At 43.8% G+C, this 60948-nt stretch overlaps 3 protein-coding genes across 4 annotated transcripts; 1 reads left to right on the top strand and 2 right to left on the bottom strand.

The window, feature by feature from the left end:
* Nucleotides 1-12214: 12214 nt before the first annotated feature.
* On the bottom strand, nucleotides 12215-17409 carry LOC115140092 (ubiquitin carboxyl-terminal hydrolase 39-like). The gene is made up of 13 exons (XM_029678168.2): nucleotides 17189-17409; nucleotides 16748-16820; nucleotides 16551-16645; nucleotides 16306-16442; nucleotides 14890-15042; nucleotides 14535-14760; nucleotides 14314-14388; nucleotides 14122-14189; nucleotides 13785-13973; nucleotides 13163-13305; nucleotides 12913-13048; nucleotides 12666-12752; nucleotides 12215-12533 (listed from the first exon to the last, which is right to left on the bottom strand). The coding sequence occupies exons 1-13, from the start codon at nucleotides 17235-17237 to the stop codon at nucleotides 12480-12482; spliced, it is 1485 nt and encodes a 494-aa protein (XP_029534028.1). The 5' UTR covers nucleotides 17238-17409; the 3' UTR covers nucleotides 12215-12479.
* A 189-nt stretch (nucleotides 17410-17598) lies between these two features.
* Nucleotides 17599-21483, top strand: LOC115140093 (UPF0561 protein C2orf68 homolog). The gene is made up of 4 exons (XM_029678169.2): nucleotides 17599-17815; nucleotides 18689-18804; nucleotides 18895-19040; nucleotides 20796-21483. Exons 1-4 carry the CDS (start codon nucleotides 17706-17708, stop codon nucleotides 20916-20918), a joined length of 495 nt encoding a protein of 164 aa, XP_029534029.1. The 5' UTR covers nucleotides 17599-17705; the 3' UTR covers nucleotides 20919-21483.
* Nucleotides 21484-43504: 22021 nt separating this feature from the next.
* LOC115140091 (S-adenosylmethionine synthase) lies at nucleotides 43505-49401 on the bottom strand. 2 transcript variants are annotated; one of them, XM_029678167.2, is made up of 8 exons: nucleotides 48870-49395; nucleotides 47917-47994; nucleotides 47471-47706; nucleotides 47223-47366; nucleotides 46777-46995; nucleotides 46355-46537; nucleotides 46099-46232; nucleotides 43505-45567 (listed from the first exon to the last, which is right to left on the bottom strand). In XM_029678167.2, exons 1-8 carry the CDS (start codon nucleotides 48961-48963, stop codon nucleotides 45465-45467), a joined length of 1191 nt encoding a protein of 396 aa, XP_029534027.1. In that variant the 5' UTR covers nucleotides 48964-49395; the 3' UTR covers nucleotides 43505-45464. The 2 variants fall into 2 exon arrangements, with proteins under 2 accessions (XP_029534027.1, XP_064873104.1); XM_065017032.1 differs by lacking the exon at nucleotides 43505-45567 and having other exon boundaries at nucleotides 46095-46232; nucleotides 48870-49401.
* Nucleotides 49402-60948: the final 11547 nt, after the last annotated feature.

Genomic DNA, 60948 nt, shown 5'->3' with positions numbered 1-60948 from the left:
TTGGACAAGTCATTAAAAATAGCAGCACAACATTGCTTAGAATCAATGGCAATGGTGACATCATTGAGGACCTTTAAGGTTGCAGTGACACATAGGTATCTCTAGGGTATCTATACAAACAGAGTGAAGGACAAGGACCTCTGAACACCATATGGTACACCTCTGGAAGATCAGTTCTAACAGACACCCCGAAACCAACCTATTACAAATACAAAGGACATGGTGACCTCTGGTGGACAACCAGAGACTTACACAACACAAAGACTTCTGCCGAATTACTCTCCACAGAGAGACACAAAGACATACAAGCATAAATATGTACTTTGCATTTCTAAATCCGAATGATCGGTTGTTAGGGTGCTAAGTATCCACAGTTACGATGAGCGTATTATTCAACTGTATGAACAATAGTTGAATTCCTGTCTCTCCTCCTCCCGCTCTTTCGTTCCCCACCCTCTTTCATTGTGTAACCAGCTGTCATATCGGGTAAGTCCACTAGGGACATTTCATTGCATTATGTTAATCAATACTATACTATGTGTGTTTATCTATTTCTGTGCGATTATTTCATTAGTAAGTAAATAAATAATTAAGCCATTTTTTGTAAGCTGATTCATCATGGAGACTAGGGTTTGTGCAGATTTTTAGGATATTACGATGTTCAGAATGAGACTGAAATAGGAGCAAATGATTGATGGATGATGGCTAGTATATCGAGATATTCAGATTTTTTTAGTTGATTAGGGAAACAATTACTACTAAATTAATTGTTATATTATTAATTTAATTGCCTAATCTTTGAATGTGGTATGTAATTATTCAATGAATAGCCGTTATCGCATTAACGATAGGTACACCCCAAATTTGGCCCTTAAAAAATTATTTAGTAAGAAATACTTCAAAGCTAAGTCTAGTTGTCTTATTTTAATTATTGGTGTTGCACATGTTACTATTAATATCTGTACTATGAGGAGATTTGATGTAAAGTCCCTATTTTTATCTCACCTGCACATTCATTTCCCTTGTTCTCTCTTTGTTGTTCTTTTTCCATACAATCCATTATTTACACTTGTACCAAAAATCATTTTTAATAATGTAAGATTTTAAATCCCAGCAGTCTTTAAAATGACTTTCAGGAGCAAAAGGCTTTCAATAGTTTACGGCTTTCCTACTTGTATATTTAAAAACAATTATAGATCTAACTTCTAATCAAATTGTATTGGTCACATACACATGGTTAGCAGATGTTAATGCGAATATATGGATGCACGATGGCCATGTGGCATAGGCAAGATGCAATAGATGGCATAAAATAGAGTATATACATATGAGATGAGTAATGTAGGATATGTAAACATTATTAAATTGGCATTAGTTAAAGTGACTAGTGATACCATTATTAAATCCATGTATTAAAGTGGTCAGTGATTTGAGTCTGTATGTTGGCAGCAGCCTCTCTATGTTAGTGAATGTTGTTTAACAGTCTGATGACCTTGAGATATAAGCTATTTTTCAGTGTCTCGGTCCCAGCTGACTGTACTGACCTCGCCTTCTGGATGATAATTGGGTGAAAAGGCAGTGGATCAGTTGGTTGTTGTCCTTGATGATCTTTTTGGACTTCCTGTAACATCAGGTGATGTAGGTGTCCTGGAGGGCAAGTGGTTTTCCCCCGGTGATGCGTTGTGCATCTATAGAAGTTTGGGAGGCTTTTCGGTGACAAGACAAATTTCTTCAGCCTACTGAGGTTGAAGATGCGCTGTTGCGCCTTCTTCACCACGCTGTCTGTGTGGGTGGACCATTTCAGTTTGTCCGTGATGTGTACGCCGAGGAACTTAAAACTTTCCACCTTCCCCACTACTTTTCCGTCGACATGGATAAGGGGGGGGCGTGCTCCTTCTGCTGTTTCCTGAAGTTCACGATCATCTCCTTTGTTTTGTTGACGTTGAGTGAGAGGTTATTTTCCTGACACCACACTCCGAGGGCATTCCGAGGGTCTCGTCGTTGTTGGTAATCAAGCCTACCACTGTTGTGTCGTATGCAAACTTGATGATTGAGTTGGAGGTGTGCATGGCCAAGCAGTCATGGGTGAAAAGGGAGTACAGAAGAGGGCTGAGAACGCACCCTTGTGGGGCCCCAGTGTTGATGATCAGCGGGGTGGAGATGTTGTTTCCTATCCTCACCACCTGAGGGCAGCCCGTCAGAAAGTCCAGGACCCAGTTGCACAGGTTAGGGTCGAGACCCAGGGTCTCAAGCTTAATGATGAGTTTGGAGGGTACTATGGTGTTGAATGCTGAGCTGTAGTCAATGAACAATATTCTTACATAGGTATTCCTCTTGGCCAAATGGGATAGGGCAGTGTGATGGCGATTGCATCGTCTGTGGACCTATTGGGGCGGTAAGCAAATTGGAATGGGTCTAGGGTATCAGGTAGGGTGGAGGTGATATGATCCTTGACTAGTCTGTCAAAGCACTTCATGATGACAGATGTGAGTGCTACGGGGCGATAGTCATTTAGTTTAGTTACCTTAGCTTTCTTGGGGTACAGGAACAATGGTGGCCATCTTGAAGCATGTGGAGACAGCAGACTGGGATAGGGATTTATTTAATATGTCCGTAAACACACCAGCCAGCTGGTCTGCACATGCTCCGAGGACGCGGCTAGGGATGTTGTCTGGGCCGGCAGCTTTACGAGTGTTAACACGTTTAAATGTTTTACTCACATCGGCCACATTGAAGGAGAACCCGCAGTCTTTGGTAGCGGGCCGTGTCGGTGGCACTGTATTGTCCTCAAAGCGTGCAAAGAATTAGTTTAATTTGTCTGGGAGGGAGATGTTGATGACCGCGACGGGGCTGGTTTTCTTTTTGTAATCCGTGATTGTCTGTAGACCCTGCCACATCCGTCTCGTGTTTGAGCCGTTGAATTGCGACTCTACATTGTCTCTATACTGACACTTTGCTTGTTTGATTGCCTTGCAGAGGGAATAGCTACACTGTTTGTATTCGGTCATGTTTCCAGCTGCCTTGCCATGATTAAATGCGGTGATTTGCACTTTCAGTTTTGCGTAAATGCTGCCATACGGGAGTTGTGGCAATGAGACAAGATAGTAACTACTAACAATTGGATACCACGAAATTGGGGAGAAAAAGGGGTAAAATTTAAATTTAAAAAAACAACAACCTTGTTCTCACATTAGCTTTGTTAAAATCCAGAGCTAAAATAAATGAAGTCACAGGATATATGGTTTCCAGTTTACATAGATCCAGTGAAGTTCTTTCAGGGCCGTCGAGGTGTCTGCTTGGGGGCATATACACGGCTGTGACTATAATTGAAGAGAATTATCTTGGAAGATAATGCAGTCTGCATTTGATTGTAAGGAATTCTAGGTCAGGTGAACAAAAGGACTTGAGTTCCTGTATGTTGTTATGATTACACCATGGGTCGTTAATCATGTGGCATACACCCCTGCCCTTCTTACCAGAGAGATGTTTGTTTCTGTCTGCGCGACGCATGAGTCGGTGGCTGTACCGACTCTGACAACATATCTCAAGTGAGCTATGTTTCCGTGAAACAGAGAATGTTACATTCTCTGATGTCTCTTTGGAAGGCAACTCGTGCCATAATTTCCTCCACCTTGTTGTCTAGAGACTGGACATTGACAAGTAGTATGCTCAGGAGCAGTGGAATATATCTACAACTTTTTCAAAATGTAATTTTTTTTATCAACTTACCACAAAATCGTTTTGATGAAATATCTCCAAGGACAATTTTTATTGAGCAAGAGCAGTGGCAGCCAGACAAAGTGTTGGTAAAATAATTTGGTGACATCTTGTGGTTTTAATGTGAATTACAGGGGGGAGGGGGGCAGTCACCCCTTAGTACCCTAACTCTGTTTAAGTTTTTTGTAAGCAATTCAACTGGTAAGGTCATTTGACACAGTAAGCATAACATGTCGCTGTGTTGTTCTTTTTTTCTGACTGCTTAACTTAAAAATAAACTCTGCCTAAATGCATTATTTCCTGTCTCTCTGATTGGCTGCGAGTCAATCTGTGCTTCCGGACTCATAGCCATTGGATAGCCTACTGTCACCCTTTATTGATTCAGGGCCGACTGTAAATCATACTCTGTTCTCTCTTACAATGGCGGTTTTACAATTTATTGTTTCGATCTTCATTGCATATTTTTGTATCGGTAAGTAGATACTACCCTAGCTAGTATATGATTCTATATTGACAGTCTTTTTGGCGAATCCTTGTCAGACAATGCATTGAGTCTGTCACTGAATGACTGTCGCTGCATTGTTTCACCAGTTACAAAAATAGACCTGGTGTATTCTGCACTAATATATGAGTTTACACTGCGCTAGGAAGCATTCGTGCTATTTTCAGACTTTGACCACAGTGCTTTTTTCATTCATTAGTAATGGCAGATTATGGAACATAAATGTCTGCCTTTTCCGTTTGCCTAACATGTAATACATTCCATTCAATATTGGAACTCGAGAGCTTTGATTAAAAAAATATTTTTTAAACATGTCAGAGCTACGTTCTAGCCCATTCTCTCGTGTCGTCCTATAATAATGTTACCACATATGCAACCGGCAGGCCCAGTTATTCAGGAAAGTTTAACATGTACTCTGCCTCCTTTCCAATCCGAGCGGCTATTACTCGCACACCTAGAACCTAACGCATGAATATAGCCTAAATATGTATAATTTCACTTTTTAAATGTATTGCGTTTTATATGTGGGATAAACACAACCAGTCACAATGTTTTAATCGGATTAGGCTACATCAAAAGTCTCTTGATGCAAAAATGGCTTTATAAATACATTTGTTTGATTGATTGACTGACTGTAGCCATGCGCACGTTCATTCAAAATATAATTCCAGCTTGACATTAACCAGGTTTCCATCCAACCTTTTGATGCGAGTAAAGTAGCCTACATGTGAGATTTAAAAAAATGTAATGGAATCATGGGAATGCATGCAGTTTATTAGGCTACGCTACACTTTTTGTGACAAAACCATCAGTAGGCCTAGAGTTGAAAATGCGATGGAAACTAATTTAACTTGTATTTTTTATTTGAGGAATTTCACTTCAAATTATTTTATGTGCACTACGTATTGACACACAGACAACAAGTAAATTTGATGGAAACACAACTCTGATTGGAAAATGCGCCAGGGTTTCCCTTAGCCGGTAATTGCGGTTTTTGGCCGATAAAAACATGAAAAGTCAATAAATAAAATTGTAGCCAGTCACATTGTCCAAGAGAGGGTGTCTATTCGCGCTTCAGCACCATTCTCTCACGCCTGGCCTGCTGCTGAGGAGAGAGAGAGAGCGAGAGAGGTACCTATAGGCCTAGCATACTGTTGATTGTGAAGATGGAGGCCATTTGTTTTATCATTATTACTATTGTATATAATTGTTATTATTGTAAGCCTATTTATTAATTGAAACCTGTTTTTTAAAATATGCAAAACCTGTTGTTACGTGTAAATGAGTGAAGAGGTGTGGAGTCAGGCGCAGAGAGCAAAGGATGTGGGAAAAACAACACGCTTTAATGTTCTGGAAACATAACATGTACAAAAGTGGAAACACAAATGAACAGAAATATAAACGGACAGCGTGAAACCCAAATGCCAACAAAATACACTCAAACAAAGAAACAGGAGAACAAGCCCCCACGAAACAGAAGCGGGCTGAACAGACTATATATAACCCTATCCTAACAACCAAACAAGAAACAGGTGATACCAATTAGACAGAACTAAACGAACACAGAACAACGGATCAGCGATAGCTAGTAGACCGGCGACGACGAGCGCCACCCGAACAAGAAGGGGAGTCACCTTCGGTAATATTCGTGACACCTGTTTGGTTTAATTCTGTTCAGAGATTTGTATTGGCTAAATAACATTTGTCTTTTTAATGATTTAGTTTAAAATAGGTTATAAGTAGGTCTGTTGTAAAATAAAGAACATTAGCCTATTTCTGTCATGTGTTGGGTATGGTAGGCGCTGGCCTTTGTTGGTAATTACTGCAATATAGCCTATTCAAAAAGTTTGTGAATGTTTAAATCAGTTCGAAAGTACTTGATTTAATTCTGTTGAGCCATTTGCTTTGGCTGTGATGCTGTGTTTGCTACAATATAATAGCCTGCTCATATTTTCGCCATAAACAATGGCTTCACTTACTTTTGATATTACCCTAATAAAGTTTAAAACTTGTGAAGGTTTGGTGTGGTGTGGCTATTATTAAGCTTTGACTACTGCAAGCCTATGATATGAAGGCTGGCGTTCCAACTGACTTCGACAATTGAACTTGAGGTGAGGAGAAATGTTTTAGGCCTACTAGAGTTACTCCTATAATCTAACAGTATAATGCTTATCATAATACAACATATTCTGTTAGAAAATTAACGAATTAACCTCCTTCTGTAAGTCTATATCTGTATAGCAGACGCAGTAGCCATCATACATAAAGAAATGCATGGCTGTGTTGTAGCATGCCGCCGGCATATCTCTCTCTCCATCTCCCTGGGGCTAGGCGTAAGCTTCTCTTCCTTTATATAGGCTATATTTGTTTTAAAATATTAATATCATACAGTGGACACCTAAGCCTATAGGCCTATGCATGCAATGCCTTGATGCATTTGGTGTGGTGCTCAAATACCCGACAGCTGAACCGTGAGGTGGACAATTATTGTTGTAGGAAAGTAGCCTAAAAAACAAAAAAAGGTTATAAGGTTTTTCTTATGCTACATATCGAAACAAAAGGAATAGTGTTTTGTAATTTGTTATGAGGCTGTTTTTAAGGACAAATAAATGTGGCTCATTTGGCCAATATCCCTCGTTTATTGACGGCGCTGACTGCGCCAAGTCGAATCTGAGGTAAAATTCTCAAATTTTCAGTAAATTAAAATGTTCCCGGTCACGTTATCCGGTGCCATATTTTCCTAAAGGAAAGCTTGAAATGTTCATATTGTTTATATGCAGATTTGAGAATATTCGCATGAAAATCTGTCACCAATTGAATGGAAACGTAGATATAGACAACCTAAAGACTGTGGCAAGTGCACTAGTCCAGTGACACTTTGATTATGCTTGCACATCAGCCATTATTGACGACGACCCTGGAGCAACAAGGGTTAAGTGCCTTGCTCAAGGGCACATCGACAGATTTTTCACCTGGTCAACTCTGGACTTTGAACCAGCGACTTTTCATTTACTTGCCCAACTATCCTAACCACTAGCCTGTCACCCATGTTGAGCAATGAACGTATTTTTACATTATAATGCTTGCAGAGCTGGTGAATGGAAGTTTGAATCTGAGCTTTCTGGGCATTAGAGAGGTCTCTAATGCACAGATACTGGTTCAGACCTGACCTAGTTAACAACTTTTGTTTTTAGTAACTAACTAAACTGTGAGTTATTCTGCGGGATCTTCACAGGTGAGACCATGGTCATCCGTGAGCCTACCAGGGCCAAATTGGACATCACACAGCAGTCGGATGTATCAATTGACCAATTCGGCACATTTGGGCAGACTTGATACAAAACATTGTCCTGTATTGCAATAATTCCCTGCATCAATCTGAAACTTTGCACACACACTGCTGCCATCTTGTGGCCAAAATCTAGCTGGTGTCTAAACCTGCAATATTATATAATGGCATTTCTATTGCATTTCAAAGATGATACATAAATAAAAATACATGTTTTGGTGTTTGTATTATCTTTTACCAGATCCAATGTGTTATATTCTCCTACATTCATTTCACATTTCTGCAAACTTCAGTGTTTCATTTCATATGGTATCAATAATATGCATATCCTTGCTTCAGGTCCTGAGCTACTGGCAGTTAGATGTCATTTTAGGAAAAAAAGAAAAGAGGGACAGATCCTGAAGAGGATTTTAACCAACAATGCCATTTTAAGAAAACTAAGAGTTAAGAAAATATTTACTAAATCAAGTTTTTTTTTAAATATAACAATAAAATAACAATATTGAGGGGGTACCGATACCGAGTCAATATGCAGGGATACAGGTTAGTCAAGGTAATTGAGGTAATACAGATGTAATACAAATGTAGTAAATCATTTTCTTATCAATCTACACACAATACACACAAAGCAAAACAGGTTTTTAGAATTTTTGCAAATGTATATAAAAAAAAAAAGTTATATAAAATATCACATTTACATAAGTACTCAGACCCTTTACTCAGCACTTTGTTGAAGCAACTTCGGCAGTGATTACAGCCTCAAGTCTTCTTGGGTATGACGCTACAAGCTTGGCACACCTATATTTGGGGTGTTTCTCCCATTCTTCTCTGCAGATCCTCTCAAGCTCAGTCAGGTTGGATAGGGACTGTCAATGCACAGCTATTTTCAGGTCTCCCCGGAGATGTTAGATCATGTTCAAGTCTCGGCTCTGGCTGGGCCACTCAAGGACATTCAGAGACTTGTCCTGAAGCCACTCCTGCGTTGTCTTGGCTGTGTGCTTAGGGTCGTTGTCCTGTTGGAAGGTGAACATTTGCCCCAGTCTGAGGTTCTGAGTGCTCTGGAACAGGTTTTCATCAAGGATCTCTCTGTACTTTGCTCCGTTCATCTTTCCCTCGATCCGGACTGGTCTCCCAGTCCCTGCCACTGAAAAACATCCCCACAGCATGATGACGCCAACACCATGCTTCACCATAGGAATGGTGCCAGGTTTCCTCCAGACGTGACGCTTAACATTCAGCCCAAAGAGTTCAATCTTGGTTACATCAGACCAGAGAATGTTGTTTCTCTTGGTCTGCGAGCTCTTTATATACCTTTTGGCAAACTCCAAGCAGAATACCATGAGCCTTTTACTGAGGAGTGGCTTCCGTCTGGCCACTCTACCATAAAGGCCAGATAGGTGGAGTGCTGCAGAAATGTTTGTATGCACTTCTTCTTTGGTATATTGCCGATCACACAATGTAATGTGCATCCCGCCACCTACTATGCGGGATGTAACCAGGATCCCCCCCCCCCCAAAATACAATTAAAAAATAAATCAAAACAACAATTCTGTTAAAAAAAATAAAACTGATCTGATCCCTACACAGGCTGAAGGGGAACCTGGGAGACTTCCGGCACCAGTACCCCTGGCAATTCTTCAGATGTAAAATGATTGAGTCCCATTAACCACAATAATGTCCAGTTTCTTCGACTTCTTTGAGACTTGCTGTTCAGTTTAGAACTGTGGCAATGAACGCAACAAAATCATCCTGTGTGTTAAAAAGGTGATATTTTGTCTGGCAGCAAACTTTTACTACAGGCTGTGGTGTATCCACTACCATATCTTCACTAGCATCACTCGTTTTCTCAATTCTTTTAATCGCCTCTGCATAGGAGATTCGATTGACCACTAACTTTTTGCACCTCAATTTCCTTCACCTGTACAGGGCACTTCAGGAACATTATCCCCACTTCAAATGCAACACCTTCATCCTTCTACAGTATACGCTGTTCGCCTGAACACTTGAAACATGGCCAAATCCTTTACAATTCTTACACTCCAGTGGTTTGGGGATGGAAGCTCTTACGGCATATCTTACATAACCAAGCTTCACATGTGTAGGCATTTGCTCTTTATCAAAAAAACAACAGGACTGCCAGACTTTCTTCTTTTCCACCATTCACCCATCGGGGTCAGACGCCGGGCACCAACCACACCCGGAATTCTCTTCAGGTATTCAGCCTGAACATCCATCGCCACCCCTGACCCTGAGATGACTCCTTTGACGGGTGATCTACACCGAAGTTCAAAACAAAAAACTTCTGTTGTTCTGATTCTTTTGAGGCTCACTGCAATCTTCCTCTGCTCTTCAGAAATATAATTAATCAAAATAAGATTTCTCCTGGTCACTCTGACAGACTCCACTTTTCCAAGCGCATACTTTCACCATTTTTAACACCTCAAACGAGTTTTCCACATATGCAGCCTTACTCAAACGCATCCCAAAAAGAAGCGATTCATTATCATTTACACACGTGTCATCCACTCCAATTTTAGACTATTTCCTTTTTGTTCCAACTTTCAAATACTACCGTTGTCCATTCAGAACATTTTTCTTCACCAATTTTGCTGGTTGCACTGCTTAATTCGATCTCAGTATCCACTTCCACCATCTTCCAATGTACTCTGATATGCACTGTCAACTGTGAGACCTTTTATAGACAGGTGTGTGCATTTACAAATTATGTTCAATCAATTGAATTTACCACAGGTGGACTTCACTCAAGTTGTAGAAACATCTCAAAGATTATCAATGGAAACAGGATGTACCTGAGCTCATAGCAAAGGGTTTGAATACTTATGTAAATAAGGTATCAGTTTTTGTTTTAAAAGCTCGTCATACCCAAGAAGACTCGAGGCTGTAATCACGGCCAAAGGTTCTTCAACAAAGAACTAAGTAAAGGGTCGGAATACTTATGTAAATGTGATATTTCCATTTTTTATTTTTAAATAAATTTGCACAAATGTCTAAAAACCTGTTTTTGCATTGTCATTATGGGGTAGTGTTTGTAGATTGACAAGGATTTTTTTTTATTTAATCCATTTTAGAATAAGGGTGTAACGTAACAAAATGTGGAAAAGGGGAAGGGGTCTGAACTTTCTGAATGCAAAGTATGTAAAGAGTTGATTTTAGAATAAGGCTGTAACAGAGAAATGTGAAGGGGTCTGAAAACTTTCCGAATGCACATCTAGTTAGGTGTAAAGTGACTATGCATAGATAATAAACAGCGAGTAGCAGTTACGTCAGTTTCATTATGCCCGTCTTTGTGTTTTGTCCAGTGTGAAATGTTCACCAAACTCTAAGGCCCCAGGCTGCAGAAGGTTCTGGGAAGCCAAATGGATGCATGTGAGGTAATTAAACCATTCACATCCCAGTCATAGTAGAGGTCATCCACTGTCTCTACAGTGTATGACATTCCTAACCTCACTGTCTATAATCCCCAGACCAATCCTCTTGTAGATTGACTGTCCCAGTGACAACAGTGGTGTGATTGTGTGTAGAGTGACTGAGTCTTCTTTTAGTCAGTATATCGGCTATTTGTCACTGTCTGCTCCAGAGAGCTGATGTGTGTGTTGTTGTGAAAGAGCAGCATCTTCAGAGGAAGAACCAGTGTACCCATTTACATCTGCAGGGATGCGAAAACCTCTATAAAACCCTATAAGCCAGAGTTTATTGTCTGAAAAACAACACTACCCACATCAATGTTTTGGTATAGTGCATTATATCTGATCTGGTTTTATTTTCATTTTGATACAACTCCAGATGGTAGACTTCTGCCAGAAGGTCATGAGGAACTAGAGCTGAAAACCACACCCAGAGATCTCCCTTCATGGATGAAGCTATGATGAATTATCTGCATTTTTTAACTGCTAAGTGTGTTTAAGAATGTCACATGTTAATGACTGCACTGTTGCCTTAATTTGTCTGTACATTTAATAGGTATTATATTGCACTGTTGAGCAATTTGAGAAAAATGTCTGTACATTTCCTTCATTAGATTTGTACTTGTGGTAGGCTAATGGTGTAGCACTGAGATTATTTGATGGTGTCAGGTTTGATTTTCACTGTGTGGGCCATTACGAGTACAGTATGTAATTCATTCAAACATACTGTAAATGATTGAGTTAAAAGAACTGTGGACATTTTTAATTAAGCAGATATATCCACAAGCATAATACCTCATTTACATTAGAAAATGTTACTTTTCTCTGTTATCTGCAATAAAGTTATTCATATAAAATCAGTCATAATCGGGGAAAACAAATATGGTACAGTAAATAAAGTGGTGAAGTGTCTTGAAGAAATATATTTGAGTGAACATATACCTCCTTTGATGGAGACATCCTTTTAACCAGTAATATGTCAATACATTGCCTTAGTTTAATATACAATGTTTAGGTTTAATTTTTATGATCTAAGTAATATTCATGTTTGAGTCCTAAGTATTTGTGTATACATGAGTATATTTATCCTATAATGTACTGCTTATAATGTGAAAATATTTTTGTAACCTTCACTATTTGGTCAGGTCTTATTCAAAATGTTGGAATTGTATTTATTGTTTTTACTTCCTTGTTTCACAAATAAAGACCCAACTACGGCTAAGACTAATAAATAAACACGTGTCAAATTGTGCAAAATCTTAAATAATATTAATGACTGAAAACAGAAAAGCCAAAGCTGGTTTAATCTACCATTTACAGTTAAAAATGTAAGTGAAGAACAAAAAATAGTAAACATCATTGTTTTCGCTATAGCCAAAATCCTCAAATAAAATGTCCTGGTCCTCATGTGGTGTGGGCTTACCCTGAGGTCATCTTGGACAGTATCCAATTCCACTGGATACTGTCTGACCACTAGCCAGCAAGTGACAGCTCTTTCCTGTACAATCAATCTTTAAATATGATCAATGCTCATTAAATGCCTCATTCACGCCCCAGTGTGGTTAGTTGTGTCATCTTCGCTCTCTCTTCTTTTCCAAATCTGGAACACAGAGAACCCACACATCAACACAATTGACAGTTAGTGGGAGTCAGTAACTTAACTAGACATAAACAGGTAAGTTAGAGAACAGCATATTGTATATTCAGTGATCAATGTGACAATAGAACTTACCTGAATGTAAGCCTCTGACAGTGTGATCATCTGGGGCAGGATATCTGTCACCTGCAGGTCCTGGAGCTCGTACCACTTTCCAGTGCCCTTCAGCGACAAAGACAGGCTCACATTAGCACCAATAACTGAACAGGATGATTATTTTCTTTCACAATATCAAGAAATACTACACATCTAAAGCTTTGCAAATTTGCACCTGTAGAGTTCACCAGAAAAAAAAATCCTAAAACACGCAGCTGTAACTTACATGATGCAGGACATGTATTCTGTATGCCCCCTCAGTGGGCTTCCCATCATGCACCACATTGGCCACCAGGTCATAGGTTGTGTTCTTCTCTGTGACCTGTGCTTCCTCTGTCAGATACTCACGAAGGTCTACGTTCCTGATCAAGGAGCAAATGCAAGGGGTCAGTCAAAAACACACACAGAATCATAAGGCTGAGCACAACGCAAAATTACAACTGAGTATATGGGGAAAGTATGCAACAGTCACTTACGTGATGGGGAAGTTGACAATGGTGGGGTTCTTCTCCACAAAGAAATTGTTCTTGGTAAACCTCTTGATGCAGAAGATGAGATAGGGGGGCAGCTTTAGCAACTGGAATCTCTTGAGGAAATTCTCTTTGTATGTTTTATACTCCTAAAAGCAAACAGGAGGGTTCAGAGGAAAGGTCAAAGAAGAGGTGATCAAATCTCTTTCAAACAGAAGCTGGAGTCTCACAGGCAAACATTCTACATCTTGGCTCGTTGACTCTGCTTTTGGAAGATTTTGCATTTGAATGGGAGCACTAGCAGCGTTACTTTTGTATCTTACGCTAGCAAGCTTGTTGCTAGTCTGAAATCTTTTCAGAAACACATCTGTTTGTAAATCCACCCATGCTAAATATTTGATTGCCTTGATAAGTGGCAACTCATCACCAGCTTACATCTTGATCACCGTATTCCACCCCTTTTTGTCATCTTCCCGAGGAGAATTTCCCCAGGCTTTCGGGAAAAAAATAATGTGAGAAACCTAGGCTTCCGGGGCTAGTTTCCATCTCACTTGATGGGCGAGATGGCTGGCATGGAGATAGGAGTGCTGTTCATCTGAGCAAATTTAATTGAGTTTGAGGGCAGTACCTTCTCTGTGTTGCCATTGAACTTGGCCAGGATGTTGAAGAGGGGGACCTGTGGGATGATGAGCTGCTCCTTCTCATCCTTGTACAGCGGAGCTGTGGGGAGGTCAAGGGTCAAGAAGAGGAAGGTGGTGTCAGACATCTCCTCCTGGTACTCCTCCTTCAGAAGCAGAGCCACCTTCTCTTCTGGTGGCTGGAGAGGGAGAGAAAGGCATGTAACGTGGACAATTTAACAGTTCAAATATGTAATCATATTGAAGAGTCATGAATTCACAAATAAGGATTTAAACTGTGATACAATGTTGAAGTCTTTAACAAAGGGTTGACAATAAGCAACTTACCAAATCTGGGTGAGGAAGCTTCTTGGAGAAGATACGCATGGAACCCTGGAACACTTTGGTAAGGCTTGCTATAATGGCAATAGGAGAGAGGGGGAAAGAAGTGGGAAATATCTTTGTTAATCTCCCAGGTTGTACAATGAGGCAGAATACACTTCCCCAACATCATTCCCTCCACCTCCCACTGACACTCACAGGGTTTCTTCTTGGTTCCTCCCAGTGCGCCGTGCAGAGCATTCATGAACCATGACAGGAAGTCCACAGCATCCCCTGAAGGACAGACCAATCAGCAGCATAGCTTATTCACAACATAATGTGCAACACATACCAAAACATACATCTGACTGTACTAAAAATAAATTTGCTCTTGAGAATCGAGGCTGTGGCTCACTGAATGTGTTATAATAAAATCCTACCTTGCTTGGTGATCTGGAAGTTCTTCTTGCTGCACAGCACTACGGCCTGCAACATCTCGTGGGGCGACACATGGGCCTTGAAGTTCCGTGGGTTCCACAGCTTGCGCATCAGCTCACCGAATCGCTGCACCAGCAGGAACATGATGTCACCCGGCGGCCTACGGATGCCGCAGTAATTCTCCTCTTCCAAAAAGTAGTTCCGCAGTGGGGGCACATTGGACAGGGCCTGAAAGGATAAAAACAGTTCACCATAATCAACATGAATGATCATCACACAGGAAAATGTTTAGCAGCATGTGAATGGTGAGATGTCAGATTCACCAGTGGATACTCTTGTGTTGGATGACAGTCTTACCTGCAGCACCACATTAGCGTAGTCATTAGCCTTGATGTTGTTGAGCCCTACGATGCCAGGCAGATAGGTGGTGCCATCATAGGCTCGATACAGCTTTCCCTGCTTATCCAATCCAGAGATGTGCTGTCTGGTGAATGTGGGCTTCAGTACATACTAAAACACAAAGAAAAATACATTACCACCACTATATAACTTTAGAAACAGCAGAGGGAACACCCCCCTATCCACATCGATGGATCAGTAGTGGAGAGGGTAGCAAGTTTTAAGTTCCTCGGCATACACATCACAGACAAACTGAATTGGTCCACTCACACTGACAGCGTCGTGAAGAAGGCGCAGCAGCGCCTCTTCAACCTCAGGAGGCTGAAGAAATTCGGCTTGTCACCAAAAGCACTCACAAACTTCTACAGATGCACAATCGAGAGCATCCTGGCGGGCTGTATCACCGCCTGGTACGGCAACTGCTCCGCCCTCAACCGTAAGGCTCTCCAGAGGGTAGTGAGGTCTGCACAACGCATCACCGGGGGCAAACTACCTGCCCTCCAGGACACCTACACCACCCGATGTTACAGGAAGGCCATAAAGATCATCAAGGACATCAACCACCCGAACCACTGCCTGTTCACCCCGCTATCATCCAGAAGGCGAGGTCAGTACAGGTGCATCAAAGCTGGGACCGAGAGACTGAAAAACAGCTTCTATCTCAAGGCCATCAGACTGTTAAACAGCCACCACTAACATTGAGTGGCTGCTGCCAACACACTGTCATTGACACTGACCCAACTCCAGCCACTTTAATAATGGGAAATGATGTAAATATATCACTAGCCACTTTAAACAATGCTACCTTATATAATGTTACTTACCCTACATTATTCATCTCATATGCATATGTATATACTGTACTCTAGATCATCGACTGCATTCTTATGTCACTAGCCACTTTAACTATGCCACTTTGTTTACTTTGTCTACATACTCATCTCATATGTATATACTGTACTCGATACCATCTACTGTATGCTGCTCTGTTCCATCACTCATTCATATATCCTTATGTACATATTCCTTATCCCCTTACACTGTGTATAAGACAGTAGTTTTGGAATTGTTAGTTAGATTACTTGTTGGTTATCACTGCATTGTCGGAACTAGAAGCACAAGCATTTCGCTACACTCGCATTAACATCTGCTAACCATGTGTATGTGACAAATAAAATTTGATTTGATTTGATTTAGACACATACCACTGGATGATTGTATAAACCATGACTGAACAAGAACGGTTAAAAAGTTATAATTCAGAACTATCAGTTTAGCACCATTCAATCAGTGCCCGTTTGAATTGATGCATTTGACACATGTTCTTTCTGATTACAGAGTTAATGTGTGCACCACCCATCTCTGTAGACTCACCGTGATGTCTTCCAACGATGAGTCAATGATCTCGTAGTTATCTGGTAGACAGTAGAACTTGAGGGTGTGCAGATTGAGGAACACATGGTGGGTGAACTGCACACTGTGAGTGTAGGCATGGGACTTCAGACCTCTACCTGGAATATACATTGCACTGGTTTCACCCTAGATCAAAACATTTCTGAACACTTCTCAGGTAGAGAGGGGGGGGGGACAACGTTAATCTGAAGTATTGGATACTTTACCTTGGAAGTATTTCCCACAGATGAGACAGGCGTATACATTGATGTGGGAGAGGGAAATGGAGCATAGCTTCTCAAAATCGAAGTCCAGTACACTCCTGAAGACAAATGTGTGTGTTAGAGGTGATTTACACAAAGAGTACACATTCAACAAATGCCTTATCTTGTGCATCTTCCATGTTAAGGCCAGTTGACTTTACCTATTGATTGTGTCGAGGTAGGGACAATGGCGACTTCTGCGGTCCTCGGACGAACGGCCAATTTTCACAGGTACTGTGTAAGACAAATAACAATTTCAACAAATAATTAAGTGTAGCTAAATGTTAACTAACAATGACAACAATCGTATCTAGCTAGGTAACGTTAGCTAACACAGCTCGTTCTTTTTACAGGAAACCTCTGCTCTGGCGGCAAACAATAACGCACCTAGGAAAAACACGTTTGATGCTTAAATGGGGTCTTAGCTAGCTAACAATAATTAGCCAGCTAGAGCTAGCTACCAACAATGTGATTTAGGCTAACTTAGCAGCTAACCTAGCTAGCTACACATTTAGAAATAAACGGCAACGTTCGCTAGTTATTGTAGCGTGTGACTATCTAGAGTTCGCTTATACAAGTTTTAAAATATGTTGGCTAGCTACCTTCATCGCCTTCCAAGTCAATTTCTCGCTCCCGTTTTACAGATACCATAGCGTTAATCTTTGTTGTGTATGGAGAAAATGTATAGTTAACTAGCTAAAGCCACTGGTGAGTTTATTTCGCTAACTAGCAAGCTCGCCAAAACACGCAAACTCCAGACTACAATATCAAAATGGCCAACCAGAGTGTACCCCGACTTTTCACGTTTACGCTGGCAAAAACCGAACGGTTGAGATTGAATAATGTTGGCCGTTTTTATGTGGGCCTCTAACTTAACGCAGCTTTCACACATAGGTTATTATACAATTTAAATAATTAATTAATGAGGATTCAAAATGTGAGAAAATGATCATTTTCGGGGTAGAAACGTGATATTAAAAATAGACTATGAACAGGCTCGTAACTCCGTGTGCAATTCTAGTTGGACAGCAGCCCACTTTAAAAGCTTGATTAACGTTAAGATGCAGCTTGTTGTGGTGTTGCGCATATAAAGAAATACTAAATCAATTATCAATCACGATGGAGATTTTGCGGGATGATGAAGAACAAGAGCTCAAATATAAACGCACGGGTCGTTTGGACATGAGCCACGGTTTCTTACACCACATTCGAAGGAACCAGATTGCCAGGTGAATCACTAAACTTTGTTAATCTGAGCTAACACGTGGAGTATATATTTTATCAATGTAATTCATTCTGAGAGCATGCAGATGTTCAATTTCGAGTGTTTTCTACATAATGTTGAAATTAATCGCTATTACGCCTAACCACTTCTACGCATGCGCACAACATATAACAGCGACCTTCCGCTCGTCAAAGGGATAGTGCAATACGGGTTCATTGGGACGTCCCTAACTATAACTAAAGACTGTATATTCTATTGACAATATATACATGCTACCGCTCTAACAATGAAAATGCATATCCCAAAGATGGAAGGCAGGCGCGATCAGGTGGGACCATTCTAGCCAATGAGCGGGCAGATACGCGTGGGAACAACAGGCCGTAGAGATGGATAGAGGACTCATCTTTGTATCTGTGTCATTTATTTTTGTCGCATACAGAGATTTGCAGGTGCAGCATAATGCTTGTGTTCATAGCTCCAACAGTGCAGTAATAATGCCTAGCGATACAAACAATACACACAATCCAAAAAGTAAAATAAATAAATATTGGACTGAGTGATGTCAGTCTGATATATTGCTCATTCTTATATTAATTGATTGATTTAAACTTTTTGGATTATGTGCGTATTGCTTGTCTATGACTTGGGTGGCAGGAGTCTTAGACAATTTTTAGAGCCTTCCTCAGACCCCACCTGATATAGAAGTCCTGGATGACAGGGAGCTCGGCCCCAGTGATGTACTGGGCCGTACGCACAACCCTCTCTCTGTATGTAGTGCCTTGCGGTCGGATGCCAAGCCTTTGCCATACCAAGAGGTGACGCAGCCAGTCAAGATGCTCTCTAAATGTTTTGCACTGACTTGTTTGATGTCTTGCAGAGATGACTATGATAAGCAGGTGAAGCAGGCCAATGAGCATCAGAGGCCCAGGCACACCACTACCTCCCGACTCCCCCGACGACCAGACATCCAAGTGTACCATCCTCGACGTGGAAGTAAGAAAACACTGCTGATAGTATGAACTCTTCTGTCAACTTGATGGAAGGCTCTGGTAAGTGGTGATTTATGTATGTATGTGTCTCCAGATGGATCTCAGCCAGGAGTGGGTGCAGAGACTGAGGAGTGGAATGAGAGTGGATCCAGTACAGAGCCAGAGACCCATGGAACTGAGCTCTTCTGGCTGGACTACCAGGCTGACTCTGGCCATGTCACCTCCTACATCGTACTCAAGGTCTGTCTATCAAATCAAGTTTATTGGTCACGTTCATACACTGCATGGTCAAAAGTATATGGACACCTGCTAGTCGAACATCTCATTCCAAAATCATGGGCATTGATATGGAGTTGGTCCTCCCTTTGCTGCTATAACAGCCCCCACTCTTCTGGGAAGGCTTTCTACTAGATGTTGGAAAATTGCTGCGGGGACTGATGTTGGGCGATTAGGTTGGTGTTCCAATTCATCCCAAAGGTGTTCGATGGGGTTGAGTTCAGGGCTCTGTGCAGGCCAGGCAAGTTCTCAACAAACCATTTCTGTGTATGGGGGCTGAAAAAGGAAAGGGCCTTCCCCAAACTGTTATAAACAATTCTGTGCTTCCAACTTTGTTTAACGTCATTGTATGCTGTAGCATTAAGATTTCCCTTCACTGGAACTAAGGGGCCTGGCCCAAACCATGAAAAATAGTCCCAGAACATTATTCCTGCTCCACCAAACTTTACAGTTAGCACTATGCATTTGTGTAGGTAGCGTTCTCCTGGTATCTGCCAAACCCAGATTCGTACGTCTGACTGCAAGATGGTGAAGCGTGATTCACTACTCCAGAGAACGCATTTCCAGAGTCCAATGGCGGCGAGCTTTACAGCACTCCAGCTGACGCTTGGTATTGTGCGGCTACTCGGCCATGGAAATCCATTTCATGAAGCTCCCGATGAACAGTTCTTGTGCTGATGTTGCTTCCAGGGGAAGTTTGGAACTCGACAGTGAGTGTTGCAACTGAGGACACTTTATTTTTATGAGCTTCAGCGGTCCCGTTCTGTGAGTTTGTGTGGCCTACCACTTCGTGTCTGAGACGTTGTTACTCCTAGACTTTTCCACTTCACAATAACAGCACTTACAGTTGACCAGGGCAGAAATTTGACGAACTGGCTTATTGGAAAAGTGGCATCCTATGACGGTGCCACGTTGAATGTCACAGCTCTTCAGTATGGGCCATTCTACTGCCAATGTTTGTCTGCTCGATTTTTATACACCTGTCAGCAACGGGTGTGGTGGAAATGGCCGAATCCACTAATTTGAAGGGGTGTCCAAATTATTTTGCCCATATAGTGTAGTTTCAACACCTTCAGAGTTTTCAACGCTTTCAAGTGTCCTATATGTTTATACAATGAGTGGGTATAATCTTGAATGCGGTTTGGTTAAAACCGCATTCCAGCCGGTGTCTACTTCACAAGTTACCACGTGCTAAATCTATGACGTTAAAATGCCTATTTACCATGTTCCATCTGACTGCGCAATCCACTGTCTCATCAACCCAGCTGACAATTTATAAACTTGATCTCCACTAGAAAAAAACATCTAGACATTCTCTCACATATCGTTTAGACGAACATTTTGTTTTCAACAGCGGAGATTTGTATAAACCTTGCTGTCTCTGACATTTTCAACCATGTTTCAATATTGAAATTCAATCTCCAGCTGCCCCATAGTAATTAATGTGATGAGACAGGCAAGCAGCCTTTCTCAGCCAGTCTAAATCGTGTGTGTAGGTGTGTGAGAGATTTAAAAAAAGGTACAACTAAATGACGTTAAGCTAGTTTGCAGTCTTTCCAGCATCAGTTTCAAGTGATTGTTAGCTGTGTTGTTGACGAGCTCCTCTGAACAACAGTGTCCTGACTTCATCTCGGGTCTAATATCCATGCCAATATATCCTCCAAACATTGGCTTCTCTGGCATTGTCACTTAAATATGTGTGCTCCATCTGTCTCTTAGGAGGATAAGCCAGAGAGGGTGGTGGAGCGCGTAGCGGAGGAGAATGTTCTGGACTCCACCATGAGGATGGCACTGCAGGCCCGGCTTCGAAAAGAAATGGATAAACGGCGGAACAAACGCTAAAGGAGGAGAATGGACTTGACAAACAGGGGTGAGGAGGACCAAGAAGCCTCTGTTTACCCTCTGGCCAACCTTCTCCCTGTATGTAAAGAATGCTAGTAGCAGAAGACTACTGTGGACCCTCATCCTAAGGGACTGTAAGCCAGGATCCAAGTGACTTCACACAGCCAAGCTGTCCCCTCTGTGTGGAATAGATTGACTTACAGAATGGTAGAAATGGATCTGACCTCATAGCTCCTCTATTGGACTGGCATTGGCTGTCAACCTGCTCCAAAGGACCTAGCTGATACAACCTGGACCCCTCTCTGAGCCACACCAGGCCTTAACTGTAACCCCACCCACCCACCCACCTTTGACCATTAGGCTGGAGAGCAAATCCTTTGGTCGTAGCTGTTCTGTTTTTATTGTGTTTGTTGCAAATGTGCCGTGGTCATGACTTCTCTATTCTAATTTATTTTTGATTGGCCTATATTTTTGGAGACTTTATTTTTGATAATGTACATTTATGAAGAGGTCCTTATTGTTTCAGTATTACTTACTGTATATTAAATATAGTTATTTTCCAAAAGGGTTTATTGGCTATTTATTCACAAAAGGTGGTTGGTTGTATGCAGATTAGTGTATACAGTTTTGGTAAAGGTGTTCAATATCGTATGTTAATCGATCTCCTTCTCTTACGCAATTCCAGGTCAATGTTTTAATTTACGACCTGGGTGATGCATGGTGATGGAAGTACCATTAGTGTGGGGGAGAAGGTCATTGTCATGGTTAAAATTCTAGATGATGCGCTTCATGCAATCTTAAATGACATGGCCAGATTAGACTCTAGTGCAGGGCTCTCCAACCCTATTCCTGGAGAGCTACCAACCTGTAGGTTTTCACTCCAACGGATAAAACTGAATCAGATAAATAGCCCTTATGCATTCCATGACCGACTGTTCAAAGCACGCTTCCTACCGGTGTGGCAATTTCCGGTGGCGCATACTATAGATGAAAGTCAGTCTAGTTATCGACGATATAACATTAATACTACCTCTGTCGCAGTTTTTTTTACTAGGCGTCTTCAGGACTTGCCTCAAATATCATTTTAATGATTTACATCAAATTATTAAATCAGCCAACGAGATTCCAGCTAGCAAGAACGAAAATGAGTTCAAGGTGTGTCTATGTAGCTTCATATATATATATATATATATATATATATATATATATATATATACACACACACAACTATGAAGTTGAGTACCAGGTCAGTGACAGATATAGCTAGCTACAATCATGCTAGCTAGCTAATTTAACTAGTAACTGTAGCTAGCTAGTTACTTTGTAAAATTTGTAAAGCTGACAGAATCTACCTGAGTGTATTTTTGTTAGATTTCTTAAATGATGCTTTCTAGCTATATTTCCTAGCTAAAAATAACAACAATGTGTCTTTGTTAGATACATTGACGATTGGAGATCACCATGAGGAGTGCCTGTCACAGGTTCATGAGGAAGAGTGAAACCTCACAGCATGAGAGTAGGGAAAGATTATAGATGGCTACTAGCGACCTTGTTAAACATGTCATGTGGGACACTGTCATCATGGTATGTTGCAGACAGTGTCAACATTTACTCTTATTAGATCTTAATGATGGATCCCAATTTTGAATTGCACACTTAACAGATTACTTGGTAAAGATCTGATGCAGTGTTTGGTAATTGTGTTACTGAGACAATGTATTCCTGTATAGTTAAATGAGCCCCTAGTTAAGAAGACCAGACACTACTGTTTATTATTTATAAGCCACATCATTTGTTTCTCACTTCAGTCTTTCATCACACTTATCTTCACAGATGGTGTTAAAGCACTCCGTACCAGTGATGGTGGTCCATAGCCACTGCTCCTGTGTTGCAGGAAGTTTTATGTGCAATCATCTGGTGGCCCTTTACTAGACGGCACACTACTCTCAACTAAACATTCCTGCTGCACCACCAGTTTACAGCTGCACAGACACAGAACAGCGTTGGCACAAGCCAAGAACACTTGTGAGTCCATAACCATAAAAAAATGCACCTGAGAAATAATCAGCCAATTGTATTCCATCTTGCATTCTGGTTATTCTGTGTTTACTTGATTTCTTTCCCCTAAACTCATTGCCTAATTAAAGCCAATACAAGCTCCACACAAACGGATATTCACTATAACGCAATTTATTGATGCATGTCATAGATAATTGGTTTATTTTGCTGCTAGCAAATAAACGCGTACATTGATGCTGGCTTGGCCCATGGTCTGACCAAAGGTCTGTGTTGATAGTTGCCCAACAGGCATACCACTACAAATAATTGGTTGAAGCTGCCTGAGATGGTCAGGGGGATGACTGTGTCAAACAGCTTGTGTTCCTTTACTCTGTGGATCATTCTTTCAACATGCACTCTCAGCCTGGCAATGGATTGGGTCTCCCTAACCTCATGCACTGGCATCTGTGTGTGTCTTGACAGAAAGCCTGGCCGGTAGACCTTGCACGGACCAATGTCGTCTACGAGAAAGCCCTTATCCACCATAATGGCCATGTCATAGGTGAGTAAGGAAATAATAAAGCTCTACATCGACTGGGAAACTATGGGAGCTCACAATACCATTGCATTTTGATGAAACTGAACACAGGCACTGAACAATGTCCGTTAGCACCTCCTTCGCAGTCAGGAATGCATCGACGACAGTTGGTTAGCTAGTAAGCTAATGATAAAAACCAATAGTGGAAATCGCTCTGGAAGTCAGCACCCCAGTAGGAAGTAAAATAGAATGTGGGAGGCGGTATAATGCATAGAGCCTATTACAACTGGGGTTGGAGGGAACTTACAGGAGGGTAGCTCACCAGGAACGGGGTTGACGAGTCCTGCTCTTGTGTATGTTAGGGCTGTGCGTTCTGTTCTCTCCATATCTGATTCAGAGGGGTTGGGTTAAATGCTGAAGACACATTTCAGTTGAAGGCATTCAGTTGCACAACTGACTAGGTATACCCCTTTGCCTTCCCTATGTAATGTGAAAATAACTTCTCTCTATGGGCAATATGTTTTGTCACTAGGGGGCAGCATATACCATTACTACTTAGACAAGGCGCTGAAATCGTCCAGCTTGAGGGCAAATATACACAATTGATCCACAGAGCCCATTACCAACTTGTATTTTCTATCCATTCTACCTGCTGATGCTCTTACACCATTCTCACTGTTACTGTTTCTCTTTCAGCAAGGACAGGAGTGAGTGTTTCATCTAGGTGTACACTAATTTGGGTTTAATGCCCTCAAACTTTCAGACCCATCAAATAACTTTTTATTTTTATTTTGGAGCCTTTTGGTTACTCATTTTGGGAAAATTGACTGTAGCATGGACAGGTTGTCCAACCTTGTGTAACTAGAGTCAGTCATTGAGCCAGAGTGATAGGATCCTGCAGCCTTCACGACTAGAGTTGTGGCACACAAACCTCCATCCATACCGCAGGCATACTGACACTAATGCAAGGTGTGGAAACTTTGTTAGAGATTAGATCTACAACTTAACAATTTTATTTTTTTCTCCCCCAGAGTACAACTGTAGTACAACTTGTTCCCATGGGACTCCGCAATCACACCTAAAGACAAAACGAGGGGGATTGGACCTAACATTGTAAAACTGCTGACTCCGACCTTTGGTGGGAGATTAATTCATTGTTTTCAGCAATGCATGAAAATATGCCAATTATCCCAGGACCACATGCCTTGCCAGCCTCTGCCACTGTTTCTACTCACGTCCAACCTCCCAATTCAAGCCCCATTCTCATGCCTCTAGCTGTGTTTACACAGGCATCCCAATTCTGATTCACCATTCACAACAGCTCTTTTTTTAATCAAAGCTGCTCGGATTTGTCAAATTACCAATTAGGGGGAAAAATATCAAGAGTTGGGCAGCCTTACCAGAGATACTGGGCATTCCTCAGCTGAGCCAAGGTGACACAACAACCAGGGACTGGTTCAAAATAGGGGAGGGTTGTTAAGAACACCTTCCTAATATTGAGTTGCACAGCCTCAATTTGTCAGGTCATGGACTCCAGAAGATGTTGAAAGCGTTCCACAGGGATGTTGGCCCATGTTGTCTCTAATGATTCCCACAGTTGTGTCAAGTTGGCTGGATGTCCTTTGGGTGGTGGACCATTCTTGAGACACAAGGGAAAGCTGGAATGGCGCTGGAGGGGATGGCTGACGTTTTACGGGCTCCTTAACAATTGTGCTATTTTTGTGTTTTTTTGCCTTGTTTAGTAACTTATCTTGTACATGTTTCTGCCACCGTCTCTTATAATTGAAAATAGCTTCTGGATATCAGAACAGCGATTACTCGCCTCGAGCTGGACGAAGATGTTTTCTTTAACGAGTTGAACATGAAGGATTTTAATGCTGCTCCCAGACCAGGCCTAAATCTCCATAATTCGCGAGAAGACTCTGATACAGGGTACGCAGATCCGGATGCCTTGTGAGAATTCGTTGACGAGAGGGTAACCCGCCTCTACTGTCTGTCCTATTGGCCAACATGCAATCATTGGAGAATAAACTGGAAGACCTCCGTTCGAGACTCTCCTACCAACTGGACATGAACTGTAATATTTTATGTTTCACCGATTCTTGGCTGAATGATGACGTGGCTGAGTTTTCCATGCTTCGGCAAGACAGAACAGCTACCTCCGGTAAGACGAGGAGTGGGGGTCTATGTATATTTGTAAAAATTAGCTGGTGCACAAAATCTAATATTAAAGAAGTATTGAGGTTTTGCTCGCCTGAGGTAGAGTACTTCATGATAAGCTGTAGACCACACTATTTACCAAGTGTTTTCCTCTATTTTTCGTAGCTGTTTATTTACCGCCACAAACTGATGCTGGCACTAAAGACTGCACTCTAGGAACTATATAAGGCCATAAGGAAAATGCTGATCCAGAGGCGGCGCTGCTAGTGGCCCGGAACTTTAATGCAGGATAACTTAAATCTGTTTTACCTCATTTCTACCAGCATGTCACATGTGCAACCAGAGGGAAATAACTTTAGACCACTTTTACTCCACACACAGATGTGTACAAAGCTCTCCCTCGCCCTCCATTTGTCAAATCTAACCATAATTCTGTCCTCCTGATTCCTGCTTACATGCAAAAACTAAAGTAGTCAGATGAGGCAGATGCTAATCTACAAGACTATTTTGCTAGCACAGACCGGAATATGTTCCGGGATTCATCCGATGACATTAGAGTATACCACATCCAGTCACCGGCTTTATCAATAAGTGCATCGATGACGTCGTCCCCACAGTGACTGTATGTACATACCAGAAGCCATGGATTACAGGCAACATCCGCACTGAGCTAAAGGGTAGAGCTGCCACTTCAAGGAGCGGCAAACTAACCCGGATGCTTACAAGAAATCCTGCTATGCCCTCTGACGAACCATCAAACAGGCAAAGCGTCAATACAGTACTAAGATAGAGTCGGTGTAGTACGATTCAGACGCTCGTTGGATGTGGCAAGGATTGCAAACTATTACAGACTACAAAGGGAAGCCAAGCTGCTCAGTGACAAGCGCGTACCAGACGAGCTAAATTACTTCTATGCACGATTCGAGGCAAGCAACAAGAAAGCATACATGAGAGCACCAGCTGTTCTGGATGAATGTGTGATCAGGCTCTCCGTAGCTGATGTGAGTGTAATACCTACATGTTTCAAGCAGACCACCATAGTCCCTGTGCCCAAGAACGGCAAGGTAACCTGCCTAAATGACTACCGACTCGTAACACTCATGTCTGTAGCCATGAAGTTCTTTGAAAGGCTGGTGATGGCTCACATCAACACCATCTCAGAAACCCTAGACTCACTCCAATCTGCTTACCGCCCCAACAGATTCACAGATTGCGCAATCTTTATTGCACTGCCCTTTCTCACCTGTACAAAAGGAACACCATATGAGAATGCTATTCATTGACTACAGCTCAGTGTTCAACACCATAGTGCCCTCAAAGCTCAGCACTAAGCGTATGACCCTGGGACTAAACACCTGCAACTGGATCCTGGACTTCCTGATGGGCTGCCCCTAGGTGGTAAGGGTAGGCAACAACACATCTGCCACGCTTATCCTCAATACGGGGCCCCTTGGATGCGTGCTTAGTCCCCTCCTGTACTCCCTGTTCACCCACGACTGCGTGGCCAAGCACGACTCCAACACCATTAAGTTTGCAACCGACACAATGGTGGTAGGCCTGATCACTGACAACAATGAGACAGCCTATAGAGAGGACGTCAGAAACCTGGCAGTGTGGACTATTTAACAGTGCATTTTTATCTCTGTCCTATGGCAAAATGTTTAAAATCGAAGGATATTTGCTTTAAAACTGCAAAATGTTCTCTGACGCATGACAAAATGTGTAGCATGGCATTATGAAACTGCACAATTTCCCCTCTGCCCCAATGGCAAAATGTGTTGAAATGCAGGAAGTTAGCTGTCTCCCCCCCCACACAAAATGTTTTCCTAAATAACAAAAATGTTTAGATTGGGAGGCTTCCACTTATCCTTATGCTGTGTTTTCAAAACACACCTCGAGAGGCATAAGTCATGTCAAACTGTAGAAATGCAGAAATGGTATCCCCCAATATCTACACCACAATTTCGCCACAGTGCAGACTCTGGTGTCTGATGGTCGGACAATGGTGGTATATTCATCTGTGCGTACTTTTAATGCTTGGGTGTAAATGGCAAAAGTGTTCCATTCATTTGTCACCATGAATTGTTTTAGTTTGTTGGCCTGCACAGGGTTTCCTGAATTAATTAATTAACCAACTCTTTGTTGCAAGTCTGATTTAGAAAGCAGAGCAGACATCTGAACATTGTGCAATAACTGAGGATTATGTGACTCCCATTCCTTCCTCATCTTTGACTGGTTTTGTAAGTCATCGTTGTTCAATTAGCATATTACAAAACTGTGAAAAGCAGTTCAACCAATGTCAGAAATGCAGGTGTTATATCAAAGGTTCACATGTTAAGACAAGACTCCATGACTGGTTAGACAATACTCCTCCAGCAATGACCGAATTGTATAAATAAAACAATAGTGTAACTCCATTATTTAAAAATACTGGATGAGATCAGAGATTGCAAAGATATCAAAAGTTTCTCTTAGATTAGATATTACGTTCAAATATGTTGTAAAAATGAATTATGGTTTGATGGTTCACATACAGTAAGTAACTGCATTGCATTATCAATTGCAATTTTTGTAGCTGAAAAAGTTGCCCTGGGAGCACAAACCTATGGGCTTTAAATGGTAGTGGAGACAGATTTAAATGATTGTCATCCAGACAGACTTGTAGGCTTTACTCCTCGGTCACAATCATACAGGGTATTCAGACCCCTTCACTTTTTCCACATTCTGTTACGTTGGTCACATTCTGCCTTTTTCTAAAATTGTTTAAATTGAGGAGGAAAAAAACAATAATAAAAAATCAAAAACAGGTTTTTAGAATTTGAAATATTACATTTACATAAGTATTCAGACGCTTTACTCAGTATTTGTTGAAGCCCCTTTGGCAGTGATTACAGCCTCGAACGCTACAAGTTGGCACACCTGTATTTGGGGAGTTTCTCCCATTCTTTGCAGATCCTCTCAAGCTCTGTCAGGTTGGATGGGGAGTGTCACTGCACAACTATTTTCAGGTCTCTCCAGAGATGTTAGATTGGGTTTAAGTCCGGGCTCTAGCTGGGCCACTCAAGGACATTCAGAGACTTGTCCCGAAGCCACTCCTGCGTTGTCTTGGCTGTGTGCTTAGGGTTGTTGTTCTGTTGGTTAGAAGGTGAACCTTCGCCCTGGTCTTAGGTCCTGAGCAGATTTCCCTCAAGGATCTCTCTGTAACCTGCTCCTTTCATCTTTCCCTCGATCCTGACTAGTCTCCCAGTTCCTGCCGCTGAAAAACATCCCCACAGCATGATACTGCTGCCACCATGCTTCACCGTAAGGATGGTGCCAGGTTTCCTCCAGGTGTGACACTTGGCATTCAAACCAAAGAGTTCAATCTTGGTTTCATCTGACCAGAGAATGTTGTTTCTCATGATCTGGGAGTTCTTTAGGTGCCTTTTGGTTAACTCCAAGAGGGCTGTCATGTGCCTTTTACTGAGGAGTGTCTTTCGTCTGGCCACTCTACCATACAGGCCTGATTTGGTCGAATGCTGCAGAGATGGTTGTCCTTCTGGAAGGTTCTCCCATCTCCACAGAGGAACTCTGAAGCTCTGTCAGTGACCACTGGATTCTTGGTCTCCTCCCTTGCTCAGTTTGGCCAGGCAGCCAGCTCTAGGAAGAGTCTTGGTGGTTCCAAACTTCTTCCATTTAAGAAGAATGGAGGCCACTATGTTCTTGGGGACCTTCAATAGTGCACAAATGTTTTGGTATCCTTCCCCAGATCTGTGCCTCGACACAATCCTGTCTCGGCGCTCTACGGACAAATCCTTCGACCTAATGGCTTGGTTTCTGCTCTGACATGCACCGTCAACTGTGGGACCTTATTTGGAAAGGCACACACCTGTCTATATAATTTCCAATCAACTGAATTTACCACAGGTGAACTCAATTGTAGAAACAGCTCAATGATGATCAATGGAAACAGGATGCACCTGAGCTCAATATCGAATCTCATAGCAAAGGGTCTGAATACATATGTAAATAAGGTATATGTTTACATTTGCAAACATTTCTAAAAACCTGTTTTCACTTGGTCTATTGTGTGTAGATTGATGAGGAAAATGCTTTTTAAATCAATTTTAGAATAAGGCTGTAACATAAAAAAATGTGGAAAAAGGGAAGTGGTCCGATTTACTTTCCGACTGCATTTGTAGAGCGCTATGGGAACTTGTCAAAAGTAGTGCACTATATAGGGGCTAGGGTGCCATTTGGGGGACACACCAATGAGATTTCTCTACATACCGAAACCTCAATGTAAATGGGACAATATTTTCATATTGCACATCTTTTAGTTGGCTCATTAAATGCTTTCAATATTTGTGTAAGAATTTCAAAAATATATAGTTGTTTGGCGGTTTTTAAGTCACTGACATTTGGAGCTATTGACATTTAAAAATATTGTGTAATTTACTGATGGTCCCTAACTAGCCCCATAGGGATATTGAATGTCAAACCAAATTGACCATGGTCATAACGATGGGTCATGTGCAGCTGTGCTCTGAATGGATGATTACTTGGGTGCTGCTAGCTGTGGGCAGGATTGAAATAAACCCAACTCAAGGAGAACTGTTACGGCACCCTTCATTCTGTGCCATACCATTTTTTTTTTTTCAATCATCTTGCAAATCTCAGTTTTGGACAAGACTGACTTTATGACCAAAATTATCATGTTTACACTTTGCAGTCAATTTTGACACGAATAAATGTTTCATACTCATAACGATGGCACATAGGCCGTTTAAAAAAGTTTAAATTTCTTTTTTTGGGGGGGGTAGTCTTTTTTAAATATTTTTTTCTGTTGCTTCTGCAGAACTCTTGGAATCTGTCCTCTGGCAAAGTGAGCATCAACCTCATAGAATTACATTATAATAACAATCTGTCCGCATCATCACTGTTACTTACTGCTTCCCCATGACACCAAATAAAACGTTGACATTCAATGGCCTTTAATAACTCATCTCTCTCCCTTTTAATGACTCAATGTCAACTCCAGGAACCTCTAGGTCTGCCCAAGCACATTTTACGGATCATGAGGTAGTACATTACTACAGTTACACTGTACTAACCAGGGACCATGAATAGCTTCTATTCTCAAGTTACTCATGTGACCAGTGTCCAAACTGTCTGCCACAAATTGACTACACTCCACAGCTGCTGTCCACTCACACTACCCAAGTACTTACTTGGTAAGTACTTAGTACTTGGCTTACTCAAACTTCTATTTTTAACTCACACTCTTTGTTAGATTGCTGGGGTTTGCACTATGACAGCCTTAATCCACAATGGACATGTTCACTATTAGGTATACAATACCTCCCACAAGATAAGAGACACAAAAAACACCTACACTATATGTACAGAAGTATGTGGACACTCCTTCAAATTAGTGGATTTGGCTATTTCAACCAAACCCGTTGCTGACAGGTGTATAAAATCGAGCACACAGCCATGCAATCTCCATAGACTAACATTGGCAATCGAATGGCCTTATTGAAGAGCTCAGTGACTTTCAACGTGGCACCGTCATAGGATGTTCCAATAAGTCAGTCCAAATGTCTGCCCTGCTACAGCTACCCTGGTCAACTGTAAGTGCTGTTATTGTGAAGTGGAAAAGTCTAGGAGCAACAACGACTCAGCCACAAAGTGGTAGGCCACACAGGCTCACAGAACGGGACTGCCGAGTGCTGAAGCGCTTAAAAATCCTCTGTCATCGATTGCAACACTCCCTACTGAGTTCCAAACTGCCTCTGGAAGCAACGTCAGCACAATAACTGTTCATCGGGAACTTCATGAAATGGATTTCCATGGCCGAGCAGCCTAAGATCACAAACCTAAGATCACCATGCACAATCCCAAGCGTCAGCTGGAGTGGTGAAAAGCTCGCCGCCATTGGACTCGCCGCCATTGGACTGGAGCAGTGGATACGTGTTCTCTGGAATGTTGAATCACACTTCACCATCTGGCAGTCCGACGGATGAATCTGGGTTTGGCAGATGCCAGGAGCACAGTGACTGTCCAAATGCATAGTGCCAAATGTAAAATTTGGTGGATGAGGAATAATGGTCTCGGTTGTTTTTTTTCATGGTTCGGGCTAGGCCCCTTAGTTCCAGTGAAGGGATATCTTAACGCTACAGCATACAATGACATTCTAGACGATCCTGTGCTTCCAACTTTGTGGCAACAGTTTGAGGAAGGCCCTTTCCTGTTTCAGCATGACAATGCCCCCATGCACAAAGCGAGATCCATACAGAAATGGTTTGTCAAGATCGGTGTAGAAGAACTTGACCATTCTGCACAGAGCCCTGACCTCAACCCCATCAAACACCTCTGTGAGCCAGGCCTAATCACCCAACATCAGTGCCCGACCTCACTAATTATCTTGTGGCTGAATGGAAGCAAGTCCCCGCAGTTCCAACATCTAGTGGAAAGTCTTCCCAGAAAGTGGAGGCTGTTATAGCAGCAAAGGGGGGACCTACACCATATTAATATCCATAATTTTGGAAGGAGATGTTCGACATGCCGGTGTCTAGATACTTTTGGTCATGTAGTGTATATGTGACCAACAAATATGAATGGAGTTTCAGTCATACCTGAAAGGGTTAGTGGAAGAGTGTTTCAATCAAGCCTGAACCACCTTTGTGCCAGAACAATTCCACAGTTGTTGGCCTTCTCTTGAAGGGGTGAATTGTTATAAAACTATACTGTAGGTAAATGTGTCACCTTGGGAAGTGTTTTCTCTAGGAGTTAGACAGTTAAGGGACAGACTAAGGAACTCTGGTGACATGACAACAACTGAAAGTAAACAAAGAGGTGAAAGGATAGTACATGTGTGTGACAGGTTTATAGAGCCTTAGAGATGAGACTAAACAATGCTGTGTAGAGGATGTATCAGGAAACCTATGGAAATTGTTATTTTACATTCTGGTACATTCTTAGCTCACAGACTTTGATATGAAGGGTTGGTGGCTAAAGTCCTTTGAGTCTCTATGGATTTCAAGAATGAACATTGGGGGGGCAAGGGCAGTGTCATGGTGAGAAGGTCATGATCAGGCCAGTTGGCTCTTTGGCCAAGGTTAGGAGTGTGGCGCTGCAGGGTTAGTGTGACAGTATGATGCAACATTATCAGATATGTCATCTTTGTAGGGTGAAAAAGTAGCATCTCCCAGCCTGATCCCTAGCTTCCATCTAAAATAATTGCTTTCCCAGCCCTCTTAGTACTTTCTGTAATTCATTGACAATCCCTAACTAGAGCCAGAGAGAGGCTATCCGATGTCAAACCAATTTTGCCACAGTAAAGGGTGAGTGACTAACTGTGTACTGTTCTGTGAATTTACAAATGCTTGCCATGTGCAAACACACACACAAGAGACAACCACATTAAATACCCCTTTTGTATATTCAGTAACGTTGCCTGGGTAAAATCACTGGGGAAGTCAGAAAAGCCATATTACAACCTATGTGTTGTGATAATTGCGTTGTTTGCTCTATAACCTGTTAGTTCATATGCCTGGCGACTGTGATATATATATATATATATATAGGCCTAAAGGCCGAGACAATGAGAAGACAGAGGCAGAATAAATTCAACCACACCATTGTTTCATCACAAAACCGGAGAGCAACCTCTGTCTGGTGAAGTCCACAAAGCATATTGCATGTGACAAAACACTACAGCATGGTCCATCAAGTTAATGTTTTCCGACCACTAAACAACTATTGATTTACAACCACGGAGAGTTACCGCAAGTCGCAAAGAAAACAGAAGGAGCTGCCACCACTATTCCAGCACCATTTCAACTTCAACATTTTAACATCAAATCACCTATGATAAGTCTAATTGTGACAACAAAAAGATACCAAAAACAATTTAGTCCAATCAACGTAAGCTAAATATGATGTGGCTGTCCATGGTTCTGATTTCTGTGTGTGCAAGTAGAAAAAACATGTTGACACATCCTACTTCTGGAGAAATGCCATTGCAATCCTCTTCTCTTTCATGTAAACGAAACGGTCTGTCACTCTGTCATAGAGTACACACTTATTTTTTGTTGTTATGCTACCTGGCTAAAATGCTTGCTAGCTAGCCTAACTTCCTTTCATGGGCAATGTTAGCTAGTTAACATTAGCCTTCTACATCTAGCTACATATTGAACTTCCATCCTCATAGGTCAGGGGCACAATGTATGAAAAAATGGTTGGATCAGAATCACCGTTATAATGATTGGCCAGTACAGAGAATTAAGTATAACCACAAGTCCAAATCCCTATCTCCATCCATGGCTAATTTAGGAAAGGGGCAATTTTAGCTAGCTAGATAGCAACCGGAGGACAACAACGCAACGAGTTGTTTCTGTCAATGACTTATGCTTTCGATGAGATTTGATAGGAGTGACGCCAAATCCAAACCAGGACCATTCACAGTTGAGCTCACTCACTTTAGCTCAATGCTGATTAGCTATTATTTTATAATTTTCAAGGGAGGCCAAATGCTCAGTGGCTTCCCTTGCATTCAAATCAAAGTTAATTTGTCACTTACGCCGAATACAACCGGTGTAGTAGACCTTACAGTGAAATGCTTACTTACAGGCTCTAACCAATAGTGCAAAAAATGTATTAGGTGAACAATGGGTAGGCGAAGAATTAAAACAACAGTAAAAAGACAGGCTATATACAGTAGTGAGGCTACATACAGACACCGTTTAGTCAGGCTGATTTGAGGTAGCATGTACATGTAGATATGGTTAAAGTGACTATGCATATATGATGAACAGGGAGTAGCAGTAGCGTAAAAGAGGGGGTGGTGGGTGGGATACGATGCAGATAGCTCGGGTTAGCCAATGTGCGGGAGCACTGGTTGGTTGGCCCAATTAAGGTAGTATGTACATGAATGTATAGTTAAAGTGACTATGCATGTATGATAAACGGAGAGTAGCAGCAGCGTAAAAAGAGGGGTTGGGCGGAGGCACACAATGCAAATAGTCCGAGTCTTATGGCTTGGGGGTACAAACTGTTGAGAAGCCTTTTTGTCCTAGACTTGGCACTCCAGTACCACTTGCCATGCGGTAGTAGAGAGAGCAGTCTATGACTGGGGTGGCTGAGGTCTTTGATCATTTTTAGGGCCTTCCTCTGACACTGCCTGGTGTAGAGGTCCTGGATGGCAGACAGCTTAGCCCCAGTGATGTACTGGGCCATACGCACTACCCTCTGTAGTGTCTTGCGGCCAGAGGCCGAGCAATTGCCGTACCAGGCAGTGATGCAACCAGTCAGGATGTTCTCGATGTTGCAGCTGTAGAACCTTTTGAGGATCTCAGGGCCCATGCCAAATCTTTTTAGTTTCCTGAGGTGGAATAGGCTTTGTCATGCCCTCTTCACGACTGTCTTTGTGTTTGGACCATGACAGTTTGTTGTTGTGGACACTGAGGAACTTAAAGCACTCAACCCGTCGATGAGAATGTGGGCGTGCTCGGTTTTCCTGTTGTCCACAATAATCTCCTTAGTCTTGGTTACGTTGACTGATAGGTTGTTATTCTGGCACCACCTGGCCAGGTCTCTGACCTCCTCCCTATAGGCTGTCTCATCGTTGTCAGTGATCAGGCCTACCACTGTTGTGTCATCTGCAATCTTAATGATGGTGTTGGCGTTGTGCCTGGCCATGCAGTCGTCGGTGAACAGGGAGTACAGAAGGGGACTGAGCACACACCCCTGAGGAGCTCCAGTTGAGGATCAACGTGGCAGATGTGTTGCTACCTACCCTCACCACCTGGGGGCGGCCCATCAGGAAGTCCAGGATCCAGTTGCAGAGGCAGGTGTTTAGTCCCAGGATCCTTAGCTTAGTGATGAGCGTTGAGGGTACTATGGTGTTGAACACTGAGCTGTAGTCAAAGTATAGCATTCTCACATGGTGTTCCTTTTGTCCAGGTGGGAAAGGGCAGTGTGGAGTGCAATAGAGATTGCATCATCTGTTGATCTGTTTGGGCGATATGCAAAATAGGGTGGGTCTAGGATTTCTGGGATAATGGTGTTGATGTGAGCCATTACCAACCTTTCAAAGCACTTTGTGGCTATGGACGTGAGTGCTACGGGTCTGTAGTCATTTTGTTGGGCACAGGGACTATGGTGGTTTGCTTAGAACATGTTGGTATTACAGACTCAATCAGGGACATGTTAAAAATGTCAGTGAAGACACCTGCCAGGTGGTCAGCACATGCCCGGAGCACACATCCTGGTAATCCTTCTGGCCCCGCAGCCTTGTGTATGTTGACCTGTTTAAAGGTCTTACTCACGTCGGCTACGGAGAGCGTGATCACACAGTCATCCGGAACAGCTCATGCTCTCATGCATGCCTCAGTGTTGCTTACCTCGAAGCAAGCATAGAAGTGATTTCGCTCATCTGGTAGGCTTGTGTCACTGGGCAGCTCGCGGCCGTGCTTCCCTTTGTAGTCTGTAATAGTTTGCGAGCCCTGCCACATAAGGCGAGCATCAGAGCCGGTGTAGTATGATTTAATCTTAGCCCTGTATTGACGCTTTGCCTGTGTGATGGTTCGTCGCAGGGCATAGCACGATTTCTTGTAAGCTTCCGGGTTAGAGTCCTGCATCTTGAAAGCGGCGGCTCTACCCTTTAGCTCAGTGCGAATGTTGCCTGTAATCCATGGCTTCTGGTTGGGGTATGTACGTACGGGGTTGGGGTATGTCACTGTGGGGGCGACGTCCTCGATGCACTTATTGATGAAGCCAGTGACTGATGTGGTGTACTCCTCAATGCCATCGGAAGAATCCCAGAAAATGTTCCAGTGTGTGATAGCAAAACAGTTCTGTAGTTTAGCATCTGCTTCATCTGACCACTTTTTTTTATAGACCGAGTCACTTGTGCTTCCTGCTTTAATTTTTGCTTGTAAGCCGGAATCAGGAGGATAGAGTTGTGGTCGGATTTGCCAAATAGAGGGAGAGCTTTGTACGCGTCTCTGTGTGTGGAGTACAGGTGATCTAGAATTGTTTCCCTCTGGTTACACATTTAACATGTTGATGGAAATTTGGTAGAACTTATTTAAGTTTCCCTGCATTAAAGTCTCCGGCCACTAGGAGCACCGCCTCTGGGTGAGTGATTTCCTGTTGCTTATTTCCTTATACAGCTGACTGAGTGCGGTCTTAGTGCCAGCATCTGTCTGTGGTGGTAAATAAACAGCCACGAAAAGTATAACTTAAAACTCTCTAGGCAAGTAGTGTGGCCTGCAGTTTATCACAATATACTCTACTTCAGGTGAGCAAAATCTAGAGACTTCCTCAGATTTTGTGCACCAGCTGTTATTTACAAATATGCACAGACCATCCCCCCTTATCTTACTGTGTGCACATTAATGTGTGCTGTTCTATCTTGCCGGTGCAGCGTAAATCCCGCTAGCGGAATATCCATGTCGTCATTCAGCCACGGTTCTGTGAAACATAGGATATTACAGTTTTTGATGTCCCGTTGGTAGGATATTCGTGATCGTACCTCATCTAGTTTATTGTACAATGATTGCACGTTGGCGAGTAGTATTGACAGTAAAGGCAGCTTTCCCACTTGCCTTTTCCGGGTCCTGACCAGACATCCGGCTCTTTGTCCTTTGTACCTGCGTTGCTTTCTCTTGCAAATAACAGGGATGTTGGCCCTGTCGGATGTTTGGAGAATGTCCTGTGCGTCTTGCTTGTTGAAGAAAAAATCTTTGTCTAATCCAAGGTGAGTGATCGCTGTCCTGATATCCAGAATCTCTTTTTTGCCATAAAATACAGTTGCAGAAACATTATGTACAAAATAAGTTACAAATAATGTGAAAACCCCCCCACATAATAGTACAATTGGTTGGGCGCCCGTAAAACTGCTGCCATTTCTTCGGGCGCTATTTTGTTGCTATGGGCGGCAACAATGTCATACTCTTTTCCACCAGACAGCATCAGAACGATGGCCTACACATACAGAGACAGTGGCGCTGTTTCACTCACTCGGATGCTTTCTCCGGTGAGATGCATTCAGCCTCTTACTAATTGAAGGAAAATTATGAAACACCGAGATGAAAGAAATGATTTCATATTTTTTTCTTGGTCAATTATTGGAGGAAGCCTGGCTTCCCTTGGCATCCATGAATACACGTCACTCTTCGTATTGCTCTTTTACCTCGATCTCTGGGAGCAAGTAAGCCGAGTGAACGCTGATCCGTAGGGGAGTCAAGTGTCACCTAGATATTTTTGTCCAGAAAGAGGAAGGGTGAGTGAGATTTCCTTTAGGGCAGGGGTATTCAACTCTTACCCTACGAGATCTGGAGCCTGCTGTTTTACCTGATAATCAATTGCACACACATTGTGTCCCAGGTCTAAATCAGTCCCTGATCAGTGGGAAACAGTGAAAACATGCAGTGGAACTGGCTTCAAGGTCCAGAGTTGAGTTTGAAGGCTTTAGGCGTCCTAAAGCAGACGTCATCTGAGCCACTATCAAGGCTACAAACCTCCACACACACACAGTAGCTGCCATGCTTGTTTAGATTTGCTTGTAGGTTTGCTAATCTCTTTAGGGAGGCAACTCTGGCACAAGACCATGACACAAAACAAACTAAGTTTGACAAATGAATGTACAAGCTGTACATACACCACTCTAGCAGGGCTCTCCAACCCTGTTCCTGGAGAGATTCCGCCCTGTAGGTTTTCACTACAACCTTAATCTAGCACAACTGATTCTAATAATTAGGTGGTTGATAAACTGAACCATGTTATTTACAACTCGGGTTAGAGAGAGAACTTACAGGAGGGTAGCTCTCCAGGAACAGGGTTGGAGACCCCTGGCCTATAGGCTAGGCTACTCAACTGTTCAACAATGCTGTTTTGTTGCCTTGCCAAGATGGCGAAAAGCCAGAAACAAAATGGTGCCCAGGCTAACATAGCACAATGTTGATCCCCAATCCCCTTCGAGATGGCGCAGACTCTGGGTTGAGCAGACTATGAAATATTAATTAGATCAAAAAGGCAGCCAGACAAAATGTGTCACAATGTACCAGAGCGTCCGATGACCACCCAAGTTATTAGAAGGGAGCCAGCGCAAAAGATTACTCATTTAGAACAGCTAGTTACAGCTTTTATTTGGATTCTGAGTAACGAACTGAACAGGATTTGACTGCTGATGTAAATGGTCTGCCTGAGAAAGTGTTAATATTACCGATCATGCTCTGAATACTACAGAACGAAGCAGTTGTACTTTTTGGGAAGCAGATTACTCTATGAATTACAGATAGAACAATCCGTACGGAGAAAGGTGGGGGTTTATTTCTAAATCAGGAAGTGGAATAATACTGGGCTAAGACAGGGCTCCGGGCAGCCGAGCGGAAATGGAGGAAAACTCGCCTCCCTGCGGACCTGACATCCTTTCACTCCCTCCTCTCTACATTTTCCTCTTCTCTCTCTGCTGCTAAAGCCACTTTCTACCACTCTAAATTCCAAGCATCTGCCTCTAACCCTAGGAAGCTCTTTGCAACCTTCTCCTCCCTCCTGAATCCCCCCCCCCCCTCCCTCTCTGCAGAGAGGCGACATCCGATCCTCGTTTGCTAAGTCAAACGACACCGCTGGTTCTGCTCACACTGCCCTACCCTGTGCTCTGACCTCTTTCTCCCCTCTCTCTCCAGATGAAATCTCGCGTCTTGTGACGGCCGGCCGCCCAACAACCTGCCCGCTTGACCCTATCCCCTCCTCTCTTCTCCAGACCATTTCCGGAGACCTTCTCCCTTACCTCACCTCGCTCATCAACTCATCCCTGACCGCTGGCTACGTCCCTTCCGTCTTCGAGAGCGAGAGTTGCACCCCTTCTGAAAAAACCTACACTCGATCCCTCCGATGTCAACAACTACAGACCAGTATCCCTTCTTTCTTTTCTCTCCAAAACTCTTGAACGTGCCGTCCTTGGCCAGCTCTCCCGCTATCTCTCTCAGAATGACCTTCTTGATCCAAATCAGTCAGGTTTCAAGACTAGTCATTCAACTGAGACTGCTCTTCTCTGTATCACGGAGGCGCTCCGCACTGCTAAAGCTAACTCTCTCCTCTGCTCTCATCCTTCTAGACCTATCGGCTGCCTTCGATACTGTGAACCATCAGATCCTCCTCTCCACCCTCTCCGAGTTGGGCATCTCCGGCGCGGCCCACGCTTGGATTGCGTCCTACCTGACAGGTCGCTCCTACCAGGTGGCGTGGCGAGAATCCGTCTCCACACCACGTGCTCTCACCACTGGTGTCCCCCAGGGCTCTGTTCTAGGCCCTCTCCTATTCTCGCTATACACCAAGTCACTTGGCTCTGTCATAACCTCACATGGTCTCTCCTATCATTGCTATGCAGACGACACACAATTAATCTTCTCCTTTCCCCCTTCTGATGACCAGGTGGCGAATCGCATGTCTGGCAGACATATCAGTGTGGATGACGGATCACCACCTCAAGCTGAACCTCGGCAAGACGGAGCTGCTCTTCCTCCCGGGGAAGGACTGCCCGTTCCATGATCTCGCCATCACGGTTGACAACTCCATTGTGTCCTCCTCCCAGAGCGCTAAGAACCTTGGCGTGATCCTGGACAACACCCTGTCGTTCTCAACTAACATCAAGGCGGTGGCCCGTTCCTGTAGGTTCATGCTCTACAACATCCGCAGAGTACGACCCTGCCTCACACAGGAAGCGGCGCAGGTCCTAATCCAGGCACTTGTCATCTCCCGTCTGGATTACTGCAACTCGCTGTTGGCTGGGCTCCCTGCCTGTGCCATTAAACCCCTCCAACTCATCCAGAACGCCGCAGCCCGTCTGGTGTTCAACCTTCCCAAGTTCTCTCACGTCACCCCGCTCCTCCGCTCTCTCCACTGGCTTCCAGTTGAAGCTCGCATCCGCTACAAGACCATGGTGCTTGCCTACGGAGCTGTGAGGGGAACGGCACCTCAGTACCTCCAGGCTCTGATCAGGCCCTACACCCAAACAAGGGCACTGCGTTCATCCACCTCTGGCCTGCTCGCCTCCCTACCACTGAGGAAGTACAGTTCCCGCTCAGCCCAGTCAAAACTGTTCGCTGCTCTGGCCCCCCAATGGTGGAACAAACTCCCTCACGACGCCAGGACAGCGGAGTCAATCACCACCTTCCGGAGACACCTGAAACCCCACCTCTTTAAGGAATACCTAGGATAGGATAGGATAAAGTAATCCCTCTCACACCCCCCCCCCCCCCCCTAAAAGATTTAGATGCACTACTGTTCCACTGGATGTCATAAGGTGAATGCACCAATTTGTAAGTCGCTCTGGATAAGAGCGTCTGCTAAATGACTTAAATGTAAATGTAAGACGGTATATTTTACATTAAAGACCACCTCCTAAGAAATGGTAGCTTTGTACCCTCAAAGGACAGTGCTGTCTTCAGACCTCAATAAACTATATCTCAACCTTTACTGACTGCCTCTGCCTCTTTAATAATGGAAAGCAGGGATTTGCAGTTTGTACCTTTTTATAGCAACCGATGATGTAATAAAATGCCAATAATGTAATAGCTGCTAATTTTATAATGCATTTAATGTAATAAATTGCCAATAATGTCAAATTAACGCATAACGAAATAACATGAATAGTGTAAGAACTTTAACCAATTTAATATTCACTGTATTTTCATGCATATCAAGTATCATGCTTCACTATAGTAGCGGACTACACACCAAACCCCATTCCTAAATCATAGCTCTAAACCTGACTTTAGCAGTAATATCAAGACTTTCAAATTACACAATCGACCCCCAATACACACCCACAACCCCAGTCAGTCAGTGAGTCTGTCTGTCTAAATGTGTGTGTGTGCATCAAATCTTTTAGCAAAATACAAAAATTTCAATGCAATGTTTATTTTATAAATATAACCCTGAAAACAAAAATGAATCTTTAGGACTTCCCTAAAACATCACGAAATGGTCACCTAAAGTGGTTAGGACATTGTGTCATGGTTCCCTGGAGGTTTGGTCTAGTTCCTGGTTTGTCCCAGGGATGTTTTTAAGACGTTCATGGGACATTATTTCATGGTCCCATAATGCTTAGGTTATGAGTGTACTGATATACAGTAAGTATGATGCACATGACATCCCAGCAACTTTGAGAAAACACTATATTGGAGTTGTCCCCATTGAAATACAAGACAGGCCATGCATATTCATGAGGTCGATTAATGTAAAATAACTTAGCCATAGAACACCCCTCATTTTTATATCAGAGTTGTGCCTGTTGTTCACACACATACTGTATCTGCCCTCTATTTGTCAGGAATGGTTCCACCTGAGGGGGGGTTGACATGTCTCCACTCTGTCAGAACAGAAGTGCATACGTTTTTCACAACGCATTTCAAAATGAAGGATATTTCACGCTGAAACCCTCAAACACCAACAGTACCCACTAAATTGGATTATATTCAGGAAAACATTTTACAGCTTTGTCATTGTATTTTTTAACAATCATATTAATTTCTTAAACTGAGTATACCAAACAGGAGCACCTTCCTAATATTGAGTTGCGCCCTCAGCCTCAATTCGTCAGGGCATGGACTCAAAAGCTTTACACAGGGATGCAGCCCATGTTGACTCCAATGCTTCCCACATGTGTCAAGTTGGCTGGATGTTCTTTGGGTGGTGGACCATTCTTGATACGAGAAACTGTTGAGCGTGAAAAACGCAGTAGCATTGCAGTTCTTGACACGCAAACCGGTGGGCCTGACGCCTACTACCACACTGTTCAAAGGCACTTCATTTTGTCTTGCCCAGTCACCCTCAATGGCACACAGACACAATGCATGTCTCAAGGTATAAAAATAAAAATCCTAATAACCTAAAGGGACACTAGATGTCTTGTGAGAATACATACAGTCCTTGAAAAGATACATCTGGTAGTTTGCTGGTAAACATTCCAGTAATAAACCTGCCCTTTGCAACCATAGTTGTGGCATGTAAATACAAAGTGTTAAAGTGTGTGACACTTAATAAAGCTTGCCATGAGTGATTTTAGGTCATTACATTGGTTTGTCATTATAGTAATTAAATGTTTTAGGACAATGTAATCACTGCATAATTAAATTTACATTATGTACATGTTTACTTTGTTGCTACACACCTGAAGGTAAAACAAGTCATTGTCTTGGTAACCTTACTGTACACCCTGCACGAAGGAATTATTTCTGTCAGTGGTCCAAGGAGGTGTGCGCACATTCTGTGAGGTGATTGGTTAACAGTAAAGACCGCAAGAGAAGCTCTTATCTTGACGATTGTTTGCCCTTCAACTCGATCCTGGATTAATCCATTTGTAAGTATGAAAGATACTCATGGAGAAAAACATTGGGTGGGTCATATTTTAAGTAGGTAAATCACCAACAGTGTCCACTACCCACATGCAAGTGTTGAGAAAGTCAAGCTGGTACACTATACAGGATGTCATTTCTCATTTTTCTTGATTAGTCATCCTAACAAGTCACTATTGGGGCAGCACCCTTACACAGCCCCCATAAAACGGTCAAGGACTTGGGTGGAATCACTAAGGCAAGATACTACCATTACATAAAAGCGCAGTAGTGTCCAGATGGTATTTCAGCACAGCTCTGTGCTGCGTAATCAGTTATAGAAAAGCAGGTGTTCCCCATGGCTTAAATACCCAGAAACATGGGATTATGGCAAATTACAATGTGTTACTTTATATTACACCACCACCCACGATTGACACCATTAGCTACTTATGACTGTGGTAGCACTGGTCAGACAATTGTGCACAAAGACCTAGCTAGACATTTAATTAAAAGCAAATAACCTTTTCAAATACAGTAAAAAAAATAAGACACCAGAAACATGCTTCATGAAGGAAAGTAGCCATTTATTTCATTTATTTGACATGAGGAATCAGTAGCCAACCTCAAGACAGAATTGAGACAAGCTCCCTGTTCCTCAGGATGTCAGATGCATGTTGATAGAGAACAGGAGGGGGGAAAAAAATGGGTTCAATACAGGGATTGGGGAGGAAATAGAAAAGGCACTCTTACTCACAGTAGCCAGCAGACTAGTCTTCGAGTGGTAACAGGAAACAAAACCAAAGCTCCAAGGGGAAACCCCATCCATACAAGAGACAGCTTGTAAACAAGGCTGGTTTCTCTGTACAACACCAGCCAAACTTTGCCATCTCTTCATGTAAGGATAAGGTGGGGGAGTTAGGCAAACAGTAGACTTGTACGGTTAATACAATCACACCCAAAATAATCTGTGGTCAAAATAGCAACTCATCACATCAGCCAGTGACAGTTCCCTGTGGAAGCAGACAAAGCTTTTCTGTATGACACTTTGGAACCACGAGAGAAAGACTGAAAAATAGTAACTTAGTAATGGCATTCAGTCAAGTCAAAATGTGATTAAAAAACTTTTAAGCTGCCTTCTGAAGCCATGGCAAGTTTCAGAGAAAAAATAAATATTAAAAAAAGGTTTATTTTATATTGTTTGCCAGTAGTAAGAGCTATGCCATTGTGGCAAAGACAGCTCTCATTCAGGATAAAAATTGTGGTTTATTTGTAGCTACAACTGCCACCAATACCCAAGGAAAGAGGGCCTTGACCTTAAGCCATTTTATATCAAATGTAAATAACAGAAGGAAATTAAAATCACTTTTGAAGGAGTTGTTTAAAATTGAAACTTCAAACATTAGGACAATCCAATGAGAATATTTTAAACGATCACAAGTATAAAATCAAACACCCCTACAGACTGTCGCAGTGACATAATCAAACACCCCTACAGACTGTCGCAGTGACATAATCAAACACCCCTACAGACTGTCGCAGTGACATAATCAAACACCCCTACAGACTGTCGCAGTGACATAATCAAACACCCCTACAGACTGTCGCAGTGACATAGCAGCTTCTGACTTTTCTGTATTACGTCAGAAAACAGCACAGACATCTGCAGGGCCATCAGTCTTTACTCTGCTTATTCAAGAACTTGACAATAAAAATGGGTTTGTTACTCAGCATGCAATGCATAGCATTTTTGAAAAATAGCAACCACTGACCCTTAAAACCGTGCCCTTTTTATATCCTCCACAAGGATAATTGAAGTCAAAGCTTGAAAGGTGAGGGAGAAGGATTATGGGGTCACAAAACCAGACTTAAAAAAAAAAAAAAAAAAGTCTACACTAAAAGGAAGATTAGGGGCATTACTGTTTGGACCCCAGGAAGAGTATCTAATGGGGATCCTCAATCAATACTGCATCCCTAAACTGTTTGCTTCGAGTGGTGTCCTTTACATCCATAGCACCAGTAAATTAACATGATACATGTGCAGCCTTGGTAAGTCCGACTTAACGGTAATAAAATATTCCCAAACTGATCAAGTATAAGGACAGCTAAAGCCAGATACTAAGAAAGTGTAAATACTGCAGTTTGGTTAAGGCTGGGCAGGGGCTAGGAGTTGTAGTGTGAGGGACATCAGTAGAAGACCAGGGTACTTCAGGACCTCCTCAAAGGGGACAATGAAGCACATTTCAGTGATTCAGGCAGCTAGCTAACACCCTTTTATTCTCTTAACATTACTTTCCTGAAATATTTGAGAACGTTAGAGCTTATACTACTAACAGCAAAAAGACAGTACAGATAAGAGCAGAGTTAGGGGGGGGTTGGGGTGCATTTTGAGGGAAGGTGGAGGGGTAGATCAGGTTTTAATATGCCATTAAGAGGGAAGGGGGTTTAAAGGGCCTTTCACCCCAAGACCATGCAGGCTTCTCTGTAGTATACACCAACAGGCCTGGGGGAAAAAGCTTGACAGGTTTAGTATTTGAGCTTTTTGGGCACCTCCCATGGGAAGGATTCCCGGCCAAAGTGGCCATAGGCAGCAGTCCTCTGATACATTGGCTTCTTCAGCTCCAGCTCCCTGGAATACACAATCGATTCATTTTAGAGGCCTGTCACAGGAAATGACCTCAGAGCAACAGTTAACCCTCAAACCAGCCAATAGGGAGTGTTGAGCCACAGCAAGAAAACCATGATCAGAAGGGTTCATTAGGCCAGCTTGTAAAGAAGGGTGAGTGAAGCGTTGACACTTACCCTGCCAATCAACTCATCCTTGAGCAGTGTAGGGACTGCAGCTTGGAGATGGAAAGCACACTGATCTCATTTATAAATGGCATTGAACTTTAACAAGGTCTGAGAAACCCTATGACCTTCCAATTGGATGAGCAGGAAACCTTTAGTCATGCTGGGTAATTAAACATGCCATCTAGCAGAAGCAACCTCAATGCGCCAAGCTTTAACATTACATACTGTACAGGTATTGAAAGCAAGACCGGTTGGATGCGAAAGGGGTAGAATATCAGATTCAGCAAACTGATCACAAGCCCTGAGAACAGAAAGACAGGAAGCGTGAGCAACATGAGGGAGATTCGGATAGAGGCATATACTTTACCTGACAATGACACCAGGACGAAGGTCAAAGTTCTTCTTGACGATGTCCAGCAGCTCCCTCTCACTCTTCTGGGATGTGCCATAGTGGAAAATGGAGATTGAGAGGGGGTGTGCCACTCCGATGGCATATGCAACCTAATATAGCATAGATGGATGAAGAAACATACAGCAGACTTTAGGGTTGATTTTGTGGCACCCCTTCACGCCTATGATTTCTATGCATGAGGTGTATCAATATAACCCTGCCCTGCCCTCACCTGAACCAGGACCCTCTTGCACAGCTCTGCCTTAACCAGAGACTTGGCCACCCAGCGGGCAGCATAGGCAGCAGAGCGGTCCACCTTAGTGTAGTCCTTCCCTGAGAAGGCTCCTCCACCATGGGCTCCCCAGCCTCCATAAGTGTCAACAATGATCTTACGGCCCGTCAGGCCAGCGTCACCCTGCAAGGGAAAGGATGAATAGTTCATTTTCATTCTTTTACCAAGACACACAGTACCAGTCAAAAGTTATTCTACAAATTGCAAAAATAAAGAAAAACCCTTGAGTAGTAAGTTAGGACTGGTACTATAATTCTAACAGTAGTAAAAAATAATTATATATATATATATATATATATATATCAGTTAAACAAGCTCGTCCATCAAAGTTACTTTAGCCCCCCTCCACCCCTTAGTCTCACCTGTGGGCCTCCGATGACAAAGCGTCCACTGGGCTGCATGTGATAGATGGTGTCATCATCCAGGTAAATGCAGGGCACCACAGCCTTGACGACCTTCTCCTTCAGAGCATCGCGCATCTCATCCAGGCAGATGTCCTCATCATGCTGCACAGAGACCACGATGGTGTGGACACGCACTGGCAGCATGGCGCCACGGTCCTGGCGGTACTGAACGGTCACCTACACAGAGAGAATGTCAGCAGGGTGGTACAACATCAGGCATGGATTAAAACTAATTCAATGCTGGAGATACTGCTGGCCACAAACTAGGTTGGAATAGTGCAATATTGCATTTCTTATTCACTTATCTGATGCGTGATAAATAAGCTAGGACAAACTAGTTTTACAGGCACTTCCTCAAGTTAACCTAATGTAAATCGCCTATCAATTACACACTGGCAGCTTACCTGGGTCTTGGAGTCAGGCCGGAGCCAGGGCAGGGTGCCATTGCGACGCAGTTCAGCCATTTTAGCATTGAGCTTGTGAGCGAGCATAATAGTGAGGGGCATGCACTCCTCAGTCTCATCAGTAGCATAACCAAACATCAGGCCCTGAGGATAGAACACATAGAACTGTTACATCAGAAAGGAAAGCTGCATATAATATAAGTCAGATAAATGTACAGCTAACACTGCTACTGCAGCCCAACACTTACCTGGTCCCCTGCCCCTATGTCCTCCTCATTGCGGTCGATGTGAACACCCTGGGCAATGTCTGGAGATTGCTGCTCTAGGGCCACCAGCACATTGCAGGTCTTATAGTCAAAACCTTTGGAGGAGTCATCGTATCCAATGTGGCGGATGGTGTCACGAACAACCTTCTGATAGTCCACTGTAGCACGCGATGTCACCTCACCTGCCAGCAGGATCATCCCAGTCTTAGCAACAGTCTCTGAGAAAGGTGGAAGGGGAAGATTACATAACCACATCCTTTCAGAGGACAAATCATCAATACTCATCTGGAAAAAACTTAGGGGAATGTTGCCATAATATAGACCTACTACACATTAACAAGATGCATCAAGAGTTTAATGAGCTGCTGTGGTCACAGCTGACTCCAGGGCAGCTAGAAGTTACATCATACAAAGGTCATTTTTCTTACCACAAGCAACTTTGGCATCAGGATCCTGTTTGAGATGGGCATCAAGCACTGCATCACTGATTTGGTCGCAAATCTTATCTATATATAAAAAGGGGAAGACTAGAGTTGGCACCACTACTTCACAAGTCTACAGACATTTTGTACAACGTTGGTTGCTTGAACAGAACATGTATATCGTCCGGCATGACTGATGGGAATTATTGTTGTGCTCTTCTGTTTGGATTATGCTTGGCGCGATTGTATGACAGGCTACGCAATGGTCTACGGACTGCAGTTATGCACATATTGTACCATATCTCAGGATTATGGCGATGGTGGGAGAGGCTGAAGCGGGGAACACCTTGTACTCGCAGCCGTACAGTGGGGATAAACCCGCCACCATTTCCGCGGGTTCACGTGTAAATAAAAACGTATTTGTTTGGACGTCTAAAGCTAAACTATGACCCGTCGAGACAAGGGTGGAACAATTAATACAGTCTCTGTAGAGGTCCTTACGTAGCAACAAACGCTAGTATAGATCGCGTTCCCCGAGAGCACGCGCGCAAACTAGTCCGAATCTTCGAAATATATTATGGCTCGGTCCGGGCAAAAGCGTTATTGAATTAGGCATACTTATGACGACTCGAGAACATACATGTTTTTTAAGCGACTCAATCCCTAGGACGGATGTTATTGTCCAATAGAGGCCATGTGAACAACGCTCAGCAAAGTAGCTAACGTTAGCTGGCTAATAAACCAAGAAGCATGCAGTTGGGCCTCACATGCGGCTTTTATGCAATATGGTTTGATCTGCAGGTAGTTAGCTAAGCATGTTAGCTAGCAATCTAGGCTAAGCACCACCGACTTGCATGTGTGCTAGCAAGCTAACGTTTGTTACCTATATCTAAATAAATAAGTACACAGCAGTCATACGTTTTTATTATAGGGTGTATTTGTAGCTAGTTAGTTCTTACCAGGGTGTCCTTCTCCTACCGACTCCGAGGTGAATAGGAAGCAGTCCTCGTCAATAAGGGAGTTATGAAAACCGTTAATTTGTCCGTTCATCATTGTTAGTGTTCTTCGTTTGGCAAATAAAATAATGTAGTAGGTAGCTAAATTATGTGGCTTTTATTAATTAATTTATCGTGTCCTCCTGCAACTTCTCCTCAATCAGTTCATGTCATGCATTCACGATCTTTCCTTCGTGGCGCTCGAGTATTTATTCACAAATTCAGAAACGTCACTGGCTTGGGTGAATTTTGACTCTTTCAATTGTCCAGCCTACAGTGTAGGGAGCGTCTGACGAAACAGTATTACACGTGGGGGTGGAACCAACCATTGTATATAGCTTTTGTCGAATTGACGTCAAAAGTTGTTTTGGTGCATTCTAGCTAACCCTAACCGATTTCCTAACCTTAACTTATTCCTCCCAACCCGCTACATTAATTATCCTAAGCTGTTGCGTAAGTTATTCTAAACCTGCTACGGAAAGTCAATTTTTGACAAAAGCTGTATCCCTTCGAGACGAAAACCACCACTGACCAGGTGGCTCTACTGACAGCAAAGGTTTTGGGTATAGTGGTTCCTCATTCTACTTCTCGTGTAATCGAGTCATCGTTGTAGGATTCGATTGCATCAGCCGTCGTTTATTCATATATGCACGTTTTGGTGAATTGCTTCACCAATTTAGGGAAACTACATTAATTAGGGCACAATATTGCTACCGAGTTTTCCTGTAGCTACATAAATTGCCTGTATTGGTGGAATAAATGGTGAATGTGCAGTTTCACATCGATAAATTAATGGCAAAATAAGTCAACCGTCTTTAGTACAGCCTATAGCTATAGGGTACAAGCTGAATAACCAATCACCAAGAGAAATGTTCAGGAGCAGGGGGTATAAAAAACAAACTGTAAAGCAAGGAATACAGTTGTTTTGTAGGCTGTAATGTTGTATATAATTTACAAAATTCTGTAAAAGTATGTATGATTTTGATGTTTTAGGCTCCCGAGTGGCACAGCTGTCTAAGGCACTGCATCTCAGCGCTAGAGGGGTCACTACAGACTCCCTGGTTCGAATCCAGGTTATATCACAACCGGCCGTGATTGTGAGTCCCATAGGGCGGCGCACAATTGGCCCAACGTCGTCCGGCTTTGACCGGTGTATGCCGACATTGTAAATAATAATTTGTTCTTAAACTGACTTGCCTAGTTAAATAAAAAATGTGCACAGTACATTTATTTGCATTAAGCAATGATGGGGATTTCACATTATAATTTCACATTTAGTTTTTCTTTGAACACTAAACTGCAGATTTATGACATTCTATTTGGCATCTAATCTTTCGAATTTAGAAACAGGTTGGTCAAACAGGTGATCAAGGTCCAGCTATGAAATGTGCAGCCTCTCAGTACTTTTTGAAACCAAACTATTTTACGGGCAGTTAAAGCCACGGCAAATCAGTCAATGTACAAACATTGTTAATGTTATCTGCACTCAAAAAGGTATCCAATGTTCAAAGCCAGGGCTTTTGATTAAGTTACAAAACGGAGAGGCTGATCTGATCAATCTAGCCTGAAGGGGAATGGTGAAAAGGGGGCTTTTTGTGAAACCCGGAATTCAGTTATGCAAGTGATAACACGTTCAACCTACGCAGGATCGTCCATTTTACTTTGTCATAAACTTATTTTCAGGTTTATCAGGTTGCTCCTGGGCATGTATGTCCCTAATCATTGCAACGGTTGGTAGAACTGTAAATCGCATTTTGGATGTCTGTTTTTTTGTCTTTATAAGCAGAGCTTGAACCGGTGTGCACCTCAAATGTGCTTCTGGAACCTCTTATAGAATATTGGCTCTAAAGTATAATGAGTACCGGCACCTCTGCTAGGTAAATAGCAGCACCCACTCGTAGCACGCGCTCCAGCAGATATATCTCACTGGTCACCCCCAAAGCCAATTCCTCCTTTGGTCGTCTTTCCTTCCAGTTCTCTGCTGCCCATGACTGGAACGAATTGCAAAAATCTCTGAAGCTGGAGACTCACATCTCCCTCACTAGCTGTCAGAGCAGCTTACAGATCACTGCACCTGTACATAGTCCATCTGTAAACAGCCCATCTATCTACCTACCTCATCCCCATACTGGTATTTATTTACTTATTTATTTTTCTCCTTTGCACCCCAGTATCTCTACCTGCACATTCATCTTCTGCCAATCTACCATTCCAGTATTTAATTGCTATATTGTAATTACTTCGCCACCATGGCCTATTTATTTCCTTAATTTACCACATTTGCACTCAATGTATATAGACTTTTTGTTTTCTTTTGTTCTACTGTATTATTGACTGTATATTTTGTTTATTCCATGTGTAACTCTGTGTTGTTGTATGTGTCGAACTGCTTTGCTTTATCTTGGCCAGGTCGCAGTTGCAAAGGAGAACTTGTTCTCAACTAGCCTACCTGGTTAAATAAAGGTGAAATAAATCAATAAAACGTTTAAAAAACAAAATGAGCATCGACACCTATTTCAGTCCACTTAATCTTGAATTCATGTTCATTAAAGATTTTAAAAATGTTATGTTGCACTTTATTGTCTGGTAGATATTGTATGTCATGTGTTATTATCAGAAAGTGAGGGCGCTTGGTGCACTCTAAATGGACCTCCACTCATGTTCATGTCAGATCAGTGACATAACAAGAGAGAGATGAAAAATACACAACTTTAGACATTCTACTCAACTCACACATCACAGCTTTCATTCACTGGTGGATCCGTTGTCACTAGTATTGATTGCTGGGCCACGTGAAATCTCTGCATGTACAGTATAGCTTTCCAGCTGTACTTTCTACTCCTTCCAATACCTAGGAACATGATGGCATGGATGTGTTGAAAAGGGCTCCATTACCAAGTGAAAAGCATTTGTACCACAGATGTCTTTCACAGCAAGGCACTGTAGATCTGCAGCATCAAATGACAAAAATCCAGCACAACACTTAAGCAATACATACTAAAGTAAAGGCCAATCTGGCACGGGACAGCTGGATGCATGAGCTAACCATGTTATGGTTAACTAGGTCAAGAATGAGTTTGTGCATGTATGGTGTGTGTTTGGAATTACTGCTTGACCTACATAATGACACCCACAAAGTTATTTATCTAATACAAGGGTCCAATATGGCCCTGGGCTTGCCTCTAATCTTGCATCAAGAGGGGCCTTCATTCAGCCTGCAACATGTTCCATTCTGTTCTTTCTCAAATTATGAGATTAAGAGTGGGATTATTTCCTCATTGTTTCTGATAATGAAGGGTTACAGCACCCTTTACAGGGCCAGGGTTGTGTAGCAGGGGTGTTGAGGTTCAATGTAAGGACGCTAAGAGAGAGGATATTGAGATATAAACTGAGTGTACAAAACATTAGGAACACCTGTCCTTCCATGACATAGACTGACCAGGTGAAAGCTATGATCCCTTATTGATGTCACCTGTTAAAGCTACTTCAATCACTGTATACGAAGAGGAGGAGACAGGTTAATAGACGGCTTTTTAAGCCTTGAAACAGGTGTAGGTGTGCCATTCAGAGGATGAAGGCATAAGGGCCGGATCCAGGCATAAGCGGTCACTTTAAAAACAAACTTGCTTTAAACTGCAACATTTATTGCATTTTTGGGGGGGGAACTCAGTCGGGGTTCCAATTTACGGTTGAGCATTAGAATAGTAGAATACATGCATGTTCGAAATTTGGTTGTGCATCAGCAATTTTTCTGTTATGTCAGTCACTGACAGTCACTCAATTAGCCACGCCAGCTAACAATTTTTAGATTGGTAAATTAGTCTAGCCAGCTATCTAAAGTTGTAGCAATCATTGCAGAAAATTAAAACGGCATATTTGTCTATCTGTCCCATGGCCAAATGAGTATATTTGCAGGAAATCTGAAATAAAATTGCAAATAATTATTTCCGCCCCATGGTAAAAGGTGTAGAATTGCAAAACAATAACGTTAAAAAAATAATAATAATTCTCTCCACCTTCAAGGGGAGGGGGCATTAAAATGTATAGTCCATGCCCCAACGAATTGAGGCTGTTCTGAGGGCAAAAGGGGGTGCAACTCAATATTAGGAAGGTGTTCCTAATGTTTTGTACACTCAGTGTATATTATACTATCAATGCCATGCAATACAGAGATAAACCTCTACCATGCCAGAAATGAGTTAATCATCCTAATTTAGGAGCAAAAAGTATAGTGCTAATGAAGTACAGTGCCAGTGAAAACCAAACAGAATATGTGCCAGCAAAAGTTATCTGCAAAAAATGTGTTTAGTTACAAGCAGGGCATATTAAATCTGAAAGGAATCTGCAAACTCATCTTTAGTTTGATACTTTTCTCATTCACTCATTGTCATATAATAGGAGCAGAGGAGGGACAATGAGTCAACTGCGATCCTATTATTATCAAGCCATGTGTAAATCCAAACATCCTGCTTCATATCAGCTGCCCCAGTCAGAATGACAAAGCATTTTTTGAGAGCGATTGTGTGGTATTTGGCTGAGACACAATAGCACTGCCACGTTCCCCTCTGCCTCAACACCAGCCCGGTGTTGCATCAGGGAGAACAGAGATGGCATTCCCCCTTCACACAGCTCTGAGAAAAATAACAAAAACCTTATCCTCTAATTATATTATGACTAGTCTACCCCTGAGTCCAGGTTGCACAGAGGAGTCAAGCATAGCACTATTAGGTATGGGAGTTGTGCTCATTGCCTCGTTATGTAATATCGTGTTCTATTATCATCATGCCTTTACTGTATGTATGTAGGCTACGTGGAGTGGATAGGTAAAAATCACATCTGGTGTCACCAATCCCATTCATTTATGGCTTGCTTCATACAGAGGAGATTCTTATCAATGAAGGCCATAACTCAACCAATGTCCGTTCTTCTTAGATATTTTCGGGGGGCGTTCCTCTTTTTCGCATGTGATCTCTATTAGGAGATTGTATCCGATAAGAAAATAATATTGGAATAATGTATTAATCAGTTTTTAAAAATATTTTCCAATACAAACCAAACCATGTAGTGCCATGTCGCGCAATGGAAAGTCCTGGTTTGGTGTCACTCAACCAAATCGCCTAACACTTCGCCAGTATTGCATCAGGGAATTGGCAGTCCTACTCGAGTACAGTATGACGACGTGTCGTGAGCAGTGTTGCCAATGTAGCGACTGTCAATTCAAGGGGCTTTATTGGCATGAGAAACATATGTTAACATTGCCAAAGCAAGTGAGGTAGATAATATACAAAAGTGAAATAAACAATAAAAATGAACATTAAACATTACACTCACAGAAGTTCCAAAAGAATAAAGGCATTACAAATGTCATATTATGTACAGTATATATACAGTGTTGTAACGATGTACAAATAAATAGTCTCTATATATTTAGTAAGTGTCCAAACCAATGATGCATATAAACCCTGGACTAGACTACTAATTATATGTATTGGCCATTGAGTCGCTTTGAAGCCACTGGTCAGCCATATTGACACCCCCCTATTCGGCGCTGTCCTCCACAGGAATAAATTGAGTTCGACAGTATTTCAATAAAATGGAGGACAAAATTACATGTATTTAAGTATTATTGTGGTAGTGGGGACAGTAATCTCTAAAAATGATACTTTAAGGAAAACATGTGTACATTTAAAACAATGTTTAGCTCACATAATATAATTTAAAAAGTATACATTAAGGTATCTGTAATAGATTAAATGTGGCAGAAATGAGAGTAGACATTAATAAATGCATTTCTCTAGGTCGTTATCAATAAAGCGTCACAATAAGGTGAAGAGCATTCTATTTGCCTTTTAGGGGGCAAGGAGACCTCCAGCTCCGCTGAAACCATTGACAACTGCATGCTGTCCCCAAGGGATTGTCAAATTAATGCTAAAATTCTTTAATTGTAATATGATCACCTCTTGAAGAGCTCATCAGAACAACTAATTTCCGATTATTCCATGCAAAACAATTGTGCACATTTAGCTCTATATAATAGTTATTCAGAAAGTAACTGCATACATTTTATGATCAGTAAACATCATGTAATTTTAGATAGGCTACGTGAGGGTAGAATAGGCCTATCCATTCGGTATGTATCTTAGCAAACAATTTGTGTAATTTAGCTTGCTTCATCAGAGAAGGCTTTTGAAAAGAGCTTGACATTGGCAAGTACCTTATTTTGAGTCTAAACTCCGCCTAGTAAAGTTGTCTGTCTGACCAAGTTACTGTCATCACTAGGCATAGCTGGCAAGCGAATCAAACAATATTTAGAGATAGTTAAATAGCTAGATAGTTTATCCACTGAACGCTAGCTAGCTGTTAGCTAGCCAAATTGACGTGATCTATATTGGCTAGCCCATTTGATGTGGTCCACCAATGTCTGTATAAATTGCTTTCCAGCAGCAATCGCGATTAAACAGTCTTAAAGTCAATGTTGAAAGGGGTATAATATTAGCTCACTAAGGTATGTTGGTTGGAGAGAAAAAAAATACGTAACTTACCAATGTTTATTTATAAAGTTTCTAGCTGACAAATATTGTTTGCTAGCACGATACACATGTGGGCAAATGCACCCTTCTGCCGCTTGACAGAACAGAGCCCAAAATGGATGGGAAATGAACATAAACCACACAAACTTGTCAGGTAAAACAGTTTTATTTTTTATCACTCAAATATCCAATTAAATGGTGGCCAATATTGAGAGATAAAGGTGTATTCCAGCTGTGTTTTACGCTGTAATTCCTTGGAGCTGGCTGCGGGCTTGTCTCCCAACTGGGAATGGAATGTTTTAATCAATATGATGTTATTGATAATGAACCGTTATTTTCCAAAATATTTTTTTTACACTGGTGGGGGAGTGCCAAGATGGAGACAAGGTAGCTTCATTATAGTGCCCCCAATTGGTCATCTAGTATATATTGTAATGACCTGACTAGATCATAAATGAACAATTGTCCAGACAAGAGGCTTGAGTTTGCGAATTGACGGTTTATTGAACCAACTTTACACAGGCTACTGTTTGGGCCGTAGCACACGCCAAATAGATGACAGATAACCCACAATCCAACCGTGACCTTCTCTTGTGAAGCCCAGATGTAAGAAAGAGAGAACAAAGGCTGAACCTGGTCTTAACTTCCAATGCCCAACCCCCCCTCCACGCCACTCCGCCAACCACCAGGATGCCCGGCATCAGAACATTCCAGGCATTCCCGTGATTGGCAGATAGCAGGTTGATTGACATGTCGGACCCCGCGAACACCGGGTACTGGTCAGTACAACACAACCACCTCCTAGCCTAGCACATAACACACAGCTGTCTGTGCGGGTCGCTACACAGCCCCCCCACCACAAAGTCCCTCGTCCCGAGGGAACAAACAAAGTCTCTGAAGCGACCCGGAGGTCTCCTTTGCCTGCGTGGCCGTGATGGTCGCAGAGTGCCCCTCTGGGAACCAGGGGATGAAGGCAGGGATATGGGGGACAAGGAAGCGGGAGCGGGTAATACAGTCCGTGGTTCTGGGGAACCACGCGGTGACACAGGGGGAGACAGGGGGAGTGGGCTGTCTGGAGCCTTGTCTGCGGCACCTGAGGGTGGGTGCCTGGAGAATGTCATTGCCAGAGAGGGGAATTGTGGGGGTTCCTGGGGTTTGGGAGAAGAGGCCCCTCTGTATGGGGCTAACCTGTCCCGGTGCAGTGCCACCTTTCTCCCCCTGGGAGGAAGCTGCACCCGGTACACAACCTCCCCTACCCTCTCCAGGACACTGCAGGGTCCCACCCAGTGACTGTCCAACTTGGGGCATCTGCCTTTTTTTCCTTAGGGGCTGTAGACCCAGACCAGCTCCCCAGCCACAAAGTGCCTTCCCGGGTGTGCACGTCATAGTTCCTTTTCTGCCTCACACCTGCATTCACCAGCTGCTCTCTGGCGAAGGTGTGGGCTGTCTCAGCGGTCCTGGAGTCTCCGGGCATACTCCGGCCCCGGAGGAACATGAGGGCTATCCAGGGGCCGACCAAACGCCATCTCCGCAGGGTGCGGATCTCTCCCCAGCATGAGGAGGGCAGGCGTGCAGGAGGTGGAGTCTTGGACAGCGGAGCGGCATGCCATGAGGACCATAGGCAGGTGCTTGTCCCAGTCACGCTGGTGTTTGGAAGAGACGATGGCCAGCTGCTGTCCAAGCGTTTTGTTGAAGCGCTCCACAAGGCCATCACTTTGAGGATGGAGAGGAGTAGTGCGGGTCTTGTGCATACCCAGCCTCTCACACATGGTGGCGAACACACGGGACTCAAAGTTTCTGCCTTGGTCGCTGTGGATGGACTCTGCAGCTCCAAACCTGCTGAACATCCCTGCTGTCAGGGCGTCGACGATGGTCTCTGCCTCCTGGTCAGGCAGAGCATAGGCCTCGGGCCATTTTGTGAAATAGTCCATGGCCGTGAGCACCCAGCGGTTTCCACTGTCTGTGGTGGGGAACGGCCCAACTACATCCACTCCCACCCTCTCCATGGGAGCCCCCACTGGGAACTGTTGGAGCTGAGCATGAGAGCGGCCTGGGGCCCTTTCTCGCTGTGCAGTTGTCACAGCGGCGACAAAGTCCTCCACATCCCTCTTGTGCTGCCCCCAGTAGAAGCCCTGACGGAGACGGCGCAGTGTTTTTGTGACCCCAAAGTGTCCAGTCCCCACCCCCCATGAGTACTCTGGAGCACAGCCTCCCGCAATGCTTTTGGGACCACCACCTGCCACCTCTCCTCTCCCGTAGCTGACTCCTTCCATGCCCGCTGTAGCACGCCATCAGCCAGCCGCAGTCTCTCAAACTTCGACCACAACCCTTTGGTCGCGAGTGAGAGCGCTGTCACCTCTTCCCATGGTGGCCTCACCTGCGCCTCTACCCACTGTAGCACTGGCTGTAGGTCTGTGTCCCGTCCCTGCTGCTGCCGCCATTCAGCCACGTCGACAGTCTGCAGCTCACAGCAGACAGGCCCGCTCGCCCGACACACTGTGGCACAGACACCCTCCTCTGCCCGCAGCTCTCTCTCCCGTCCCTCTCTCCGTTCACAGTGGCGGCAGCCGTCTGCAGTACAGGGCCGACGGGACATGGCGTCGGCGTTGAGTGGCGTGCCCCTGCCCTGTGCACCACCGTGAAGTCATACGGCTGAAGCTCCTCCAACCAGCGTGCCACCTGCCCCTCTGGCTCTCTGAAAGACATGAGCCACTGGAGAGCAGAGTGGTCAGTCCTTACAGTAAAGGGCAGACCACCCAGGTAGTACTTGAAGTGTTTGACGGAAGCCACAACAGCCAAGAGCTCCCGCCGGGTGACACAGTAGCGGCGCTCATGTTTGTCAAATGTTTTGCTGAAGTACGCCACCACTCTCTCCCCCTCTGGCCCCACCTGGGCCAGCACCCCACCCATGCCCACATTGCTCGCGTCTGTGTCCAGGATAAAGGGCAAGGTGAGGTCAGAGGCGAGCACGGGGCCTCGATCAGTGCACGTTTGAGGGTGTTGAACGCCTCCTCACACTCCACTGTCCAAGTGAAAGCCTTGTCCTTCGGCAGCAGGCGGTTCAGTGGAGCAGCAACGCTTGAGAAGCCCCGTACAAACCTCCTGTAGTACGAGGCCAGGCCCAGGAAGCTCTTCAGCTGACGCTGGTCGGTGGGGGTGGGCCAGTCTCTGACAGCCCCTACCTTGTCCTCCATGGTGCTGATCCCCTCCTTCCCCACTCGGTGGCCCAAGAAGGACACCTCTCTCCTCATGAAGTGGCACTTCTCGGGGTGGAGCTTCAGACCTGCGGCAGCCACCCTCTCCAGCACACGCCGTAGCGCCCCAGGGCTGACTGGAAGGAGCTGCCATGGGCCAGGATGTCATCGAGGTATACCAGACACTGCTGTCGGGGGATGCCATCCAGCACCCTGTCCATCAAACGCTCAAAAGTAGCTGGAGCGTTGCACAGGCCAAAGCACAGGACCTTGAACTGCCAGTGTCCTCTGTTAGTGGAGAACGCAGTTTTGGCTCTGGCCTCTGGGGAGAGGGGCACCTGCCAGTAGCCACTGCGGAGGTCTAGTGAGGAGAACCAGGAGGACCCCCTAACCAGGTCCAGCGACTCATCGATACGTGGTATGGGGTATGAGTCCTTCCTGGTTACCTCATTCAGCCGCCTGTAGTCCGCACAGAACCTCAGCTTGCCCCCCTTCTTCGGAACCATGACGACTGGCGCCGCCCAGGGGCTGTCTGAGGGCTCAATGAAGTCTGCCCGCTGCATCTCCAACACAGCCTTGTCTGCCGCCTCCTGGCGTGCCAGCGGGATACGGCGGGGACGCATCTTGATGGGTCGAGCATCACCGGTGTCGATCTCATGCTGCACCAGAAGAGTCTGACCCACCTCTTCTTCACTCAACGCAAAGCTGTCTCTGAATTCAAACAGCAACTGCCACAACCGTTCCTGCTGCTCAGGGTCAAGACCAACACAGTTCCTCCCCCATATCTCCCTCACTGCAGACAGTGTCCTCTCCTCTCCCATCTGGGGTAGCTGGGCTGGGGGGGTGCGGCCCGGGCTCACAGAGGGCTGTGCCACGGAGGTAGCTGGGGGAATGTAACACACCGCCGTAGGTGACAGGGGGACTGGGAAAAGTCACACACAGCTGTGGGGAGGGGGCGCCATGAGTCTCTGCTGCTTTAACTGTTGGAGTAAAGGGTTTGTTGGGTTGAGTGAATGTGACATTAGGGGGGCCATGGTGACTTCCGTCCCTCCCTGGAAGCTCAGTGTGCCCCTATTTAGGTCTAACTGGCAGCCTGTGCTCCTAAGAAAGTCCAACCCCAGGATACAAGGGTCCTGCACAGCCGCCACCCACACAGGATGACGCACAGTCCTGCCCCTACTGTCAGAGTCATTATTCCCTTCCCTTTCATGGGTGCCAGCTCACCTGTGACTGTGCGGAGCTGCACAGTTGTAGGCTCACACTGAGTCCAACCTGGCACAATATCTGGCCTCACCAGGGTTACTGTGGACCCAGTGTCCACCAGGGGCGGAGCAGGGCACCCCCTCCACAGTGACAGGGACATGACAAAAGTCCCCAACACAGGTCCGGCCCACCACAACAACAGGCTCCCTCCGCTTGCCCTCGTCTGCTTCTGGGGAAGTGGAGCCTTGCTTCCCCGTCTGTGCCGGTGGGCTCCTCCTGAAGATGATGGTGGTTGGGATAGAAAGCCAGGGGTCCGCACTACCCGGTCTATGCGGACCCGAGCCGTTTCCCTGAGCTCTGGGGACATGGGGCAATCTCGGCGCAGATGGCCTGGCTGGCCACAACCCCAGCAGACCCTGGGACCAGGGCTTGTGTTTCGTGCCGCCTGTAGCGACACAGCCCGAATGAGTTCTGTCATTTCGGCCACCCAAGCAGGCTTTTCCGGCTCCGGGCTGCTCTGCCCCCAGCTCGCACAGAGGGTGTGTCTCCCTGCACCCCCACCAAAGCCCCAGCTGAAGCCCCAGCCCACACCAGCTCCCTCTCCAAAGCCATCTCCAAGGCTGTCTGCAATGACTCAGGATGAGCCAGCTGGGTCTGTATGCGCAGCTCCGTAGGGGAGAGCGCCTGTATGAACTGGTCCCGTGCTAGCTCGCTCTGCACGGAGGGGGCATGTGAGCATATGCCCGCCGAGAGAGGCTCTCAATGTCATTAGCTAGCACCCGTAGAGGCTCTCCAGGCTGCCTGCGTCTATTCCTCAGTTCGGAGCGCAGTAGCCCGGGCTGTACACACTGTCCATAGCGCCTCCTCAGTGCTCCCACTAGAGCACCATAATCATGCCTGTCCTCGGGGCTAATCAATATCAAACAGGACAGAGCTTCATCCGTGAGGCATAAAGCCAACTGCAGTGCCCTTTCTTCATCCGACCACCCCCCTAAAATGAGCTAACAGTTCAAACTGAGCATGAAAAGCTTCCCAATCCGCCTTACCGGAATACTTCGGGGTCTTAACAGATACGGACGCAGCCGGGAACTGGGCGCCGCCATGTTTGTTTACATC

Source organism: Oncorhynchus nerka, unplaced genomic scaffold, assembly GCF_034236695.1.
Source record: "Oncorhynchus nerka isolate Pitt River unplaced genomic scaffold, Oner_Uvic_2.0 unplaced_scaffold_1___fragment_2___debris, whole genome shotgun sequence".
Lineage (NCBI taxonomy): Eukaryota > Metazoa > Chordata > Actinopteri > Salmoniformes > Salmonidae > Oncorhynchus > Oncorhynchus nerka.
Note: the sequence above shows the minus strand (reverse complement) of the source record. Positions and strands in the feature narration are given on the sequence as shown.

Coding starts and splice junctions, on each gene's coding strand:
- LOC115140092 (XM_029678168.2), bottom strand. CDS start 17,237: ATGGTATCTGTAAAACGGGAGCGAGAAATTGACTTGGAAGGCGATGAA. Junction 13,306..13,784: donor TCAATGGCAACACAGAGAAG/GTACTGCCCTCA, acceptor GTTTGCTTTTAG/GAGTATAAAACATACAAAGA. Junction 12,534..12,665: donor TGTCAGAGGCTTACATTCAG/GTAAGTTCTATT, acceptor TCTGTGTTCCAG/ATTTGGAAAAGAAGAGAGAG.
- LOC115140093 (XM_029678169.2), top strand. CDS start 17,706: ATGGAGATTTTGCGGGATGATGAAGAACAAGAGCTCAAATATAAACGC. Junction 17,816..18,688: donor CGAAGGAACCAGATTGCCAG/GTGAATCACTAA, acceptor GATGTCTTGCAG/AGATGACTATGATAAGCAGG. Junction 19,041..20,795: donor CCTCCTACATCGTACTCAAG/GTCTGTCTATCA, acceptor TCTGTCTCTTAG/GAGGATAAGCCAGAGAGGGT.
- LOC115140091 (XM_029678167.2), bottom strand. CDS start 48,963: ATGATGAACGGACAAATTAACGGTTTTCATAACTCCCTTATTGACGAG. Junction 47,707..47,916: donor TGATGCCAAAGTTGCTTGTG/GTAAGAAAAATG, acceptor CACCTTTCTCAG/AGACTGTTGCTAAGACTGGG. Junction 45,568..46,098: donor CGTCCTGGTGTCATTGTCAG/GTAAAGTATATG, acceptor TGTGTATTCCAG/GGAGCTGGAGCTGAAGAAGC.